Genomic DNA, 56,398 nt, shown 5'->3' with positions numbered 1-56,398 from the left:
CGTCTACTTCACACGCAGAAGGTCCTGGGTTCAATCCCCAGTAAAAACAAGCCGTTTTCGCTGTTGAAGTAATTTGCTATCAACCTGTAACATATGAAATTCTTTGTTTTGTTGCCAACTGATAATATATTTTGGCTTTTATTACCAAGAGAACTACGATTTTGGGTTTCTTTTTTATTGACCATTTTAGCAGAAAACATAATCCCATATTATAAAAATCCTGTTTGTTTCAAAATATATAGTTCCTTTAAATACAAAAGCAAACAACTAAACTATGTGGAAAAAAGTAACACATTCAATGTAAACTTCCTTTTAAGTAAAATTTCTTTGTAGGAATAAAACTGGTAAAATATGTAATAAAAATTGTAAATGTTTCATTAACAAAAAATACTTTCTTCAGCAATAAAAAGGCCCCGTCAGTCACAATTCTGCTCTGCTAGCCAATACACAGTAACTTTCCATCAGGTTTCATAGAGTAGTGGTCATCACGTCTGCTTAACGCGCAGAAGGTCCTGCGTTCAATCCCCAGTGAAACCAATCTGTCCTTGGTGGTGAAATAATACTCAATTAAACTACAATATATGAAGTTCTTGGCTTTGTTGCCGAATGATGGGATGTTTTGGCTTCCATCCCGAACAGAGCTACGAATTTTTTTTTTTTCCCTGGCGGTCAAAACTCGTCTCTAATTGCCATTACTTTGCAGGCTTTCAAAGGTTTCATAGTGTAGTGGAAATCACGTCTGCTTTACACGCAGAAGGTCCTGGGTTCAAACCCCAGTGAAACCCATGTGTTCTTGGTGTTGAAATAATCCCCTATCAACCTGCAGTATATAAAGTTCTTTGCTTTGTTGCTGAATAACGGGATGTTTTAGCTTCCATCACCAACAGAGCTACGAATTTGTTTTTTTTCCCCTGGCAGTCAAAACTCGTCTCTAATTGCCATTACTTTGCAGAATTTCAAAGGTTTCATAGTGTAGTGGTCATCACGTCTGCTTCACACGCAAAGGGTCCTGGGTTCAATCCCCAGTGAAACCAATCTGTTTTTGGTGTTGAAGTAATTTCCTATCGACTTGTAATATGTGAAATTCATGGTTTCGTTGCCAAATGACAATACATTTTGGCTTCCATCACAAAGAGAACTACGATTTTGGGTTTCTTTTTTATTGACCATTTTAGCAGAAAACATAATCCCATATTATAAAAATCCTATTTGTTTCAAAATATATAGTTCCCATAAATACAAAAGCAAAAGACCAAACTATGGAGAAAAAAGTAACACATTCAATATAAACTTCAATTTAAGCAAAATCCCTTTGCAGGAATAAAACTGGTAAAATACGTAATAATAATTGTAAATGTTTCATTAACCAAAAATACTTTCCTTCAGCAATAAAAAGGCCCCGTCAGTCACAATTCTGCTCTGCTAGCCAATACACAGTAACTTATCGTCAGGTTTCATAGTGTAGTGGCCATCACATCTGCTTAACACGCAGAAGGTCATTGGTTCAATCCCCAGTGAAACCAATCTGTTCTTAGTGTTGAAATAATATGCTATCCAACTACAATATATGAAGTTCTTGGCTTTGTTGCCGTATGACGGGATGTCTTGGCTTCCATCACAAACGAGACTACAAATTATTATTTTTTTCCCCTGGCGGTCAAAACTCGTCTCTAAATGCCATTACTTTGCAGGATTTCACAAGTTTCATAGTGGAGTCGTCATCACGTCTACTTCACACGCAGAGGGTCCTGGGTTCAATCCCCAGTAAAAACAAGCCGTTTTCGCTGTTGAAGTAATTTGCTATCAACCTGTAACATATGAAATTCTTTGTTCTGTTGCCAACTGATAATATATTTTGGCTTTTATTACCAAGAGAACTACGATTTTGGGTTTCTTTTTTATTGACCATTTTAGCAGAAAACATAATCCCATATTATAAAAATCCTGTTTGTTTCAAAATATATAGTTCCTTTAAATACAAAAGCAAACAACTAAACTATGTGGAAAAAAGTAACACATTCAATGTAAACTTCCTTTTAAGCAAAATCCCTTTGTAGGAATAAAACTGGTAAAATATGTAATAAAAATTGTAAATGTTTCATTAACGAAAAATACTTTCTTCAGCAATAAAATGGCCCCGTCAGTCACAATTCTGCTCTGCTAGCCAATACACAGTAACTTTCCATCAGGTTTCATAGAGTAGTGGTCATCACGTCTGCTTAACGCGCAGAAGGTCCTGCGTTCAATCCCCAGTAAAACCAATCTGTTCTTGGTGTTGAAATAATACTCAATTAAACTACAATATATGAAGTTCTTGGCTTTGTTGCCGAATGGTGGGAAGTATTTTGATATCAACCTGTAACATATGAAATTCTTTCCTTTGTTGCCAACTGATAATATATTTTGGATTCCATCACCAAGAGAACTACGATTTTGGGTTTCTTTTTTATTGACCATTTTAGCAGAAAACATAATCCCATATTATAAAAATCCTATTTGTTTCAAAATATATAGTTCCTTTAAATACAAAATCAAACAGCTAAACTATGTGGAAAAAAGTAGCACATTCAATGTAAACTTCCTTTTAAGCAAAATCCCTTTGTAGGAATAAAATTGGTAAAATATGTAATAAAAATTGTAAATGTTTCATTAACCAAAAATACTTTCCTTCAGCAATAAAAAGGCCCCGTCAGTCACAATTCTGCTCTGCTAGCCAATACACAGTAACTTTCCATCAGGTTTCATAGAGTAGTGGTCATCACGTCTGCTTAACACGCAGAAGGTCCTGCGTTATATCCCCAGAAAAACAAATCTGTTCTTGGTGTTGAAATAATACTCAATTAAACTACAATATATGAAGTTCTTGGCCTTGTTGCCGAATAACGGGATGTTTTAGCTTCCATCACCAACAGAGCTACGAATTTGTTTTTTTTCCCCTAGCGGTCAAAACTCGTCTCTAATTGCCATTATTTTGCAGGATTTCAAAGGTTTCATAGTGTAGTGGTCATCACGTCTGCTTCACACGCAGAAAGTCCTGGATTCAATCCCCAGTGAAACCAGTCTGTTTTTGGTGTTGAAGTAATTTCCTATCGACTTGTAATATGTGAAATTCTTGGTTTCGTTGCCAAATGACAATACATTTTGGCTTCCATCACAAAGAGAACTACGATTTTGGGTTTCTTTTTTATTGACCATTTTAGCAGAAAACATAATCCCATATTATAAAAATCCTATTTGATTCAAAATATATAGTTCCCATAAATGCAAAAGCAAAAGACCAAACTATGGAGAAAAAAGTAACACATTCAATATAAACTTCAATTTAAGCAAAATCCCTTTGTAGGAATAAAACTGGTAAAATATGTAATAAAAAATGTAAATGTTTCATTAACAAAAAATACTTTCTTCAGCAATAAAAAGGCCCCGTCAGTCACAATTCTGCTCTGCTAGCCAATACACAGTAACTTTCCATCAGGTTTCATAGAGTAGTGGTCATCACGTCTGCTTAACGCGCAGAAGGTCCTGCGTTCAATCCCCAGTAAAACCAATCTGTTCTTGGTGTTGAAATAATACTCAATTAAACTACAATATATGAAGTTCTTGGCTTTGTTGCCGAATGATGGGATGTTTTGGCTTCCATCCCGAACAGAGCTACGAATTTGTTTTTTTTTTCCCTCGCGGTCAAAACTCGTCTCTAATTGCCATTACTTTGCAGGCTTTCAAAGGTTTCATAGTGTAGTGGAAATCACGTCTGCTTTACACGCAGAAGGGCCTGGGTTCAATCCCCAGTGAAACCCATGTGTTCTTGGTGTTGAAATAATCCCCTATCAACCTGCAGTATATTAAGTTCTTGGCTTTGTTGCCGAATAACGGGATGTTTTAGCTTCCATCACCAACAGAGCTACGAATTTGTTTTTTTTCCCCTGGCAGTCAAAACTCGTCTCTAATTGCCATTACTTTGCAGAATTACAAAGATATCATAGTGTAGTGGTCATCACGTCTGCTTCACACGCAGAAGGTCCTGGGTTCAAGACACAGTAAATCCAATCTGTTTTTGGTGTTGAAGTAATTTCCTATCGACTTGTAATATGTGAAATTCTTGGTTTCGTTGCCAAATGACAATACATTTTGGCTTCCATCACAAAGAAAACTACGATTTTGGGTTTCAATTTAAGCAAAATCCCTTTGTAGGAATAAAACTGGTAAAATATGTAATAATAATTGTAAATGTTTCATTAACCAAAAATACTTTCCCTCAGCAATAAAAAGGCCCTGTCAGTCACAATTCTGCTCTACCAGCCAATACACAGTAAAGTTTCGTCAGGTTTCATAGTGTAGTGGTCATCACATCTGCTTAACACGCAGAAGGTCCTGGTTTCAATCCCCAGTGAAACAAATCTGTTCTTAGTGTTGAAATAATACGCTATCCAACTACAATATATGAAGTTCTCGGCTTTGTTGCCGTATGACGGGATGTCTTGGCTTCCATCACAAACAGAACTACAAATTATTATTTTTTTCCCCTGGCGGTCAAAACTCGTCTCTAAATGCCATTACTTTGCAGGATTTCACAGGTTTCATAGTGGAGTCGTCATCACGTCTACTTCACACGCAGAAGGTCCTGGGTTCAATCCCCAGTAAAAACAAGCCGTTTTCGCTGTTGAAGTAATTTGCTATCAACCTGTAACATATGGAATTCTTTATTTTGTTGCCAACTGATAATATATTTTGGCTTTTATTACCAAGAGAACTACGATTTTGGGTTTCTTTTTTATTGATCATCAGGTTTCATAGAGTAGTGGTCATCACGTCTGCTTAACGCGCAGAAGGTCCTGCGTTCAATCCCCAGTAAAACCAATCTGTTCTTGGTGTTGAAATAATACTCAATTAAACTACAATATATGAAGTTCTTGGCTTTGTTGCCGAATGATTGGAAGTAATTTGATATCAACCTGTAACATATGAAATTCTTTCCTTTGTTGCCAACTGATCATATATTTTGGCTTCCATCACCAAGAGAACTACGATTTTGGGTTTCTTTTTTATTGACCATTTTAGCAGAAAACATAATCCCATATTATAAAAATCCTGTTTGCTTCAAAATATATAGTTCCTTTAAATACAAAATCAAACAACTAAACTATGTGGAAAAAAGTAACACATTCAATGTAAACTTCCTTTTAAGCAAAATCCCTTTGTAGGAATAAAATTGGTAAAATATGTAATAAAAATTGTAAATGTTTCATTAACCAAAAATACTTTCCTTCAGCAACAAAAAGGCCCCGTCAGTCACAATTCTGCTCTGCTAGCCAATACACAGTAACTTTCCATCAGGTTTCATAGAGTAGTGGTCATCACGTCTGCTTAACACGCAGAAGGCCCTGCGTTCAATCCCCAGTAAAACCAATCTTTTCTTGGTGTTGAAATAATACTCAATTAAACTACAATATATGAAGTTCTTGGCTTTGTTGCCGAATAACGGGATGTTTTAGCTTCCATCACCAACAGAGCTACGAATTTGTTTTTTTTCCCCTAGCGGTCAAAATTCGTCTCTAATTGCCATTATTTTGCAGGATTTCAAAGGTTTCATAGTGTAGTGGTCATCACGTCTGCTTCACACGCAGAAAGTCCTGGGTTCAATCCCCAGTGAAACCAATCTGTTTTTGGTGTTGAAGTAATTTCCTATCGACTTGTAATATGTGAAATTCTTGGTTTCGTTGCCAAATGACAATACATTTTGGCTTTCATCACAAAGAGAACTACGATTTTGGGTTTCTTTTTTATTGACCATTTTAGCAGAAAACATAATCCCATATTATAAAAATCCTATTTGTTTCAAAATATATAGTTCCCATAAATACAAAAGCAAAAGACCAAACTATGGAGAAAAAAGTAACACATTCAATATAAACTTCAATTTAAGCAAAATCCCTTTGTAGGAATAAAACTGGTAAAATATGTAATAATAATTGTAAATGTTTCATTAACCAAAAATACTTTCCTTCAGCAATAAAAAGGCCCCGTCAGTCACAATTCTGCTCTGCTAGCCAATACACAGTAACTTTTTGTCAGGTTTCATAATGTAGTGGTCATCACTAGAGTTGAGTGCGGTTCGCGGTTCGAGGTTCTCCAGTTCTAGGCTCGAGTGATTTTTGGGGGTGTTCTAGATAGAACTAGAACTCGAGCTTTTTGCTAAAATTCAATAGTTCTAGAAACGTTCGAGAACGGTTCTAGCAGCAAAAAGCAGGGCTTTTTACAGCTACAGTGTGCAGGAGCCATCGCTGGAAGCCTGCCACAAGCTGGTAACCAAGATAAACATCGGGTATCCAACCAAAGCGCTTTGGTTAGTAACCCGATGTTTATCCTAGTTACGTGCAGGAAGCCCACACTTCCCCGCTCAGCTCGCTCCGCCCCCTCCTGCCCGCGGCATGTACACACACACACACACACACACACACACACGGTCCCGCTCGGCTTACCTGCGGTGATGAAGTCCCGCCATCCCGACCTCAGCGCTGTCACTGTCCTCCATGGCCGCCGCTTGTCACATCACCTCTCGCTTCCGACCCGAGACTGACTAGCGGTGACGTCACGGGCCTCTCGCGAGACTTGGTGTGAAGGATCCGGTCATTGAACTTAGTGACAGGGGCTGTCAGCAGTGCTGGAGATCAGCGCAGGTAATGTACCTCGCTGACAGCAGCACTTGTCATGCCCTGCAGTGACCTGGGCTGACCCATTGATGTTAGCTCAGGTCACTGCATTGCTCTCCCAGCCAATGGGGAACATCCTGCTCTTCATTGACTGGGACAGTGTGGATCGTCATGGCAACCCCTTGGATTACACCAGACCTGGATTTGTTTTTCATTCTAATAAATTGGTTAAAGAGGGAATGTTTTGGGGAGTGTTTTTTCAAATAAAAATGTGTTTGTCGTCTATTTTTTTTTATTACTGACTGGGTTGGTGATGTCGGGTATCTGATAGACGCCTGACCTCACCAACCCCAGGGCAAAATAACTGCGTGGGGTGCCCTCACTTTTGGATTACCAGCCAAGGTGAGGTTGCCAGCTGTGGTCTGCAGGCTGCAGCCGTCTGCTTTACCCTAGCTGGCTACAAAACTAGGGGGAATCCTACGTCATTTTTTTTTCATTTTTTTGGCTAAATACAAAGCTAAGCACCCCTTAGTGCCACATGAAAGGCACCAAAGGGTGCTCCACTTTTTCTCCATTTTTTCTCCACTTTTTCTCCACTTTTTCTCCACTTTTTCTTCATTTTTTTCTCCATTTTTTCTCCACTTATTCTCCATTTATTCTCCACTTATTCTCCACTTTTTCTCCACTTTTCCTTCACTTTTTCTCCACTTTTTATCCATTTGTTCTCCACTTATTCTCCATTTTTTCTCCACTTATTCTCCACTTTTTCTCCACTTTTTCTCCACTTTTTTATCCATTTTTTCTCCACTTATTCTCCACTTTTTCTCCACTTTTCCTTCACTTTTTCTCCACTTTTTATCCATTTTTTCTCCACTTTTTCTCCACTTTTTCTTCATTTTTTTCTCCATTTTTTCTCCATTTTTTCTCCACTTATTCTCCACTTATTCTCCACTTATTCTCCACTTTTTCTCCACTTTTCCTTCACTTTTTCTCCACTTTTTCTCCATTTTTTCTCCACTTTTTCTCCACTTTTTCTCCATTTTTTCTCCACTTTTTCTCCACTTTTTCTCCATTTTTTCTCCACTTTTTCTCCACTTTTTCTCCACTTTTTCTCCATTTTTTCTCCACTTATTCTCCACTTTTTCTCCATTTTTTCTCCACTTTTTCTTCATTTTTTCTCCATTTTTTCTCCACTTATTCTCCATTTTTTCTCCACTTATTCTCCACTTTTTCTCCACTTTTTTATCCATTTTTTCTCCACTTTTTCTCCACTTTTTCTCCACTTTTTCTACATTTTTTCTCCACTTTTTCTCCACTTTTTCTCCACTTTTTATCCGCTTTTTCTCCACTTTTTCTCCACTTTTTCTCCACTTTTTATCCATTTTTTCTCCACTTTTTCTCCACTTTTTCTACATTTTTTTCTCCATTTTTTCTCCACTTTTTCTCCATTTTTTCTCCACTTATTCTCCATTTTTTCTCCACTTATTCTCCACTTTTTCTCCACTTTTTTATCCATTTTTTCTCCACTTATTCTCCACTTTTTCTCCACTTTTCCTTCACTTTTTCTCCACTTTTTATCCATTTTTTCTCCACTTTTTCTCCACTTTTTCTCCACTTTTTCTTCATTTTTTTCTCCATTTTTTCTCCACTTATTCTCCACTTATTCTCCACTTATTCTCCATTTTTTCTCCACTTATTCTCCACTTAATCTCCACTTTTTCTCCACTTTTTCTACATTTTTTCTCCACTTTTTCTCCACTTTTTATCCACTTTTTCTCCACTTTTTATCCACTTTCTCTCCACTTTTTCTACATTTTTTTCTACATTTTTTCTCCACTTATTCTCCACTTATTCTCCACTTATTCTCCACTTTTTCTCCACTTTTTCTCCACTTTTTCTACATTTTTTCTACACTTTTTCTCCACTTTTTCTACATTTTTTCTCCACTTTTTCTCCACTTTTTCTACATTTTTTCTCCACTTTTTCTTCATTTTTTTCTCCACTTTTTCTACATTTTTTTCTACATTTTTTCTCCACTTATTCTCCACTTATTCTCCACTTTTTCTCCACTTTTTCTCCACTTTTTCTCCATTTTTTCTCCATTTTTTCTCCACTTTTTCTCCACTTTTTCTCCACTTTTTCTCCACTTTTTCTACATTTTTTCTCCACTTTTTCTCCACTTTTTCTACATTTTTTCTCCACTTTTTCTCTACTTTTTCTACATTTTTTCTTCATTTTTTTCTCCACTTTTTCTACATTTTTTTCTCCATTTTTTCTCCACTTATTCTCCACTTATTCTCCACTTATTCCCCACTTTTTCTCCACTTTTTCTCCACTTTTTCTACATTTTTTCTCCACTTTTTCTCCACTTTTTCTACATTTTTTCTCCACTTTTTCTCCACTTTTTCTACATTTTTTCTCCACTTTTTCTTCATTTTTTTCTCCACTTTTTCTACATTTTTTTCTCCATTTTTTCTCCACTTATTCTCCACTTATTCTCCACTTTTTCTACATTTTTTCTCCATTTTTTCTCCACTTTTTCTCCACTTTTTATCCACTTTTTCTCCACTTTTTCTCCATTTTTTCTCCACTTTTTCTTCATTTTTTTCTCCATTTTTTCTCCACTTATTCTCCATTTTTTCTCCACTTTTCCTTCACTTTTTCTCCACTTTTTATCCACTTTTTCTCCACTTTTTCTCCACTTTGTCTCCACTTTTTCTCCACTTTTTCTACATTTTTTCTCCACTTTTTCTCTACTTTTTCTATGGTCGGTCTACCCATTAGCTCTGCCATGCATACTGTAGCTCTACACCTACTGCACATGTTACTTTATGATTGACATCTCTTTCGTACCAGAGCTGTCTAAGCCTACTCTGACCCCATATTTGTCATTACTATATTGTCCTTGTACTGTATTATGACATTTGTATCATGTGTTTCATTTCTTGCTGTGTTGCAATTTTTTTGCTGCATCCCAATTGTACCTCTACATTGTTCGAGTTTATGTTATTGTTCTCTCACTCTTATGTGATACTGAATATTGTCATTTTTCATGATTACATGCAGATAAGTCCAATCTGACGAAGGCTCAGGCCGAAACGTCATTTGTAACTTATTTTGGACAAATACATATATGCTTATGAAAAAAAATGTTTTTCTTAATACGGACCAATAAAGAGTGATTTTGCATTACTATCCGTTGTGACTTACTGACTTAGTCTGGGAGATTTAGAGTGCCGAGGTTACTCACTAATTTTATCTATTATTACCTCTGAGCACCTATATACCAGTGAGCAGAGCTTCCTCTACAGTAGTTCTCCTGATTAGGCATGCCCTTACCTCATGAGCAGGGCATTGCAGCTTTGGTAGCAACCATTACGACATGGACTCTGCTGCTGTGGACCCGAGAAGAGTGAGTGCAGATTCATTGCACCCACACTCCTCACATGAAGGGTCCGCACTCCTAGAAAATGGGGGATACGTTCCCTGAGTGTCTCCCCCCCATATTCTAGACGGTCCAGAGTTGTCGTGGGACCCCTTTATTTTTTTTCTTACAATAAATTGGTGAGAGAGGAAATGTTTTGGGGACTGTTTTTTCAAATAAATTTCTTTTGTCGATTTTTTTTTTTTGTTAGTACTGACAGTTTATGATGTTGGGTATCTAATAGACGCCATGACATCACAAACTGCTGGGCTTGATCTCAGGTGACTTTACAGCTAGTATCAACCCGATTTATTACCCCGTTTGCCACTGCACCAGGGCACGGGATGAGCTGGGGTGAAGCGCCAGGATTGGCGCATCTAGTGGATGCGCCACGTCTGGGGTGCCTGCGGCCTGCTATTTTTAGGCTGTGAAGGCCCAATAACTATTGACCTTCCCACCCTGAGAATACCAGACCACAGCTGTCCGCTTTACCTTGGCTGGTGATCCAATTTGGGGGGGACCCTACTTTTATTGTGTAATTATTAATATTTATAAAATAATTATAAAAAAGAGCCTGAGGGGACCTCCACATTGGATCCCCAACCACGGTAAAGCTGCCAGCTGTGGTTTTCAGGCTACAGCCGTCTGCTTTACCCTAGCTGGCTATCAAAAATGGGGGGACCCAACGTCATTTTTTTTTTTAACTATTTTTTAAATAGAAAAAATTAATGGGCTTCCCTGTATTTTGATTGCCAACCAAGGTAACAGCAGGCAGATGGGGGTGGCATCCCGTAGCTGTCTGCTTTATCTGCGCTGAGAATCAAAAATACCGCGGAGCGCTACGTCATTTTTTTAAAGATTTATTTTTACAGCACTGTGATGTCCAGCAATCAAAATACAGGGAAGCCCATTTTGTTTTTAGTTATTTACATAAATAATTAAAAAAAATATATATGGGCTCCTGCTACATTTTTTGTATTGCTAGCTAAGGGTAATCCAAGCAGCTACTGGCTGCTAACCCCCACTGCTTGATGTTACCTTCAAATCCAGGGAAGCATTTTTTATTTTTTTTGCCAAAAAACTACAAAAAAATGACGTGGGCTTCGCCACATTTTTGTATGCTAGCCAGGTACAGCAGGCAGCCACGGGCTGCCTCCAACCCCCAGTTGCCTATTTGTACCCAGCTGGGAACCAAAAATATAGGGAAACCCATTTTTTTTTAATTATTTCACTTATTTCATGAAATAATTAAAAAACAAAATGACGTGGGCTTTGCCCCATTTTTGTGTCCAGCCGGGTACAACTAGGCAGCTGGGGATTGGAATCCGCAGCACAGGCTAACCCGAGGTTTCCGGGCGCCTCTGCTGCGGATTTCAGTCCGCAGCCGTCCCAGAAAATGGCGCTCTCATAGAAGCGCCATCATCTGGCGCTGTATCCAACTCTTCCAACAGCCCTGGAGCCGGGTGGCTTGTTGGGTAATCATGAGTTAATACTGGCTTTGTTTTACTAGCCAGTATTAAGCCAGAGATTCTTAATGTCAGGCACGTTTGACCCGGCCATTAAGAATCTCCAATAAAGGGTTAAAAAAAAACACCACACAGAGAAAAAATACTTTAATAGAAATAAATACACAGACACATTAGAGACTCCATCTTTATTACCCCCTGTCACCCCTCCACGACCCTGCTCTTCTGTCTTCTTTCTAGTGTAGTAGTAGTGACGATTGTAGTGAGGAAGGATGAGGTTCACCAGCTCATCACTTGGGGCTGGGGAACCTCATCCTCACTACAATGCTCACTACAATCGTGCAGCCTTCACTCCGTGAGTGATCAGTGCTGGCTGTCAGCGGTAACAGCGGTAACGCTGACAGCGCGTTACCATAGCAATGGTGCTCTCGGAGCCGCGGTTAGCGGTGACGTCACCGCTAACTGCGTTGCTATGGCAACGGTGATCTCCGTTAATGACCGGCTCTGTCAGCCGGTCCCTAACGGAACGGGGAGTCGACCGTGTGCTAGAGCATGTCGCCGGTACACGGCGATACACATATGTGCACCGTGTACCGGAGAGATGCTCTCGCAGGTCCTACATGACGTGTCATAGTCATGTGACCAGTCTGTAGCCAATGAGATAATAGCCACGTGACTGGTCACATGGCTATTTTGATGTCACGATAGGTCCTGCATCTCTGCTGGCAGTGCTGGTCACGGGGAGGATTCAGCGATCATCGGATGGAATAGCGGCAGGAGACAGAGTGCAGAAGGGATCGCGGGGACCGGTAAGTGTTATGGCAATGTTTATTAACTGTTTGTGTACATTTATCATGCATTTTTATATGTTTGTGATTGCCTCCCATTATAGCCTATTGGTTCGAGTTCGGTTCGTCGAACGTTCGACGAACCGAACTCGATCGGGACCCCCGTTCGGCGAACCGACCTCGAGCCAAACCGGGACCAGTTCGCTCATCTCTAGTCATCACGTCTGCTTAACACGCAGAAGGTCCTGGGTTCAATCCCCAGTGAAACCAATCTGTTCTTAGTGTTGAAATCATAAGCTATCCAACTACAATATATGAAGTTCTCGGCATTGTTGCCGAATGACGGTATGTTTTGGCTTCCATCACAAACAGAACTACAAATAATTTTTTTTTTTTTCCCCTGGCGGTCAAAACTCGTCTCTAAATGCCATTACTTTGCAGGATTTCACAGGTTTCATAGTGGAGTGGTCATCACGTCTACTTCACATGCAGAAGGTCCTGGGTTCTATCCCCAGTAAAAACAAGCTGTTTTCGCTGTTGAAGTAATTTGCTATCAATATATGAAATTCTTGGTTTTATTGCCAACTGATAATATATTTTGGCTTCCCTCACCAAGAGAACTACGATTTTGGGTTTATTTTTTATTGACAATTTTAGCAGAAAACATAATCCCATATTATAAAAATCCTGTTTGTTTCAAAATATATAGTTCCTTTAAATACAAAAGCAAACAACTAAACTATGTGGAAAAAAGTAAAACATTCAATGTAAACTTCCTTTTAAGCAAAATCTCTTTGTAGGAATAAAACTGGTAAAATATGTAATAAAAATTGTAAATGTTTCATTAACCAAAAATACTTTCCTTCAGCAATAAAAAGGCCCCGTCAGTCACAATTCTGCTCTGCTAGCCAATACACAGTAACTTTCCATCAGGTTTCACAGAGTAGTGGTCATCACGTCTGCTTAACACGCAGAAGGTCCTGCGTTCAATCCCAATAAAACCAATCTGTTCTTGGTGTTGAAATAATACTCAATTAAACTACAATATATGAAGTTCTTGGCTTTGTTGCCGAAGGATGGAATGTTTTGGCTTCCATACCCAACAGAGCTACGAATTTGTGATGGAATTTTGGCTTCCATCACAAAGAGAACTACGATTTTGGGTTTCTTTTTTATTCACCATTTTAGCAGAAAACATAATCCCATATTATATATATAGTTCCTTTAAATACAAAAGCAAACAACTAAACTATGTGGAGAAAAGTAACACATTCAATATAAACTTCCTTTTAAGCAAAATCCCTTTGTAGGAATAAAACTGGTAAAATATGTAATAATAATTGTGTTTCATTAACCAAAAATACTATCGTTCAGCAATAAAAAGGCCCCGTCAGTCACAATTCTGCTCTGCTAGCCAATACACAGTAGCTTTTTGTCAGGTTTCATAGTGTAGTGGTCATCACGTCTGCTTAACACGCAGAAGATCCTGCGTTCAATCCCCAGTGAAACCAATCTGTTCTTAGTGTTGAAATAATACGCTATGCAACTCCAATATATGAAGTTCTCGGCTTTGTAGCAGAATAACGGGATGTTTTGGCTTCCATCACAAACAGAACTACAAATTATTTTTTTTTTTTTCCCCTGGCGGTCAAAACTCGTCTCTAAATGCCATTACTTTGCAGGATTTCACAGGTTTCATAGTGGAGTCGTCAACACGTCTACTTCACACTCAGAAGGTCCTGGGTTCAATCCCCAGTAAAAACAAGCCGTTTTCGCTGTTGAAGTAATTTGCTATCAACCTGTAACATATGAAATTCTTTGTTTTGTTGCCAACTGATAATATATTTTGGCTTCCATCACCAAGAGAACTACGATTTTGGGTTTCTTTTTTATTGACCATTTTAGCAGAAAACATAATCCCATATTATAAAAATCATGTTTGTTTCAAAATATATAGTTCCTTTAAATACAAAAGCAAACAACTAAACTATGTGGAAAAAAGTAACACATTCAATGTAAACTTCCTTTTAAGCAAAATCCCTTTGTAGGAATAAAACTGGTAAAATATGTAATAAAAATTGTAAATGTTACATTAACCAAAAATACTTTCCTTCCGCAATAAAAAGGCCCCGTCAGTCACAATTCTGCTCTGCTAGCCAATACACAGTAACTTTCCATCAGGTTTCATAGAGTAGTGGTCATCACGTCTGCTTAACACGCAGAAGGTCCTGCGTTCAATCCCGAGTAAAACCAATCTGTTCTTGGTGTTGAAATAATACTCGATTAAACTACAATATATGAAGTTCATGGCTTTGTTGCCGAATGATGGGATGTTTTGGCTTCCATCCCCAACAGAGCTACGAATTTGTTTTTTTTTTCCCTGGCGGTCAAAACTCGTCTCTAATTGCCATTACTTTGCGTTTTTTCAAAGGTTTCATAGTGTAGTGGAAATCACATCTGCTTTACACGCAGAAGGTCCTGGGTTCAATCCCCAGTGAAACCCATGTGTTCTTGGTGTTGAAATAATCCCCTATCAACCTGCAGTATATAACGTTCTTGGCTTTGTTGCTGAATAACGGGATGTTTTAGCTTCCATCACCAACAGAGCTACGAATTTGGTTTTTTTCCTCTGGCGGTCAAAACTCGTCTCTAATTGCCATTACTTTGAAGGATTTCAAAGGTTTCATAGTGTAGTGGTCATCACATCTGCTTCACACGCAGAAGGTCCTGGGTTCAATCCCCAGTGAAATCAATCTGATTTTGGTGTTGAAGTAATTTCCTATCGACTTGTAATATGTGAAATTCTTGGTTTCGTTGCCAAATGACAATACATTTTGGCTTCCATCACAAAGAGAACTACGATTTTGGGTTTGTTTTTTATTGACCATTTTAGCAGAAAACATAATCCCATATTATAAAAATCCTATTTGTTTCAAAATATATAGTTCCCATAAATACAAAAGCAAAAGACCAAACTATGGAGAAAAAAGTAACACATTCAATATAAACTTCAATTTAAGCAAAATCCCTTTGTAGGAATAAAACTGGTAAAATATGTAATAATAATTGTAAATGTTTCATTAACCAAAAATACTTTCCTTCAGCAATAAAAATACCCCGTCAGTCACAATTCTGCTCTGCTAGCCAATACACAGTAACTTTTCGTCAGGTTTCATATTGTAGTGGTCATCACGTCTGCTTAACACGCAGAAGGTCCTGGGTTCAATCCCCAGTGAAACCAATCTGTTCTTAGTGTTGAATTAATACGCTATCCAACTACAATATATGAAGTTCTCGGCTTTGTTGCCGAATGACGGGATGTTTTGGCTTCCATCACAAACAGAACTAGAAATTATTTTTTTTTTTCCCCTAACGGTCAAAACTCGTCTCTAAATGCCATTACTTTGCAGGATTTCACAGGTTTCATAGTGGAGTGGTCATCATGTCTACTTCACACACAGAAGGTCCTGGGTTCAATCCCCAGTGAAGACAAGCCGTTTTCGCTGTTGAAGTAATTTGCTATCAACCTCTAATATATGAAATTCTTGGTTTTATTGCCAACTGATAATATATTTTGGCTTCCCCCACCAAGAGAACTGCGATTTTGGGTTTATTTTTTATTGACAATTTTAGCAGAAAACATAATCCCATATTATAAAAATCCTGTTTGTTTCAAAATATATAGTTCCTTTAAATACAAAAGCAAACAACTAAACTATGTGGAAAAAAGTAACATATTCAATGTAAACTTCCTTTTAAGCAAAATCCCTTTGTAGGAATAAAACTGGTAAAATATGTAATAAAAATTGTAAATGTTCCATTAACCAAAAATACTTTCCTTCAGCAATAAAAAGGCCCCGTCAGTCACAATTCTGCTCTGCTAGCCAATGCACAGAAACTTTCCATCAGGTTTCATAGAGTAGTGGTCATCACGTCTGCTTAACACGAATAAGGTCCTGCGTTCAATCCCCAGTAAAGCCAATCTGTTCTTGGTGTAGAAATAATACTCAATTAAACTACAATATATGAAGTTCTTGGCTTTGTTGCCGAAGGATGGAATGTTTTGGCTTCCATCCCCAACAGAGCTACGAATTTGTTTTTTTTTTACCTGGCGGTCAAAACTCGTCTCTAATTGCCATTACTTTGCAGGATTTCAAATGTTTCATAGTGTAGTGGAAATCACGTCTGCTTTACACGCAGAAGGTCCTGGGTTCAATCCCCAGTGAAACCCATGTGTTTTTGGTGTTGAAATAATTCCCTATCAACCTGCAGTATATAAAGTTCTTGGCTTTATTGCCGAATAACGGGATGTTTTAGCTTCCATCACCAACAGAGCTACGAATTTGTTTTTTTTCCCCTGGCGGTCAAAACTCGTCTCTAATTGCCATTATTTTGCAGGATTTCAAAGGTTTCATAGTGTAGTGGTCATCACGTCTGCTTCACACGCAGAAAGTCCTGGGTTCAATCTCCAGTGAAACCAATCTGTTTTTAGTGTTGAAGTAATTTCCTATCGACTTGTAATATGTCAAATTCTTGGTTTCGTTGCCAAATGACAATACATTTTGGCTTCCATCACAAAGAGAACTACGATTTTGGGTTTCTTTTTTATTGACCATTTTAGCAGAAAACATAATCCCATATTATAAAAATCCTATTTGTTTCAAAATATATAGTTCCCATAAATACAAAAGCAAAAGACCAAACTATGGAGAAAAAAGTAACACATTCAATATAAACTTCAATTTAAGCAAAATCCTTTTGTAGGAATAAAACTGGTAAAATATGTAATAATAATTGTAAATGTTTAATTAACCAAAAATACTTTCCTTCAGCAATAAAAAGGCCCCGTCAGTCACAATTCTGCTCTGCTAGCGATTACACAGTAACTTTTCGTCAGGTTTCATAGTGTAGTGGTCATCACGTCTGCTTAGCACGCAGAAGGTCCTGGGTTCAATCCCCAGTGAATCCAATCTGTTCTTAATGTTGAAATAATACGCTATCCAACTACAATATATGATGTTCTCGGCTTTGTTGCCGAATGATGGGATGTTTTGGCTTTCATCACAAACAGAACTACAAATTATTTTTTTTTTTCCCCTGGCGGTCAAAACTCGTCTCTAAATGCCATTACTTTGCAGGTTTTCACAGGTTTCATAGTGGAGTCGTCAACACGTCTACTTCACACGCAGAAGGTCCTGGGTTCAATCCCCAGTAGAAACAAGCCGTTTTTGCTGTTGAAGTAATTTGCTATCAACCTGTAACATATAAAATTCTTTGATTTGTTGCCAACTGATAATATATTTTGGCTTCCATCACCAAGAGAACTACGATTTTGGGTTTCTTTTTTATTGACCATTTTAGCAGAAAACATTATCCCATATTATAAAAATCCTGTTTGTTTCAAAATATATAGTTCCTTTAAATACAAAAGCAAACAACTAAACTATGTGGAAAAAAGTAACACATTTAATATAAACTTCAATTTAAGCAAAATCCCTTTGTAGGAATAAAACTGGTAAAATATGTAATAAAAATTGTAAATGTTTCATTAACCAAAAATACTTTCCTTCAGCAATAAAAAGGCCCTGTCAGTCACAATTCTGCTCTGCTAGCCAATACACAGTAACTTTCCATCAGGTTTCATAGAGTAGTGGTCATCACGTCTGCTTAACACGCAGAAGGTCCTGCGTTCAATCCCCAGTAAAACCAATCTGTTCTTGGTGTTGAAATAATACTCAATTAAACTACAATATATGAAGTTCTTGGCTTTGTTGTCGAATGATGGGATGTTTTGGCTTCCATCCCCAACAGAGCTACGAATTTGGTTTTTTTTTTCCCTGGCGGTCAAAACTCGTCTCTTATTGCCATTACTTTGCAGGCTTCCAAAGGTTTCATAGTGTAGTGGAAATCACGTCTGCTTTACACGCAGAAGGTCCTGGGTTCAATCCCCAGTGAAACCCATGTGTTCTTGGTGTTGAAATAATCCCCTATCAACCTGCAGTATATAAAGTTCTTGGCTTTGTTGACGAATAACGGGATGTTTTAGCTTCCATCACCAACAGAGCTACGAATTTGTTTTTTTTCCCCTGGCGGTCAAAACTCGTCTCTAATTGCCATTACTTTGCAGGATTTCAAAGGTTTCATAGTGTAGTCGTCATCATGTCTGCTTCACACGCAGAAGGTCCTGGGCTCAATCCCCAGTAAAACCAATCTGTTTTTGGTGTTGAAGTAATTTCCTATCGACCTGTAATATGTGAAATTCTTGGTTTCGTTGCCAAATGACAATACATTTTGGCTTCCATCACAAAGAGAACTACGATTTTGGGTTTCTTTTTTATTGACCATTTTAGCAGAAAACATAATCCCATATTATAAAAATCCTGTTTGTTTCAAAATATATAGTTCCTTTAAATACAAAAGCAAACAACTAAACTATGTGGAAAAAAGTAACACATTTAATATAAACTTCAATTTAAGCAAAATCCCTTTGTAGGAATAAAACTGGTAAAATATGTAATAAAAATTGTAAATGTTTCATTAACCAAAAATACTTTCCTTCAGCAATAAAAAGGCCCTGTCAGTCACAATTCTGCTCTGCTAGCCAATACACAGTAACTTTCCATCAGGTTTCATAGAGTAGTGGTCATCACGTCTGCTTAACACGCAGAAGGTCCTGCGTTCAATCCCCAGTAAAACCAATCTGTTCTTGGTGTTGAAATAATACTCAATTAAACTACAATATATGAAGTTCTTGGCTTTGTTGTCGAATGATGGGATGTTTTGGCTTCCATCCCCAACAGAGCTACGAATTTGGTTTTTTTTTTCCCTGGCGGTCAAAACTCGTCTCTTATTGCCATTACTTTGCAGGCTTCCAAAGGTTTCATAGTGTAGTGGAAATCACGTCTGCTTTACACGCAGAAGGTCCTGGGTTCAATCCCCAGTGAAACCCATGTGTTCTTGGTGTTGAAATAATCCCCTATCAACCTGCAGTATATAAAGTTCTTGGCTTTGTTGACGAATAACGGGATGTTTTAGCTTCCATCACCAACAGAGCTACGAATTTGTTTTTTTTCCCCTGGCGGTCAAAACTCGTCTCTAATTGCCATTACTTTGCAGGATTTCAAAGGTTTCATAGTGTAGTCGTCATCATGTCTGCTTCACACGCAGAAGGTCCTGGGCTCAATCCCCAGTAAAACCAATCTGTTTTTGGTGTTGAAGTAATTTCCTATCGACCTGTAATATGTGAAATTCTTGGTTTCGTTGCCAAATGACAATACATTTTGGCTTCCATCACAAAGAGAACTACGATTTTGGGTTTCTTTTTTATTGACCATTTTAGCAGAAAACATAATCCCATATTATAAAAATCCTGTTTGTTTCAAAATATATAGTTCCTTTAAATACAAAAGCAAACAACTAAACTATGTGGAAAAAAGTCACACATTTAATATAAACTTCAATTTAAGCAAAATCCCTTTGTAGGAATAAAACTGGTAAAATATGTAATAAAAATTGTAAATGTTTCATTAACCAAAAATACTTTCCTTCAGCAATAAAAAGGCCCTGTCAGTCACAATTCTGCTCTGCTAGCCAATACACAGTAACTTTCCATCAGGTTTCATAGAGTAGTGGTCATCACGTCTGCTTAACACGCAGAAGGTCCTGCGTTCAATCCCCAGTAAAACCAATCTGTTCTTGGTGTTGAAATAATACTCAATTAAACTACAATATATGAAGTTCTTGGCTTTGTTGTCGAATGATGGGATGTTTTGGCTTCCATCCCCAACAGAGCTACGAATTTGGTTTTTTTTTTCCCTGGCGGTCAAAACTCGTCTCTTATTGCCATTACTTTGCAGGCTTCCAAAGGTTTCATAGTGTAGTGGAAATCACGTCTGCTTTACACGCAGAAGGTCCTGGGTTCAATCCCCAGTGAAACCCATGTGTTCTTGGTGTTGAAATAATCCCCTATCAACCTGCAGTATATAAAGTTCTTGGCTTTGTTGACGAATAACGGGATGTTTTAGCTTCCATCACCAACAGAGCTACGAATTTGTTTTTTTTCCCCTGGCGGTCAAAACTCGTCTCTAATTGCCATTACTTTGCAGGATTTCAAAGGTTTCATAGTGTAGTCGTCATCATGTCTGCTTCACACGCAGAAGGTCCTGGGCTCAATCCCCAGTAAAACCAATCTGTTTTTGGTGTTGAAGTAATTTCCTATCGACCTGTAATATGTGAAATTCTTGGTTTCGTTGCCAAATGACAATACATTTTGGCTTCCATCACAAAGAGAACTACGATTTTGGGTTTCTTTTTTATTGAACATTTTAGCAGAAAACATAATCCCATATTATAAAAATCCTATTTGTTTCAAAATATATAGTTCCTTTAAATACAAAAGCAAACAACTAAAATATGTGGAAAAAAGTAACACATTTAATGTAAACTTCCTTTTAAGCAAAATCCCTTTGTAGGAATAAAACTGGTAAAATATGTAATAAAATTTGTAAATGTTTCATTAACCAAAAATACTTTCCTTCAGCAATAAAAAGGCCCTGTCAGTCACAATTCTGCTCTGCTAGCCAATACACAGTAACTTTTCATCAGGTTTCATAGAGTAGTGGTCATCACGTCTGCTTAACACGCAGAAGGTCCTGCGTTCAATCCCCAGTAAAACCAAACTGTTCTTGGTGTTGAAATAATACTCAATTAAACTACAATATATGAAGTTCTTGGCTTTGTTGCCGAATGATGGGATGTTTTGGCTTCCATTCCCAACAGAGCTACGAAATTGGTTTTTTTTCCCTGGCGGTCAAAACTCATCTCTAATTGCCATTACTTTGCAGGCTTTCAAAGGTTTCATAGTGTAGTGGTCATCACGTCTGCTTAACACGCAGAAGGTCCTGGGTTCAATCCCCAGTGAATCCAATCTGTTCTTAATGTTGAAATAATATGCTATCCAACTACAATATATGAAGATCTCGGCAATGTTGCCGAATGACGGTATGTTTTAGCTTCCATCACAAACAGAACTACAAATTATTTTTTTTTTTCCCCTGGCGGTCAAAACTCGTCTCTAAATGCCATTACTTTGCAGGATTTCACAGGTTTCATAGTGGAGTGGTCATCACGTCTACTTCACACGCAGAAGGTCCTGTGTTCAATCCCCAGTAAAAACAAGCTGTTTTCGCTGTTGAAGTAATTTTATATCAACCTGTAATATATGAAATTCTTGGTTTTGTTCCCAACTGATAATATATTTTGGCTTCCATCACCAAGAGAACTACGATTTTGGGTTTCTTTTTAATTGACCATTTTAGCAGAAAACATAATCCCATATTATAAAAATCCTATTTGTTTCAAATTATATAGTTCCCATAAATACAAAAGCAAAAGACCAAACTATGGAGAAAAAAGAACACATTCAATATAAACTTCAATTTAAGCAAAATCCCTTTGTAGGAATAAAACTGGTAAAATATGTAATAATAATTGTAAATGTTTCATTAACTAAAAATACTTTCCTTCAGCAATAAAAAGGCCCCGTCAGTCACAATTCTGCTCTGCTAGCCAATACACAGTAACTTTTCATAAGGTTTCATAGTGTAGTGGTCACATGTCTGCTTAACACGCAGAAGGTCCTGCGTTCAATCCCCAGTAAAACCAATCTGTTCTTGGTGTTGAAATAATACTCAATTAAACTACAATATATGAAGTTCTTGGCTTTGTTGCCGAATGATGGGATGTTTTGGCTTCCATCCCCAACAGAGCTACGAATTTGTTTTTTTTTTCCCTGGCGGTCAAAACTCGTCTCTAATTGCCATTACTTTGCAGGCTTTCAAAGGTTTCATAGTGTAGTGAAAATCACGTCTGCTTTACACGCGGAAGGTCCTGGCTTCAATCCCCAGTGAAACCCATGTGTTCTTGGTGTTGAAATAATCCCCTATCAACCTGCAGTATATAAAGTTCTTGGTATTGTTGCCGAATAACGGGATGTTTTAGCTTCCATCACCAACAGAGCTACGAATTTGTTTTTTCTCCCCTGGCGGTCAAAACTCGTCTCTAATTGCCATTACTTTGCAGGATTTCAAAGGTTTCATAGAGTAGTGGTCATCACGTCTGCTTCACACGCAGAAGGTCCTGGGTTCAATCTCCAGTGAAACCAATCTGTTTTTGGTGTTGAAGTAATTTCCTATCGACTTGTAATATGTGAAATTCTTGGTTTCGTTGCCAAATGACAATACATTTTGGCTTCCTTCACAAAGAGAACTACGATTTTGGGTTTCTTTTTTATTGACCATTTTAGCAGAAAACATAATCCCATATTATAAAAATCCTATTTGTTTCAAATTATATAGTTCCCATAAATACAAATGCAAAAGACCAAACTATGGAGAAAAAAGTAACACATTCAATATAAACTTCAATTTAAGCAAAATCCCTTTGTAGGAATAAAACTGGTAAAATATGTTATAATAATTGTAAATGTTTCATTAACTAAAAATACTTTCCTTCAGCAATAAAAAGGCCCCGTCAGTCACAATTCTGCTCTGCTAGCCAATACACAGTAACTTTTCATCAGGTTTCATAGTGTAGTGGTCACACGTCTCCTTAACACGCAGAAGGTCCTGAGTTCAATCCCCAGTGTACCCACTCTGTTCTTAGTGTTGAAATAATACGCTATCCAACTACAATATTTGAAGTTCTCGGCTTTGTTGCCGAATGACGGGATGTTTTGGCTTCCATCACAAACAGAACTACAAATTATTATTTTTTTTTCCCTGGCGGTCAAAACTCGTCTCTAAATGCCATTACTTTGCAGGATTTCACAGGTTTCATAGTGGAGTCGTCATCACGTCTACTTCACACGCAGAAGGTCCTGGGTTCAATCCCCAGTAAAAACAAGCCGTTTTCGTTGTTGAAGTAATTTGCTTTAAACCTATAACATATGAAATTCTTTGTTTTGTTGCCAACTGATAATATATTTTGGCTTCCATCACCAAGAGAACTACGATTTTGGGTTTCTTTTTTATTGACCATTTTAGCAGAAAACATAATCCCATATTATAAAAATCCTGTTTGTTTCAAAATATATAGTTCCTTTAAATACAAAAGCAAACAACTAAACTATGTGGAAAAAAGTAACACATTTAATGTAAACTTCCTTTTAAGCAAAATTCCTTTGTAGGAATAAAACTGGTAAAATATGCAATAAAAATTGTAAATGTTTCATTAACCAAAAATACTTTCCTTCAGCAATAAAAAAGCCCCGTCAGTCACAATTCTGCTCTGCTAGCCAATACACAGCAACTTTCCACCAGGTTTCATAGAGTAGTGGTCATCACGTCTTCTTAACACGCAGAAGGTCCTGCGTTCAATCCCCAGTAAAACCAATCTGTTCTTGGTGTTGAAATAATACTAAATTAAACTACAATATATGAAGTTCTTGGCTTTGTTGCCGAATGATGGGATGTTTTGGCTTCCATCCCCAACAGAGATACGAATTTGTTTTTTTTTTCCCTGGCGGTCAAAACTCGTCTCTAATTGCCATTACTTTGCAGGCTTTCAAGGGTTTCATAGTGTAGTGGAAATCACGTCTGCTTTACACGCGGAAGGTCCTGGGTTCAATCCCCAGTGAAACCCATGTGTTCTTGGTGTTGAAATAATCCCCTATCAACATGCAGTATATAAAGTTCTTGGCATTGTTGCCGAATAACGGAATGTTTTAGCTTCCATCACCAACAGAGTTACGAATTTGTTTTTTTTCCCCTGGCGGTCAAAACTCGTCTCTAATTGCCATTACTTTGCAGGATTTCAAAGGTTTCATAGTGTAGTGGTCATCACGTCTGCTTCACACGCAGAAGGTCCTGGGTTCAATCCCCAGTGAACCAATCTGCTTTTGGTGTTGAAGTAATTTCCTATCGACTTGTAATATGTGAAATTCTTGGTTTCGTTGCCAAATGACAATACATTTTGGCTTCCATCACAAAGAGAACTACGATTTTGGGTTTCTTTTTTATTGACAATTTTAGCAGAAAACATATTCCCAGATTATAAAAATCCTATTTGTTTCAAAATATATAGTTCCCATAAATACAAAAGCAAAAGACCAAACTATGGAGAAAAAAGTAACACATTCAATATAAACTTCAATTTAAGCAAAATCCCTTTGTAGGAATAAAACTGGTAAAATATGTAATAATAATTGTAAATGTTTCATTAACTAAAAATACTTTCCTTCAGCAATAAAAAGGCGCTGTCAGTCACAATTCTGCTCTGCTAGCCAATACATAGTAACTTTCCATCAAGTTTCATAGAGTAGTGGTCATCACGTCTGCTTAACACGCAGAAGGTCCTGCGTTCAATCCCCAGTAAAACCAAACTGTTCTTGGTGTTGAAATAATACTCAATTAAACTACAATATATGAAGTTCTTGGCTTTGTTGCCGAATGATGGGATGATTTGGCTTCCATCCCCAACAGAGCTACGAATTTATTTTTTTTTCCCCTGGCGGTCAAAACTCGTCTCTAAATGCCATTACTTTGCAGGATTTCATAGGTTTCATAGTGGAGTGGTCATCACGTCTACTTCACACGCAGAAGGTCCTGGGTTCAATCCCCAGTAAAAACAAGCCGTTTTCGCTGTTGAAGTAATTTGCTATCAACCTGTATTATATGAAATTTTTTGTTTTGTTGCCAACTGATAATATATATTGGCTTCCCTCACCAAGAGAACTACGATTTTGGGTTTCTATTTTATTGACCATTTTAGCAGAAAACATAATCCCATATTATAAAAATCCTGTTTGTTTCAAAATATATAGTTCCTTTAAATACAAAAGCAAACAACTAAACTATGTGGAAAAAAGTAACACATTTAATGTAAACTTCCTTTTAAGCAAAATCCCTTTGTAGGAATAAAACTGGTAAAATATGTAATAAAAATTGTAAATGTTTCATTAACCAAAAATACTTTCCTTCAGCAATAAAAAGGCCCCGTCAGTCACAATTCTGCTCTGCTAGCCAATACACAGTAACTTTGCATCAGGTTTCATAGAGTAGTGGTCTTCACGTCTGCTTAACACGCAGAAGGTCCTGCGTTCAATCCCCAGTAATACCAATCTGTTCTTGGTGTTGAAATAATACTCAATTAAACTACAATATATGAAGTTCTTGGCTTTGTTGCCGAATGATGGGATGTTTTGGCTTTCATCCCCAACAGAGCTACGTATTTGGTTTTTTTTTTCCCTGGCGGTCAAAACTCGTCTCTAATTGCCATTAATTTGGAGGCTTTTAAAGGTTTCATAGTGTAGTGGAAATCACGTCTGCTTTACACGCAGAAGGTTCTGGGTTCAATCCCCAGTGAAACCCATGTGTTCTTGGTGTTGAAATAATCCCCTATCAACCTGCAGTATATAAAGTTCTTGGCTTTGTTGCCGAATAATGGGATGTTTTAGCTTCCATCACCAACAGAGGTACGAATTTGTTTTTTTATCCCTGGCGGTCAAAACTCGTCTTTAATTGCCATTACTTTGCAGGATTTCAAAGGTTTCATAGTGTAGTGGTCATCACGTCTGCTTCACACGCAGAGGGTCCTGGGTTCAATCCCCAGTGAAACCAATCTGTTTTTGGTGTTGAAGTAATTTCCTATCGACTTGTAATATGTGAAATTCTTGGTTTCGTTGCCAAATGACAATACATTTTGGCTTCCATCACAAAGAGAACTACGATTTTGGGTTTCTTTTTTATTGACCATTTTAGCAGAAAACATAATCCCATATTATAAAAATCCTATTTGTTTCAAAATATATAGTTCCCATAAATACAAAAGCAAAAGACCAAACTATGGAGAAAAAAGTAACACATTCAATATAAACTTCAATTTAAGCAAAATCCCTTTGTAGGAATAAAACTGGTAAAATATGTAATAATAATTGTAAATGTTTCATTAACCAACAATACTTTCCTTCAGCAATAAAAAGGCCCCGTCAGTCACAATTCTGCTCTGCTAGTCAATACACAGTAACTTTTCGTCAGCTTTCATAATGTAGTGGTCATCACGTCTGCTTAACACGCAGAAGGTCCTGGCTTCAATCCCCAGTGAAACCAATCTGTTCTTAGTGTTGAAATAATACGCTATCCAACTACAATATATGAAGTTCTCAGCTTTGTTGCCGTATGACGGGATGTTTTGGCTTCCATCACAAACAGAACTACAAATTATTATTTTTTTTTCCCTGGCGGTCAAAACTCGTCTCTAAATGCCATTACTTTGCAGGATTTCACAGGTTTCATAGTGGAGTCGTCATCACGTCTACTTCACACGCAGAAGGTCCTGGGTTAAATCCCCAGTAAAAACAAGCCGTTTTCGCTGTTGAAGTAATTTGCTATCAACCTGTAACATATGAAATTCTTTGTTTTGTTGCCAACTGATAATATATTTTGGCTTTTATCACCAAGAGAACTACGATTTTGGGTTTCTTTTTTATTGACCATTTTAGCAGAAAAACATAATCCCATATTATATAAATCCTGTTTGTTTCAAAATATATAGTTCCTTTAAATACAAAAGCAAACAACTAAACTATGTGGAAAAAAGTAACACATTCAATGTAAACTTCCTTTTAAGCAAATTCCCTTTGTAGGAATAAAACTGGTAAAATATGTAATAAAAATTGTAAATGTTTCATTAACAAAAAATACTTTCCTTCAGCAATAAAAAGGCCCCGTCAGTCACAATTCTGCTCTGCTAGCCAATACACAGTAACTTCCCATCAGGTTTCATAGAGTAGTGGTCATCACGTCTGCTTAACACGCACAAGGTCCTGCGTTCAATCCCCAGTAAAGCCAATCTGTTCTTGGTGTAGAAATAATGCTCAATTAAACTACAATATATGAAGTTCTTGGCTTTGTTGCCGAAGGATGGAATGTTTTGTCTTCCATCCCCAACAGAGCTACGAATTTGTTTTTTTTTTCCCTGGCGGTCAAAACTCGTCTCTAATTGCCATTACTTTGCAGGCTTTCAAAGGTTTCATAGTGTAGTGGAAATCACGTCTGCTTTACACGTAGAAGGTCCTGGGTTCAATCCCCAGTGAAACCCATGTGTTTTTGGTGTTGAAATAATCCCCTATCAACCTGCAGTATATAAAGTTCTTGGCTTTGTTGCCGAATAACGGGATGTTTTAGCTTCCATCACCAACAGAGCTACGAATTTGTTTTTTTTCCCCTGGCGGTCAAAACTCGTCTCTAATTGCCATTATTTTGCAGGATTTCAAAGGTTTCATAGTGTAGTGGTCATCACGTCTGCTTCACACGCAGAAAGTCCTGGGTTCAATCTCCAGTGAAACCAATCTGTTTTTAGTGTTGAAGTAATTTCTAGTGATGAGCGAGTATGCTTGTTACTACTCGGTACTCGCACGAGTATCACTGTACTCGGGCTACTCGGCGGGTACCGAGTAATTTCGCGATACTCGTGCTTTACTCGTGGTCTTCATTTCTGCATGTTGGCGCTCTTTTGAGAGCCAGCCCTCATGCAGGGATTGGCTGGCAGACCACTGCAATGCCACAGCCCTGTTAGTTGTGGAATTGCAGTGATTGGCCGGCCTGCACAGCGTGACCGAGCCTTTATACCGGCCGGCGCGCTGTGCTCTGTACACAGCCATCTCATATTCCCTGCTTTCCACGCCAACAGGCGCCTATGATTGGTTGCAGTGAGACACGCCCCCACGCTGAGTGACAGGTGTCTCACTGCACCCAATCACAGCAGCCGGTGGGCGTGTCTATACTGTGCAGTAAAATAAATAATTAAAAAAACCGGCGTGCGGTCCCCCCAATTTTAATACCAGCCAGATAAAGTCATACGGCTGAAGGCTGGTATTCTCAGGATGGGGAGCCCCACGTTATGGGGAGCCCCCCACCCTAACAATATCAGTCAGCAGCCGCCCAGAAGTGCCGCATACATTATATCGACGGTTCTGGGACTGTACCCGGCTCTTCCCGATTTACCCTGGTGCGTTGGCAAATCGGGGTAATAAGGAGTTATTGGCAGCCCATAGCTGCCAATAAGTCCTAGATTAATCATGTCAGGCGTCTATGAGACACCCTCCATGATTAATCTGTAAATTACAGTAAATAAACACACACACATGAAAAAATCCTTTATTAGAAATAAAAAACAATAACAAAGTCCCTCATCACCAATTTATTACCCACAACAAAGCCCTCCATGTCCGGTGTAATCCACGGTCCTCCAGTGTCGCGTCCAGCTCTGCTGCATGCAGGTGACAGGAGCTGCAGAATACACCGCCGCTCCGGTCACCTCCACGCAGCTAATGAGGTGAGTATAGCGATCAGCTGAGCTGTCACTGAGGTTACCTGGATCCAGCGGTGGCCGCGGGTAACCTCAGTGACAGCAGCTGATCGCGCTACTCACCGCCGCTCCGGTCAGCTTCACACAGCAACTGAGGTGATAAGCGCGATCAGCTGCTGTCAGTCAGGTAACTCGCGGCCACCGCTGCATCCAGCGGTGGCCGCGATTAACCTCAGTGACAGCAGCTGATCGCTATACTCTCCTCAGTTGGTGCATGGAGCTGACCGGAGCGGCGGTGAGTAGCGCGATCAGCTGAGCTGTCACTGAGGTTACCCGCGGCCACCGCTGTATCCACCGCTGGATCCAGGTAACCTCAGTGACAGCAGCTGATCGCTATACTCACCTCATTAGCTGCGTGGAGGTGACCGGAGCGGCGGTGTATTCTGCAGCTCCTGTCACCTGCATGTAGCAGAGCTGGACGCGACGCTGGAGGACCGTGGATTACACCGGACATGGAGGGCTTTGTTGTGGGTAATAAATTGGTGATGAGGGACTTTGTTATTGTTTTTTATTTCTAATAAAGGATTTTTCGGGTGTGTGTGTTTTTTAACTGTAATTTACAGATTAATCATGGAAGGAATCTCGGGGAGACGCCTGACATGATTAATCTAGGACTTATTGGCAGCTATGGGCTGCCAATAACTCCTTATTACCCCGATTTGCCAACTCACCAGGGTAAATCGGGAAGAGCCGGGTACAGTCCCAGAACTGTCGCATATAATGTATGCGGCAATTCTGGGCGGCTGCTGACTGTTATTGTTAGGGTGGGGGGCTCCCCATAACGTGGAGCTCCCCATCCTGAGAATACCAGCCTTCAGCCGTATGGCTTTATCTGGCTGGTATTAAAATTGGGGGGGACCGCACGCCGGTTTTTTTAATTATTTAATTATTTATTTCACTGCACAGTATACACACACACACCGGCTGCTGTGATTGGGTGCAGTGTGACACCTGTCACTCAGAGTGGGGGCGTGTCTCACTGCAACCAATCATAGGCGCCGAAAAGCAGGAAAGCAGAGAATACGAGATTGATTAATGAGCGGCCGGCTTTTTCAAAAGAGGAAAAGCCGCAGGAGCAGTGTGAATGCCGTGCAGTGCCACAGCAGTGATCGGGGAACGGTGAGTAAGAGAGAGGGGGGAGAATGACCGACAGACTGTGAGAGGGGGACAGACAAGACAGAGAGAGACCGACAGAGCGAGACCGACCGACGGGAGATAGAATGAAAAAAAAAATGACCGACATCGCTAGTAAAAAGCACAAAACGTGCGTTTTGGACATCGGAGTGCCACACAATGTTTATGTAAAATCTTTCATGTATTAATCTCAAAAAGTAACATACACCAGCTCTATCTCACTATTGTGTATGTGCCCTTAACATTTCCGCCATGAAAATTCAGTTTGGGGTCATTTTGCAAGGTTTTCTGGTGAGTCCGTAAAAATGGCGTAAAACGCGGACAAAATTGTTCACAGCTGTGACTTTAGAGTGATAAATGCTTCAAGGGGTCTTCCCCATGCTGTTGCCATGTCATTTGAGCACTCTTCTGAGACTTTTGTGACATTTTAAGGGTTTCTACATGCTGCCGGGGGGTTATTTCACAAAAATACTCAGGTCTCCCATAGGATAACATTGGGCTCGTTGCTCGGCCCGAGTACACGAGTATCTTGGGAGGCTCGGCCCGAGCTTCGAGCACTCGAGCTTTTTAGTACTCGCTCATCACTAGTAATTTCCTATCGACTTGTAATATGTGAAATTCTTGGTTTCGTTGCCAAATGACAATACATTTTGGCTTCCATCACAAAGAGAACTACGATTCTGGGTTTCTTTTTTATTGACCATTTTAGCAGAAAACATAATCCCATATTATAAAAATCCTATTTGTTTCAAATTATATAGTTCCCATAAATACAAAAGCAAAAGACCAAACTATGGAGAAAAAAGTAACACATTCAATATAAACTTCAATTTAAGCAAAATCCCTTTGTAGGAATAAAACTGGTAAAATATGTAATAATAATTGTAAATGTTTCATTAATCAAAAATACTTTCCTTCAGCAATAAAAAGGCCCCGTCAGTCACAATTCTGTTCTGCTAGCCAATACACAGTAACTTTTTGTCAGGTTTCATAGTGTAGTGGTCATCACGTCTGCTTAACACGCAGAAGGTCCTGGGTTCAATCCCCAGTGAAACCAATCTGTTCTTAGTGTTGAAATAATACGCTATCCAACTACAATATATGAAGTTCTCGGCATTGTTGCCGAATGACGGTATGTTTTGGCTTCCATCACAAACAGAACTACAAATTATTATTTTTTTTCCCCTGGCTGTCAAAACTCGTCTCTAAATGCCATTACTTTGCAGGATTTCACAGGTTTCATAGTGGAGTGGTCATCACTAGTGATGAGCGAGCATGCTTGTTACTACTCGGTACTCGCACGAGTATCACTGTACTCGGGCTGCTCGGCGGGGACCGAGTAATCTCGCGATACTCGTGCTGTACTCGTGGTCTTCATCCCTGCATGTTGGCGCACTTTTGAGAGCCAGCCCTCATGCAGGGATTGGCTGGCAGACCACTGCAATTCCACAGCCCTGTTAGTTGTGGAATTGCAGTGATTGGCCGGCCTGCACAGCGTGACCGAGCCTTTATACCGGCCGTCGCGCTGTGCTCTGCTCACAGATATCCAGACAGTCAGTGCAGGGAGAGTGTCGCTGCTTCAGGGAAAGGTTTGCGGCCCTTTATAGTTAGTTCCGGAGCAGGGCTGCAAACAGTGTGACCAGAAGTCCTTCTCAGGAGTCAGACTATTCTAGTTGTATACAGGCAGGCAGGGTATAGCCAGGTCGGAGTACAGTAGCAGAGTCCTTCTCAGGACTATTGTTGCTATATACAGGCAGGGTATAGCCAGGTCGGAATACAGGCTAGTGACCAGAAGAGTCCTTGTCAGGACTATTGTAGCAGTATACAGGCAGGCAGGCAGGGTATATAGCCATTCCTAGTGGTGACCGTATACCAGCCTTCATCATATCTGGGGCTGGTGTACACAGTCTAAAACAGTCCAGATAGTGTCAGACTTCTCAGTAATTGTCGCTCCTAAAAACCTGTTAGGTTCTTATTGCGTCCGTGCTTGCATTTAAAAACAGCACGTGTGTGTCTGTCGGTGGCAGCGTACAGGTGCACGTTTTGCACAAACTATTATATAACGCACAAGTCTAGTGAATAATACACGTCAGTCAGCAGTGGCTGATAGTGTCAGACTTCTCAGTAATTGTCGCTCCTAAAAACCTGTTAGGTTCTTAGTGCGTCCGTGCTTGCATTTAAAAACCGCACGTGTGTGGCAGTAGGTGGAAGTGTCAGGCTCCATATTGTCCCTGGATAGAGACGTGCATGATGGCCTGTAAACCTGAAGTGCCCATTGTAAGGCAGTGGGTCTATTGTAGTATAGCCCTTAGGCAGGGCAGCCAAAAATTTGGAGGCTACACATTGTCCCTGGATAGAGATGTGCATAAGGGCCTCAAAACATTGTTCCCATTGCAAAGGAGCGGGTCTCCTGTCGTTGTAATGCCCATTCTGAAAGAATGGTCGAAAAAATTTACCACTGGGGGTATACCTGAAACAACGGCCTAACTATTGTAACGGTCATCATGATGGCGCATGAGGAGAAGGAGGAGAAGTCCAGCGATTAGCCAAAGTCCACAAGTGTGTTACCATGGGTGAGTGGAGGTACATGGCAAATTCCCGTTACAAACTTTAAATTTCGCTGTCATTTGCTGGTGGTGTGGTGAAGTCTGGCCCAATCCAACCCTTGTTCATCTTGATCAGAGTCAGCCTGTCAGCATTTACAGTTGACAGGCAGGTGCGTTTATCTGTAATGATTCCACCTGCGGCACTAAAAACACGCTCTGACAAAACGCTAGCGGCAGGGCAGGCAAGAACTTCCAAGGCGTAGAGAGCCAATTCATGCCACGTGTCCAGCTTGGATACCCATTAATTGTAAGGCACAGAGGAATGTCGGAGTACAGTTGTTTGATCTGCAAGGTACTCCTTGAGCATCTGGGCAAACTTAGGATTTTTTGTGGCACTACCCCGTACCTCAGGGGCTGTGGTATGTGAGGGCCTGAGAAAACTGTCCCACATCTTAAAGACTGTTCCCCTACCTCTGGCGGATTGGACTTGTGTCCCTCTCGGCTGTATGGCTTGGTTGTCCACTGATTCCTGACCTATGCCGCTAGCGTTTTGTGAGGGTAATGCTTTGCCTACTTCCGTGACTATGGCCTTCTGGAACTGCTGCATTTTGCCAGACCTCTTCGCCTCGGGAATAAGAGACATAAAGTTCTCATTTTAGCGTGGGTCTAACAGTGTTACCAACCAGTAATGATTGTCGGCAAAGATGTTCTTAACACGAGGGTCACGAGACAGGCAGCTTACCATAAAGTCAGCCATGTGTGCCAGACTCTTAACAGCCATCACTTCAGTATCCTGACCAACACGATGACTGAACATGCTGTCCTCCTCCTCCTCATCTACCCTGTCCTCTGGCCAGCCACGCTGAACCGAGGATATGACTGCATGTCATATCCTCAATTTGGCCAGAGAGTTGCTCCATGTCTTCATCCTTCTCCTCGTCATAGTCCTCCATTGCACGTTGTGATGAGACGAGGCTGGGCTGTGTGTTATCACCCACACCCACTACTGTTTCTTGCTCAAACTCATCCCGCTCCGCCTGCAATGCATCGTGGTTGTTTTTTGAGCAGAGACCATTTTAGAAGGCAGAGAAGCGGTATGGTGACGCTAATAATGTCATCATCGCCGCTCACCATCTTGGTGGAGTCCTCAAACTTTTGGCGGATGGTACATAGGTCGGACATCCATCTCCACTCCTCAGGTGTTATGTGTGGAGTTTGACCCATTTCCCGACGGCTTAGGTGATACAGGTACTCAACAACTGCCCTCTTCTGCTCACATATCATGACCAACATGTGCAGAGTTGAATTCCAACACGTGGGGACATCACACACCAGTCTGTGAGCCGGAAGATGCAAATGGCGCTGAAAGCCGGCAAGGCCGGCTGAAGCAGTAGGTGACTTTCGAAAATGTGCAGACAGGCGGCGAACGTTTACCAGCAGATCAGACAGCTCTGGGTATGACTTTAGAAACCGCTGAACCACGAGGTTGAGCACATGGGCCACGCATGGAACATGTGTCAGCTGGCCTCGCCTCAAAGCCGCCACCAGGTTCCGGCCATTGTCACACACAACCTTTCCTGGCTTTAGGTTCAGAGGTGTGAGCCAGTGATCTGCCTGCTGTTTCAGAGCTGTCCACACCTCTTCTGCATTGTGGGGTTTGTCACCTATGCAGATTAGCTTCAGCACAGCCTGTTGCCGCTTCGCCGAGGCAGTGCTGCAGTGCTTCTGTGTCGCCCTGGACAAGCCAGGGGCCACAGAGCACAACACTTACACACCCCACACTCCCTGCAGGCATATCATAGTCAAAACACCAAATCCTTGTTGCCTTCCCCAGGGGCTGTTGTCCACACCAGGGGGTGGAGCCAGGCGGTTGGTCTTCACCCACCAAGGAGGAGGGAAAACACAGGCAGTGAGAGTTAAGCTAAGGAAGTGGAAGGAGGAAAGTAGTAGAGAGGAGAAAAGTGACAGCAAAGAGCCTGAAGTTGGTCCGGGTGTGTGGCCCGGACAGGACAGCAAGGTTGGCAGGATGTGGTGACCGTCTGCAGTGGAGGCCGATTGGAGTCTGCCGTAAGGACCGTGGACGGGTGGTGACCCGGCCGTACCGGACCGGTATACAAAGAGAAGACAGCACCATTGGCAGGGGCCTTTCGGATCCCGGCAGGGCTTAGTGTCGCCGTGAATTTGCCAAATCCGTTAGTGAAGGGGACCTCAGGGTTTCCAAACAGCCAAGTCACGATAGAAGGCAACCGTCCAACCGTGAAGGGGAGACACCGCCACCGCCAAGGGCAACCGTCTCCCAGGGCCAGCGCCTGTGGGCAAAACGGGCTCCTCCGGCCCATATCCAGGTCGGGGAACGCGATATCGGTGGGAAACCATCACTACCAACACTGAACTTAGGTGCAGGGAGAGACAGTCCTCACTAACCTGCAGCGAGGAACAACCGCAGCCGTCCGAGGGACCCGTCCATCCAGCCACTTGTTTTACCGTGAACTGTGTCATCATCATTGGGCTGAGTGAGTACCTCCGTGCCGTGCGGCACAGCGCTGCCCCTGCGACCCTGCACCTCATCAGGCCCCGCTACTTGCCTGTCATCCATCTCTACCCCATCACCGGGCCCCGGGACAACCAACCCCCCTACCCACGGAGGGGAGAAATAACAACAAAGCTGCTCCCTGTCACAGGCTCCCGAGATCCACGTCCAGAGCAGCGGTGGTGTCCACACAATCACCACAACCGTGGGTGGCGTCACGGACAATATCCCCAAAACCCAAACCACCCCTTTTCAATCACGGGCGAGGAGCGCCGCTCGAGCCACCGGGATCCGGCCATCGCTCGAGCCACCGAGCAGCAGCAGCCGTAGAGCAGCGGCAGCCGGACCCGAGCAGTGGGAGAGCGCAGCGTCCCCTCCTCCACCCGCGACACTTACAGCTTGGGACTGGTGTGGAGGGTAAAGTGGATGAGGATGCGCAGGAGGAGGAGGAGGCTGAGGAGCATGACATTCCGGAGCTGTAGAGTGTGGGTGAAACCCTGACTGAGGTAGGGCCTGCAAAACTTGGTGTGTGAAGGACGTGTTCCGTCCCTCGCTCAGACTGGGTCCCAGCTTCCACAATATTAACCCAGTGTGACGTCAACGAGATGTAGTGGCCTTGCCCACATGCACTTGTCCACGTGCCTGTGGTTAGGTGGACTTTGGGTGAAACAGCGTTGTTCAGGGCACGTGTGATGTTTTGTGACACGTGGTTATGCAATGCGGGGACGGCACACCGGGAGAAATAGTGGCGGCTGGGGACCGAGTAACGTGGGACAGCTGCCACCATCAGGTCGCGGAATGCTTCTGTCTCAACCAGCCTAAAAGGCAACATTTCCAGCGCAAGTAGTCGCGAAATGTTAGCATTTAGAAGTGTGGCATGTGGGGCGTTGGCAGTGTATTTGCGCCTGCGTTCAAAGGTTTGCTGAATGGATAACTGAACGCTGCGCTGGGACAAGGACGTGCTTGATGATGGTGTTATTTCTGCGTGGGCAACTGCAGGTGCAGGGCCGGAGGAGGCTTGTTTGCGGGCAGCATGGACAGGGGATTGGCTCGCATGCACAACAAGCGAAGATGTAGCAGTGACATCAGAAAGCACTGCTCCTCGACTCCGTTGTACATCCCACAAAGTCGGGTGCTTGGCTGACATGTGCCTGATCGTTCTGGTGGTGGTCAGGCTGCTAGTTTTGGTACCCCTGCTGATGCTGGCACGGCAGGTGTTGCAAATGGCCTTTTTAGAATCATCTGGAGCCAACTTAAAAAACTGCCAGACTCGGGAAGACCTAACATTTGTACAGGCACCTTGTGTCGTGTTGTTCCGGGGAACAGTTGCCTGACGTCTGCCTGGGGCCACCACCCTGCTTCTTACTGCCTGTTGGGATGCTACGCCTCCCTCCCCCTGTGCACTGCTGTCCTCGCTCTGCATATCCTCCTGCCAGGTTGGGTCAGTTACTGGATCATCCACCACGTCGTCTTCCTCTTCCGCACCCTGCTCCTCCTGACTTCCTGACAATTGTGTCTCATCATCGTCCACCCCTTGTTGAGACACGTTGCCAACTTCGTGAGAAAATGGCTGCTCAAATATTTGGGCATCTGTACATACAATCTCGTCATGGCCCACTTCAACAGGAGCTGGCGAGAGGCCAGAATGTGTGAATGGAAACGTGAACGAACAGCTCTTCCGAGTGTCCAAGTGTGGGATCAGTAATGTCCGTGGACGTGTACTCGGCCTGGTGGTAGGAAGGAGGATCAGGTTCGAAAATGTGCGGTGCAGTATCACGGCTACTGACACTTGACCGTGTGGAAGACAGAGTGTTTGTGGTGGTGCCAATCTGACTGGAAGCATTATCCGCTATCCAACTAACAACCTGTTGACACTGGTCTTGGTTCAAGAGCGGTGTACTGCTGCGGTCCCCAAGAATTTGGGACAGGACGTGCGAGCGAGTAGATGTGGCCCTTTGTTGTGGCGAAATTAGAGCTTGCACACGACCTCGGTCTCTGCCTGCACCACCATCATGTCCACTTCCTTGTTCGTTGCCAACGCCCTTGCGCATTTTGCAATGCTGTGCTGATGTGTATTCACTAGACTTGTGCGTTATATCCAAGTTTTTGCAAAACGCACACAAGTGCAGCGGAAAGCTGCCACCAACAGGCACACACGTGCGGTTTTTAAATGCAAGCACGGAGGCACTAAGAACCTAACAGGTCTCTATCCAGGGACAACGTGGAGCCTCCCAATTTTTGGCTGCTCTGCCAAAGGGCTATACTACAATAGACCCACTTCCTTACAATGGGCACTTCAGGTTTACAGGCCCTCATGCACGTCTCTATCTAGGGACAATGTGGCGCCTCCCAATTTTTGGCTGCCCTGCCAAAGGGCTATACTACAATAGACCCACTTCCTTACAATGGGCACTTCAGGTTTACAGGCCCTCATGCACGTCTCTATCTAGGGACAATGTGGCGCCTCCCAATTTTTGGCTGCCCTGCCAAAGGGCTATACTACAATAGACCCACTTCCTTACAATGGGCACTTCAGGTTTACAGGCCCTCATGCACGTCTCTATCTAGGGACAACGTGGCGCCTCCCAATTTTTGGCTGCCCTGCCAAAGGGCTATACTACAATAGACCCACTTCCTTACAATGGGCACTTCAGGTTTACAGGCCCTCATGCACGTCTCTATCTAGGGACAATGTGACGCCTCCCAATTTTTGGCTGCCCTGCCAAAGGGCTATACTACAATAGACCCACTTCCTTACAATGGGCACTTCAGGTTTACAGGCCCTCATGCACGTCTGTATGCAGGGGCATTGATGAACCTCCCAATTTTTGGCTGCCCTGCCAAAGGAAAATACTACAAAGACTCACTTCCTCAAAATGGGCACATTAGACTCAAGAGGCCTTCATGTACGTCTCTTCTCAGGGACATCGGAGTGCCACACAATGTTTTACGTAAAATCTTTCATGTATTAATCTCAAAAAGTAACATACACCAGCTCTATCTCACTATTGGGTATGTGCCCTTAACATTTCTGCCATGAAAAATCATTTTGGGGTCATTTTGGAAGGTTTTCTGGTGAGTCCGTAAAAATGGCGTAAAACGCGGACAAAATTGTTCACAGCTGTGACTTTTGAGTGATAAATGCTTCAAGGGGTCTTCCCCATGCTGTTGCCATGTCATTTGAGCACTCTTCTGAGACTTTTGTGACATTTTTAGGGTTTCTCCATGCTGCCGGGGGTCATTTCACAAAAATACTCGGGTCTCCCATAGGATAACATTGGGCTCGTTGCTCGGGCCGAGTTCACGAGTATCTTGGGATGCTCGGCCCGAGCCTCGAGCACCCGAGCTTTTTAGTACTCGCTCATCAGTAGTCATCACGTCTACTTCACATGCAGAAGGTTCTGGGTTCAATCCCCAGGAAAAACAAGCCGTTTTCGCTGTTGAAGTAATTTGCTATCAACCTGTAATATATGAAATTCTTGGTTTTGTTTGACTGATAATATATTTTGGCTTCCCTCACCAAGAGAACTACGATTTTAGGTTTCTTTTTTATTGACCATTTTAGCAGAAAACATAATCCCATATTATAAAAATCCTGTTTGTTTCAAAATATATAGTTCCTTTAAATACAAAAGCAAACAACTAAACTATGTGGAAAAAAGTAACACATTCAATGTAAGCTTCCTTTTAAGCAAAATCCCTTTGTAGGAATAAAACTGTTTAAATATGTAATAAAAATTGTAAATGTTTCATTAACCAAAAATACTTTCCTTCAGCAATAAAAAGGCCCCGTCAGTCACAATTCTGCTCTGCTAGCCAATACACAATAACTTTCCATCGGGTTTCATAAGGTAGTGGTCATCACGTCTGCTTAACACGCAGAAGGTCCTGCGTTCAATCCCCAGTAAAACCAATCTGTTCTTGGTGTTGAAATAATACTCAATTAAACTACAATATATGAAGTTCTTGGCTTTGTTGCCGAATGATGGGATGTTTTGGCTTCCATCCCCAACAGAGCTACGAATTTGTTTTTTTTTTCCCTGGCGGTCAAAACTCTTCTGTAATTGCCATTACTTTGCAGACTTTCAAAGGTTTCATAGTGTAGTGGAAATCACGTCTGCTTTACACGCAGAAGGTCCTGGGTTCAATCCCCAGTGAAACCCATGTGTTTTTGGTGTTGAAATAATCCCCTATCAACCTGCAGTATATAAAGTTCTTGGCTTTGTTGCCGAATAACCGGATGTTTTAGCTTCCATCACCAACAGAGCTACGAATTTGTTTTTTTTCCCCTGGCGGTTAAAACTCGTCTCTAATTGCCAATACTTTGCAGAATTTCAAAGGTTTCATAGTGTAATGGTCATCACGTCTGCTTCACACGCAGAAGGTCCTGGGTTCAATCCCCAGTGAAACCAATCTGTTTTTGGTGTTGAAGTAATTTCCTATCGACTTGTAATATGTGAAATTCTTGGTTTCGTTGCCAAATGACAATACATTTTGGCTTTTTCTTTTTTATTGACCATTTTAGCAGAAAACATAATCCCATATTATAAAAATCCTCAGGGGCTGTGGTATGTGAGGGCCTGAGAAAACTGTCCCACATCTTAAAGACTGTTCCCCTACCTCTGGCGGATTGGACTTGTGTCCCTCTCGGCTGTATGGCTTGGTTGTCCACTGATTCCTGACCTATGCCGCTAGCGTTTTGTGAGGGTAATGCTTTGCCTACTTCCGTGACTATGGCCTTCTGGAACTGCTGCATTTTGCCAGACCTCTTCGCCTCGGGAATAAGAGACATAAAGTTCTCATTTTAGCGTGGGTCTAACAGTGTTACCAACCAGTAATGATTGTCGGCAAAGATGTTCTTAACACGAGGGTCACGAGACAGGCAGCTTACCATAAAGTCAGCCATGTGTGCCAGACTCTTAACAGCCATCACTTCAGTATCCTGACCAACACGATGACTGAACATGCTGTCCTCCTCCTCCTCATCTACCCTGTCCTCTGGCCAGCCACGCTGAACCGAGGATATGACTGCATGTCATATCCTCAATTTGGCCAGAGAGTTGCTCCATGTCTTCATCCTTCTCCTCGTCATAGTCCTCCATTGCACGTTGTGATGAGACGAGGCTGGGCTGTGTGTTATCACCCACACCCACTACTGTTTCTTGCTCAAACTCATCCCGCTCCGCCTGCAATGCATCGTGGTTGTTTTTTGAGCAGAGACCATTTTAGAAGGCAGAGAAGCGGTATGGTGACGCTAATAATGTCATCATCGCCGCTCACCATCTTGGTGGAGTCCTCAAACTTTTGGCGGATGGTACATAGGTCGGACATCCATCTCCACTCCTCAGGTGTTATGTGTGGAGTTTGACCCATTTCCCGACGGCTTAGGTGATGCAGGTACTCAACAACTGCCCTCTTCTGCTCACATATCATGACCAACATGTGCAGAGTTGAATTCCAACACGTGGGGACATCACACACCAGTCTGTGAGCCGGAAGATGCAAATGGCGCTGAAAGCCGGCAAGGCCGGCTGAAGCAGTAGGTGACTTTCGAAAATGTGCAGACAGGCGGCGAACGTTTACCAGCAGATCAGACAGCTCTGGGTATGACTTTAGAAACCGCTGAACCACGAGGTTGAGCACATGGGCCACGCATGGAACATGTGTCAGCTGGCCTCGCCTCAAAGCCGCCACCAGGTTCCGGCCATTGTCACACACAACCTTTCCTGGCTTTAGGTTCAGAGGTGTGAGCCAGTGATCTGCCTGCTGTTTCAGAGCTGTCCACACCTCTTCTGCATTGTGGGGTTTGTCACCTATGCAGATTAGCTTCATTACAGCCTGTTGCCGCTTCGCCGAGGCAGTGCTGCAGTGCTTCTGTGTCGCCCTGGACAAGCCAGGGGCCACAGAGCACAACACTTACACACCCCACACTCCCTGCAGGCATATCATAGTCAAAACACCAAATCCTTGTTGCCTTCCCCAGGGGCTGTTGTCCACACCAGGGGGTGGAGCCAGGCGGTTGGTCTTCACCCACCAAGGAGGAGGGAAAACACAGGCAGTGAGAGTTAAGCTAAGGAAGTGGAAGGAGGAAAGTAGTAGAGAGGAGAAAAGTGACAGCAAAGAGCCTGAAGTTGGTCCAGGTGTGTGGCCCGGACAGGACAGCAAGGTTGGCAGGATGTGGTGACCGTCTGCAGTGGAGGCCGATTGGAGTCTGCCGTAAGGACCGTGGACGGGTGGTGACCCGGCCGTACCGGACCGGTATACAAAGAGAAGACAGCACCATTGGCAGGGGCCTTTCGGATCCCGGCAGGGCTTAGTGTCGCCGTGAATTTGCCAAATCCGTTAGTGAAGGGGACCTCAGGGTTTCCAAACAGCCAAGTCACGATAGAAGGCAACCGTCCAACCGTGAAGGGGAGACACCGCCACCGCCAAGGGCAACCGTCTCCCAGGGCCAGCGCCTGTGGGCAAAAGGGGCTCCTCCGGCCCATATCCAGGTCGGGGAGCGGGTTACCGGTGGGAAACCATCACTACCAACACTGAACTTAGGTGCAGGGAGAGACAGTCATCACTAACCTGCAGGGAGGAACAACCGCAGCCGTCCGAGGGACCCGTCCATCCAGCCACTTGTTTTACCGTGAACTGTGTCATCATCATTGGGCTGAGTGAGTACCTCCGTGCCGTGCGGCACAGCGCTGCCCCTGCGACCCTGCACCTCATCAGACCCCGCAATTTGCCTGTCATCCATCTCTACCCCATCACCGGGCCCCGGGACAACCAACCCCCCTACCCACGGAGGGGAGAAATAACAACAAAGCTGCTCCCTGTCACAGGCTCCCGGGATCCACGTCCAGAGCAGCGGTGGTGTCCACACAATCACCACAACCGTGGGTGGCGTCACGGACAATATCCCCAAAACCCAAACCACCCCTTTTCAATCACGGGCGAGGAGCGCCGCTCGAGCCACCGGGATCCGGCCATCGCTCGAGCCACCGAGCAGCAGCAGCCGTAGAGCAGCGGCAGCCGGACCCGAGCAGTGGGAGAGCGCAGCGTCCCATCCTCCACCCGCGACACTTACAGCTTGGGACTGGTGTGGAGGGTAAAGTGGATGAGGATGCGCAGGAGGAGGAGGAGGCTGAGGAGCATGACATTCCGGAGCTGTAGAGTGTGGGTGAAACCCTGACTGAGGTAGGGCCTGCAAAACTTGGTGTGTGAAGGACGTGTTCCGTCCCTCGCTCAGACTGGGTCCCAGCTTCCACAATATTAACCCAGTGTGACGTCAACGAGATGTAGTGGCCTTGCCCACATGCACTTGTCCACGTGCCTGTGGTTAGGTGGACTTTGGGTGAAACAGCGTTGTTCAGGGCACGTGTGATGTTTTGTGACACGTGGTTATGCAATGCGGGGACGGCACACCGGGAGAAATAGTGGCGGCTGGGGACCGAGTAACGTGGGACAGCTGCCACCATCAGGTCGCGGAATGCTTCTGTCTCAACCAGCCTAAAAGGCAACATTTCCAGCGCAAGTAGTCGCGAAATGTTAGCATTTAGAAGTGTGGCATGTGGGGCATTGGCAGTGTATTTGCGCCTGCGTTCAAAGGTTTGCTGAATGGATAACTGAACGCTGCGCTGGGACAAGGACGTGCTTGATGATGGTGTTATTTCTGCGTGGGCAACTGCAGGTGCAGGGCCGGAGGAGGCTTGTTTGCGGGCAGCATGGACAGGGGATTGGCTCGCATGCACAACAAGCGAAGATGTAGCAGTGACATCAGAAAGCACTGCTCCTCGACTCCGTTGTACATCCCACAAAGTCGGGTGCTTGGCTGACATGTGCCTGATCATTCTGGTGGTGGTCAGGCTGCTAGTTTTGGTACCCCTGCTGATGCTGGCACGGCAGGTGTTGCAAATGGCCTTTTTAGAATCATCTGGAGCCAACTTAAAAAACTGCCAGACTCGGGAAGACCTAACATTTGTACAGGCACCTTGTGTCGTGTTGTTCCGGGGAACAGTTGCCTGACGTCTGCCTGGGGCCACCACCCTGCTTCTTACTGCCTGTTGGGATGCTACGCCTCCCTCCCCCTGTGCACTGCTGTCCTCGCTCTGCATATCCTCCTGCCAGGTTGGGTCAGTTACTGGATCATCCACCACGTCGTCTTCCTCTTCCGCACCCTGCTCCTCCTGACTTCCTGACAATTGTGTCTCATCATCGTCCACCCCTTGTTGAGACACGTTGCCAACTTCGTGAGAAAATGGCTGCTCAAATATTTGGGCATCTGTACATACAATCTCGTCATGGCCCACTTCAACAGGAGCTGGCGAGAGGCCAGAATGTGTGAATGGAAACGTGAACGAACAGCTCTTCCGAGTGTCCAAGTGTGGGATCAGTAATGTCCGTGGACGTGTACTCGGCCTGGTGGTAGGAAGGAGGATCAGGTTCGAAAATGTGCGGTGCAGTATCACGGCTACTGACACTTGACCGTGTGGAAGACAGAGTGTTTGTGGTGGTGCCAATCTGACTGGAAGCATTATCCGCTATCCAACTAACAACCTGTTGACACTGGTCTTGGTTCAAGAGCGGTGTACTGCTGCGGTCCCCAAGAATTTGGGACAGGACGTGCGAGCGAGTAGATGTGGCCCTTTGTTGTGGCGAAATTAGAGCTTGCACACGACCTCGGTCTCTGCCTGCACCACCATCATGTCCACTTCCTTGTTCGTTGCCAACGCCCTTGCGCATTTTGCAATGCTGTGCTGATGTGTATTCACTAGACTTGTGCGTTATATCCAAGTTTTTGCAAAACGCACACAAGTGCAGCGGAAAGCTGCCACCAACAGGCACACACGTGCGGTTTTTAAATGCAAGCACGGAGGCACTAAGAACCTAACAGGTCTCTATCCAGGGACAACGTGGAGCCTCCCAATTTTTGGCTGCTCTGCCAAAGGGCTATACTACAATAGACCCACTTCCTTACAATGGGCACTTCAGGTTTACAGGCCCTCATGCACGTCTCTATCTAGGGACAATGTGGCGCCTCCCAATTTTTGGCTGCCCTGCCAAAGGGCTATACTACAATAGACCCACTTCCTTACAATGGGCACTTCAGGTTTACAGGCCCTCATGCACGTCTCTATCTAGGGACAATGTGGCGCCTCCCAATTTTTGGCTGCCCTGCCAAAGGGCTATACTACAATAGACCCACTTCCTTACAATGGGCACTTCAGGTTTACAGGCCCTCATGCACGTCTCTATCTAGGGACAACGTGGCGCCTCCCAATTTTTGGCTGCCCTGCCAAAGGGCTATACTACAATAGACCCACTTCCTTACAATGGGCACTTCAGGTTTACAGGCCCTCATGCACGTCTCTATCTAGGGACAATGTGACGCCTCCCAATTTTTGGCTGCCCTGCCAAAGGGCTATACTACAATAGACCCACTTCCTTACAATGGGCACTTCAGGTTTACAGGCCCTCATGCACGTCTGTATGCAGGGGCATTGATGAACCTCCCAATTTTTGGCTGCCCTGCCAAAGGAAAATACTACAAAGACTCACTTCCTCAAAATGGGCACATTAGACTCAAGAGGCCTTCATGTACGTCTCTTCTCAGGGACATCGGAGTGCCACACAATGTTTTACGTAAAATCTTTCATGTATTAATCTCAAAAAATAACATACACCAGCTCTATCTCACTATTGGGTATGTGCCCTTAACATTTCTGCCATGAAAAATCATTTTGGGGTCATTTTGGAAGGTTTTCTGGTGAGTCCGTAAAAATGGCGTAAAACGCGGACAAAATTGTTCACAGCTGTGACTTTTGAGTGATAAATGCTTCAAGGGGTCTTCCCCATGCTGTTGCCATGTCATTTGAGCACTCTTCTGAGACTTTTGTGACATTTTTAGGGTTTCTCCATGCTGCCGGGGGTCATTTCACAAAAATACTCGGGTCTCCCATAGGATAACATTGGGCTCGTTGCTCGGGCCGAGTACACGAGTATCTTGGGATGCTCGGCCCGAGCCTCGAGCACCCGAGCTTTTTAGTACTCGCTCATCAGTAGTCATCACGTCTACTTCACATGCAGAAGGTTCTGGGTTCAATCCCCAGGAAAAACAAGCCGTTTTCGCTGTTGAAGTAATTTGCTATCAACCTGTAATATATGAAATTCTTGGTTTTGTTTGACTGATAATATATTTTGGCTTCCCTCACCAAGAGAACTACGATTTTAGGTTTCTTTTTTATTGACCATTTTAGCAGAAAACATAATCCCATATTATAAAAATCCTGTTTGTTTCAAAATATATAGTTCCTTTAAATACAAAAGCAAACAACTAAACTATGTGGAAAAAAGTAACACATTCAATGTAAGCTTCCTTTTAAGCAAAATCCCTTTGTAGGAATAAAACTGTTTAAATATGTAATAAAAATTGTAAATGTTTCATTAACCAAAAATACTTTCCTTCAGCAATAAAAAGGCCCCGTCAGTCACAATTCTGCTCTGCTAGCCAATACACAATAACTTTCCATCGGGTTTCATAAGGTAGTGGTCATCACGTCTGCTTAACACGCAGAAGGTCCTGCGTTCAATCCCCAGTAAAACCAATCTGTTCTTGGTGTTGAAATAATACTCAATTAAACTACAATATATGAAGTTCTTGGCTTTGTTGCCGAATGATGGGATGTTTTGGCTTCCATCCCCAACAGAGCTACGAATTTGTTTTTTTTTTCCCTGGCGGTCAAAACTCTTCTGTAATTGCCATTACTTTGCAGACTTTCAAAGGTTTCATAGTGTAGTGGAAATCACGTCTGCTTTACACACAGACGGTCCTGGGTTCAATCCCCAGTGAAACCCATGTGTTTTTGGTGTTGAAATAATCCCCTATCAACCTGCAGTATATAAAGTTCTTGGCTTTGTTGCCGAATAACCGGATGTTTTAGCTTCCATCACCAACAGAGCTACGAATTTGTTTTTTTTCCCCTGGCGGTTAAAACTCGTCTCTAATTGCCAATACTTTGCAGAATTTCAAAGGTTTCATAGTGTAGTGGTCATCACGTCTGCTTCACACGCAGAAGGTCCTGGGTTCAATCCCCAGTGAAACCAATCTGTTTTTGGTGTTGAAGTAATTTCCTATCGACTTGTAATATGTGAAATTCTTGGTTTCGTTGCCAAATGACAATACATTTTGGCTTCCATCACAAAGAGAACTACGATTTTGGGTTTCTTTTTTATTGACCATTTTAGCAGAAAACATAATCCCATATTATAAAAATCCTATTTGTTTCAAAATATTTAGTTCCCATAAATACAAAAGCAAAAGACCAAACTATGGAAAAAAAAGTAACACATTCAATATAAACTTCAATTTAAGCAAAATCCCTTTGTAGGAATAAAACTGGTAAAATGTGTAATAATAATTGTAAATGTTTCATTAACCAAAAATACTTTCCTTCAGCAATAAAAAGGCCCCGTCAGTCACAATTCTGCTCTGCTAGCCAATTCACAGCAACTTATCGTCAGATTTCATAGTGTAGTGGTCATCACTTCTGCTTAACACGCAGAAGGTCCTGGGTTCAATCCCCAGTGAAACCAATCTGTTCTTAGTGTTGAAATAATACGCTATCCAACTACAATATATGAAGTTCTCGGCTTTGTTGCCGTATGACGGGATGTTTTGGCTTCCATCACAAACAGAACTACAAATTATTATTTTTTTTCCCCTGGTGGTCAAAACTCGTCTCTAAATGCCATTACTTTGCAGGAGTTTACAGGTTTCATAGTGAAGTCGTCATCACGTCTACTTCACACGCAGAAGGTCCTGTTTTCAATCCCCAGTAAAAACAAGCCGTTTTCGCTGTTGAAGTAATTTGCTATCAACCTGTAACATATGAAATTCTTTGTTTTGTTGCCAACTGATAATATATTTTGGCTTTTATCCCCAAGAGAACTACGATTTTGGGTTTCTTTTTTATTGACCATTTTAGCAGAAAACATAATCCCATATTATAAAAATCCTGTTTGTTTCAAAATATATAGTTCCTTTAAATACAAAAGCAAACAACTAAACTATGTGGAAAAAAGTAACACATTCAATGTAAACTTCCTTTAAAGCAAAATCCCTTTGTAGGAATAAAACTGGTAAAATTTGTAATAAAAATTGTAAATGTTTCATTAACAAAAAATACTTTCCTTCAGCAATAAAAAGGCCCCGTCAGTCACAATTCTGCTCTGCTAGCCAATACACAGTAACTTTCCATCAAGTTTCATAGACTAGTGGTCATCAAGTCCGCTTAACACGCAGAAGGACCTGCGTTCAATCCCCAGTTAAACCAATCTGTTCTTGGTGTTAAAACAATACTCAATTAAACTACAATATATGAAGTTCTTGGCTTTGTTGCCGAATGATGGGAAGTAATTTGCTAATAACCTGTAACATATGAAATTCTTTCTTTTGTTGCCAACTGATAATATATTTTGGCTTCCATCACCAAGAGAACTACGATTTTGGGTTTCTTTTTTATTGACCATTTTAGCAGAAAACATAATCCCATATTATAAAAATCCTGTTTGCTTCAAAATATATAGTTCCTTTAAATACAAAATCAAACAACTAAACTATGTGGAAAAAAGTAACACATTCAATGTAAACTTCCTTTTAAGCAAAATCCCTTTGTAGGAATAAAACTGGTAAAATATGTAATAAAAATTGTAAATGTTTCATTAACCAAAAATACTTTCCTTCAGCAATAAAAAGGCCCCGTCAGTAACAATTCTGCTCTGCTAGCCAATACACAGTAACTTTCCATAAGGTTTCATAGAGTAGTGGTCATCACCTCTGCTTAACACGCAGAAGGTCCTGAGTTCAATCCCCAGTGAAACCTATGTGTTCGTGGTGTTGAAATAATCCCGTATCAACCTGCAGTATATAAAGTTCTTGGCTTTGTTGCCGAATAACGGGATGTTTTAGCTTCCATCACCAACAGAGCTACGAATTTGTTTTTTTTCCCCTGGCGGTCAAAACTCGACTCTAATTGCCATTACTTTGCAGGATTTCAAAGGTTTCATAGTGTAGTAGTCATCACGTCTGCTTCACTTGCAGAAGGTCATGGGTTCAATCCCCAGTGAAACCAATCTGTTTTTGGTGTTGAAGTAATTTCCTATCGACTTGTAATATGTGAAATTCTTGGTTTCGTTGCCAAATGACAATACATTTTGGCTTCCATCACAAAGAGAACTACGATTTGGGGTTTCTTTTTTATTGACCATTTTAGGAGAAAACATAATCCCATATTATAAAAATCCTATTTGTTTCAAAATATATAGTTCCCATAAATACAAAAGCAAAAGTCCAAACTATGGAGAAAAAAGTAACACATTCAATATAAACTTCAATTTAAGCAAAATCCCTTTGTAGGAATAAAACTGGTAAAATATGTAATAATAATTGTAAATGTTTCATTAACCAAAAATACTTTCCTTCAGCAATAAAAAGGCCCCGTCAGTCACAATTCTGCTCTGCTAGCCAATACACAGTAACTTTTTGTCAGGTTTCATAGTGTAGTGGTCATCATTTCTGCATAACACGCAGAAGGTCCTGGGTAGAGTTGAGCGCAGTTCGAGGTTCTCCAGTTCTAGGCTCGAGTGATTTTGGGGGCTGTTCGAGATCGAACTAGAACTCGAGCTTTTTGCAAAAGCTCGATAGTTCTAGATACGTTCGAGAACGGTTCTAGCAGCAAAAAGCAGGGCTTTTTACAGCTATAGTGTGCAGGAGCCATCGCTGGCAGCCTGCCACAGGCTGGTAACCAAGATATACATCGGGTATCCAACCAAAGCGCTTTGGTTAGTAACCCGATGTTTATCCTAGTTACGTGCAGGAAGCCCACACTTCCCCGCTCAGCTCGCTCCGCCCCCTCCTGCCCGCGGCATGTACACACGTACACACGTATACACACACACACACACACACACACAGTCCTGCTCGGCTTACCTGCGGTCGGCCCGGGGGCAGCAGTCCTTGGCACTGGAAACTGTGGCTGCCGGCCCTTTAAGGCCCGCAGGCCACAGTGTTCACTGTGTTCTCCTGCATTGAGCATCATCTGTGGGCGGAGCTACCGCCCGGCGTCCTGCTCGGTCGCACAGATGAAGGAGTCACAGTGCCAGCCAGCGACCCCCAGCACATCGCTTCCCTCCGGCGCTATGTGGGCCCCATCTGCACCGTGACCTGATCAGTATGTGGGACATCACTCCCTCCCCGCCCCTCCCTGTCCCCCCTTGCGTGTGTGGGCCCCGCAGAGCCATGTGTGTGGCCCCCGGAGCCGCGTGTGTGGGCCCCGCAGAGCAAGGTGTGTGTTTGTATGTATGCATGCAGCAGAGCAGTATGCGTGTCTATATGTATGTATATATGCAGCAGAGCAGTATGCGTGTCTGTATGTATGTATGTATATATGCAGCAGAGCAGTATGCGTGTCTGTATGTATGTATATATGCAGCAGAGCAGTATGCGTGTCTGTATGTACGCATGTATATATGCAGCAGAGCAGTATACGTGTCTGTATGTATGTATATATATATATGCAGCAGAGCAGTATACGTGTCTGTATGTATGTATGTATATATGCAGCAGAGCAGTATGCGTGTCTGTATGTATGTATATATGCAGCAGAGCAGTATGCGTGTCTGTATGTATGTATGTATATATGTAGCAGAGTAGTATGCGTGTCTGTATGTATGTATATATATATATATGCAGCAGAGCAATATGCGTGTCTGTCTGTATGTATGCATGTATGTATGTATGCAGCAGAGCAGTATACGTGTCTGTATGTATGTATATATGTAGCAGAGTAGTATGCGTGTCTGTATGTATATATATATGCAGCAGAGCAATATGCGTGTCTGTCTGTATGTATGCATGTATGTATGCAGCAGAGCAGTATGCGTGTCTGTATGTATGTATGTATATATGCAGCAGAGCAGTATGCGTGTCTGTATGTATGTATATATGCAGCAGAGCAGTATGCGTGTCTGTATGTATGTATGTATGTATATATGTAGCAGAGTAGTATGCGTGTCTGTATGTATGTATATATATATGCAGCAGAGCAATATGCGTGTCTGTCTGTATGTATGCATGTATGTATGCAGCAGAGCAGTATACGTGTCTGTATGTATGTATATATGTAGCAGAGTAGTATGCGTGTCTGTATGTATATATATATGCAGCAGAGCAGTATACGTGTATGTATGTATATATGCAGCAGAGCAATATGCGTGTCTGTATGTATGCATGTATGTATGCAGCAGAGCGGTATACGTGTCTGTATGTATGTATGTATATATGCAGCAGAGCAGTATGCGTGTCTGTATGTATGTATGTATATATGCAGCAGAGCAGTATGCGTGTCTGTATGTATGTATGTATATATGCAGCAGAGCAGTATGCGTGTATGTATGTATATATGCAGCAGAGCAGTATGCGTGTCTGTATGTATGTATGTATGTATGCAGCAGAGTAGTATATGTGTCTGTATGTATGTATGTATGTATGCAGAAGAGCAGTATGCGTGTCTGTATGTATGTATATATGCAGCAGAGCAGTATACGTGTATGTATGTAGATATGCAGCAGAGCAGTATGCGTGTCTGTATGTATGTATGTATATATGTAGCAGAGTAGTATGCGTGTCTGTCTATATGTATGCATGTATGTATGCAGCAGAGCAGTATACGTGTCTGTATGTATGTATATATGTAGCAGAGCAGTATGCATGTCTGTATGTATGTATGTATGTATATATGCAGCAGAGCAGTATGCGTGTATGTATGTATATATGCAGCAGAGCAGTATGCGTGTCTGTATGTATGTATGTATATATGTAGCAGAGTAGTATGCGTGTCTGTATGTATATATATATGCAGCAGAGCAATATGCGTGTCTGTCTGTATGTATGCATGTATGTATGCAGCAGAGCAGTATACGTGTCTGTATGTATGTATAAATGTAGCAGAGCAGTATGCGTGCATGTATATATATATGCAGCAGAGCAGTATGCGTGTCTGTATATATGTATGTATATATGTAGCAGAGTAGTATGCGTGTCTGTATGTATGTATATATATATGCAGCAGAGCAATATGCGTGTCTGTCTGTATGTATGCATGTATGTATGCAGCAGAGCAGTATGCGTGTCTGTATGTATGCATATATGTATGCAGCAGAGCAGTATGCGTGTCTGTATGTATGCATGTATGTATGCAGCAGAGCAGTATACGTGTCTGTATGTATGTATGTATATATGCAGCAGAGCAGTATGTGTGTCTATATGTATGTATGTATATATGCAGCAGAGCAGTATGCGTGTCTATGTATGTATGTATATATATAGCAGAGTAGTATGCGTGTCTGTATGTATGTATGTATATATGCAGCAGAGCAGTATGCGTGTCTATGTATGTATGTATATATGTAGCAGAGTAGTATGCGTGTCTGTATGTATGTATATATGCAGCAGAGCAGTATGCGTGTCTATGTATGTATGTATATATGTAGCAGAGTAGTATGCGTGACTGTCTGTATGTATGCATGTATGTATGCAGCAGAGCAGTATGTGTGTCTGTATGTATGCATGCAGAGCAGTATGCGTGTCTTTCTGTATGTATGTATGTATGTATGCAGAAGAGCAGTATGCGTGTCTGTTTGTATGTATGTATGCATGTATGTATGCAGCAGAGCAGTATGCGTGTCTGTCTGTATGTATGTATGCAGCAGAGCAGTGTGTGTGTGTGTGTCTGTATGTATGTATGCAGCAGAGCAGTGTGTGTGTGTCTGTCTATATGTATGTATGCATGCAGAGCAGTATGTGTGTGTCTGTATGTATGTATGTATGCAGCATAGCAGTGTGTGTCTCTGTATGATGTGTATCTATGTATGTCAGTGTATATGACTGTATAGATTTGTCTGTTTATATGTATTTTTGTGAGTTTGTCTTTAAATATGTATATGTACGTGTATGTATCTGTGTATGTGTGTGTGTCTGCGTGTTTATTGGGTCCACTGGGACTCTTCCGCCCGGGGCCCACAAAAACCTGGAGCCGGCCCTGCCTGCGGTGATGAAGTCCCGCCATCCCGACCTCAGCGCTGTCACTGTCCTTCATGGCCGCCGCTTGTCACATCACCTTCTCTCGCTTCCGACCCGAGACTGACTAGCGGTGACGTCACGGGCCTCTCGCGATTCTTGGCTGTGAAGGCGGCGGTCATTGAACTCAGTGACAGGGGCTGTCAGTGTGCTGGAGATCAGCGCAGGTAATGTACCTCGCTGACAGCAGCACTTGTCATCCCCTGCAGTGACCTGGGCTGACCCATTGATGTTAGCTCAGGTCACTGCACTGCTCTCCCAGCCAATGGGGAACATCCTGCTCTTCATTAACTGGGACAGTGTGGATCGTCATGGCAACCCCTTGGATTACACCAGACCTGGATTTGTTTTTCATTCTAATAAATTGGTTAAAGAGGGAATGTTTTGGGGAGTGTTTTTTCAAATAAAAATGTGTTTGTCGTCTATTTTTTTTTATTACTGACTGGGTTGGTGATGTCGGGTATCTGATAGACGCCTGACCTCACCAACCCCAGGGCTTAATGCCAGGTGACATTACACATCTGGTATTAACCCCATATATTACCCCGTTTGCCACCGCACCAGGGCGCGGGATGAGCTGGGGCGAAGCACCAGGATTGGCGCATCTAATGGATGCGCCACTTCTGGGGAGGCTGCGGCCTGCTATTTTTAGGCTGGGGAGAGTCCAATAACCATGGACCTCCCTAGTCTGAGAATATCAGGCCTCAGCTGTCTGCTTTACCTTGGCTGGTGATCCAATTTTGGGGGCCCCTTACGTGTTTTTTTTTTTTAATTATTTATTTAATTTAAAATAACAGCGTGGGGTGCCTTCAATTTTGGATTACCAGCCAAGGTGAGGTTGGCAGCTGTGGCCTGCAGGCTGCAGCCGTCTGCTTTACCCTAGCTGGCTACAAAACTAGGGGGAACCCTACGTCATTTTGTTTTCATTTTTTTGGCTAAATACAAAGCTAAGCACCCCTTAGTGCCACATGAAAGGCACCAAAGGGTGCTCCACTTTTTCTCCACTTTTTCTCCACTTTTTCTCCACTTTTTCTCCACTTTTTCTCCACTTTTTATCCATTTTTTTCTCCACTTTTTATCCATTTTTTTCTCCACTTTTTCTCCACTTTTTCTTCACTTTTTCTCCACTTTTTATCCATTTTTTCTCCACTTTTTCTCCACTTTTTCTCCGTTCTTTTTCTATAATCGGTCTACCCATTAGCTCTGCCATGCATACTGTAGCTCTACACCTATTGCACATGTTACTTTATGATTGACATCTTTTTCATACCAGAGCTGTCTAAGCCTACTCTGACCCCATATTTGTCATTACTATATTGTCCTTGTACTGTATTATGACATTTGTATCATGTGTTTCATTTCTTGCTGTGTTGCAATTTTTTTGCTACATCCCAATTGTACCTCTACATTGTTCGAGTTTATGTTATTGTTCTCTCACTCTTATGTGATACTGATTATTGTCATTTTTCATGATTACATGCAGATAAGTCCAATCTGACGAAGGCTCAGGCCGAAACGTCATTTGTAACTTGTTTTGGACAAAAACATATATGCTTATGAAAATTTTTTTTTTCTTAACACGGACCAATAAAGAGTGATTTTGCATTTCTATCCGTTGTGACTTACTGACTTAGTCTGGGAGATTTAGAGTGCCGAGGCTACTCACTAATTTTATCTATTATTACCTCTGAGCACCTATATACCAGTGAGCAGAGCTTCCTCTACAGTAGTTCTCCTGATTAGGCATGCCCTTACCTCATGAGCAGGGCATTGCAGCTTTGGTAGCAACCATTACGACATGGACTCTGCTGCTGTGGACCCGGGGAGAGTGAGTGCAGATTCATTGCACCCACACTCCTCACAAGAAGGGTCCGCACTCCTAGAAAATGGGGGATACGTTCCCTGAGTGTCTCCCCCCATATTCTAGACGGTCCAGAGTCATCGTGGGACCCCTTTATTTTTTTTCTTACAATAAATTGGTGAAAGAGGAAATGTTTTGGGGACTGTTTTTTCAAGTAAATTTCTTTTGTCGATTTTTTTTTTTTTGTTAGTACTGACAGTTTATGATGTTGGGTATCTAATAGACGCCATAACATCACAAACTGCTGGGCTTGATCTCAGGTGACTTTACAGCTAGTATCAACCCGATTTATTACCCCGTTTGCCACTGCACCAGGGCACGGGATGAGCTGGGGTGAAGCGCCAGGATTGGCGCATCTAGTGGATGCGCCACGTCTGGGGTGCCTGCGGCCTGCTATTTTTAGGCTGTGAAAGCCCAATAACTATGTACCTTCCCACCCTGAGAATACCAGACCACAGCTGTCCGCTTTACCTTGGCTGGTGATCCAATTTGGGGGGGACCCTACTTTTATTGTGTAATTATTAATATTTATAAAATAATTATAAAAAAGAGCCTGAGGGGACCTCCACATTGGATCCCCAACCACGGTAAAGCTGCCAGCTGTGGTTTTCAGGCTACAGCCGTCTGCTTTACCCTAGCTGGCTATCAAAAATGGGGGGACCCAACGTCATTTTTTTTTTTAACTATTTTTTAAATAGAAAAAATTAATGGGCTTCCCTGTATTTTGATTGCCAACCAAGGTAACGGCAGGCAGACTGGGGTGGCAACCCATAGCTGTCTGCTTTATCTGCGCTGAGAATCAAAAATACCGCGGAGCGCTACGTCATTTTTTTAAAGATTTATTTTTACAGCACTGTGATGTCCAGCAATCAAAATACAGGGAAGCCCATTTTGTTTTTAGTTAATTAAATAAATAATTAAAAAAAATATATATGGGCTCTCGCTGCATTTTTTGTATTGCTAGGTAAGGGTAATCCAAGCAGCTACTGGCTGCTAACCCCCACTGCTTGGTGTTACCTTCACTGGCAATGGAAAATGTGCTGCGGATTCCAATCCCCAGCTGCCTAGTTGTACCTGGCTGGACACAAAAATGGGGCGAAGCCTACGTCATTTGTTTTCTAATTATTTAATGAAATTCATGAAATAATAAAAAAAGGGCTTCCCTTTATTTTTGATTACCAGCCGGGTACAAATAGGCAACTGGGGGTTGGGGGCAGCCGTACCTGCCTGCTGTACCTGGCTAGCATACAAAAATATGGCGAAGCCCACATAATTTTTTCAGGGGGCAAAAAACTTCTGCATACAGTCCTGGATGGAGTATGCTGAGCCTTGTAGTTCTGCAGCTGCTGTGTGTCTGTATGGAGAAGAGCAGACAGCAGCTGCAGAACTACAAGGCTCAGCGTACTCCATCCAGGACTGTATGCAGAATTTTTTTGCCCAGCAAAAAAATGACGTGGGCTTCGCCATATTTTTGTATGCTAGCCAGGTACAGCAGGCAGCCACGGGCTGCCTCCAACCCCCAGTTGCCTATTTGTACCCGGCTGGGAACCAAAAATATAGGGAAGCCCGTTTTTTTTAATTATTTCACTTATTTCATGAAATAATTAAAAAACAAATGACGTGTGGCTTCGCCCCATTTTTTGTGTCCAGCCGGGTACAACTAGGCAGCTGGGGATTGGAATCCGCAGCACAGGTTAGCCCGAGGTTTCTGGGCGCCTCTGCTGCGAATTTCAGTCCGCAATCGTCCCAGAAAATGGCGCTCTCATAGAAGCGCCATCATCTGGCGCTGTATCCAACTCTTCCAACAGCCCTGAAGCCGGGTGGCTTGTTGGGTAATCATGAGTTAATACTGGCTTTGTTTTACTAGCCAGTATTAAGCCAGAGATTCTTAATGTCAGGCACGTTTGACCCGGCCATTAAGAATCTCCAATAAAGGGTTAAAAAAAAACACCACACAGAGAAAAAAATACTTTAATAGAAATAAATACACAGACACATTAGAGACTCCATCTTTATTACCCCCTGTCAGCCCTCCATGATCCTGCTCTTCTGTCTTCTTTCTTTCTAGTGTAGTAGTAGTGACGATTGTAGTGAGGATGAGGTTCATCAGCTCATCACTTGGGGCTGAGGAACCTCATCCTCACTACAATCCTCACTAGTGTAGTAGTAGTGACGATTGTAGTGAGGATGAGTTTACCCAGCTCATCACTTGGGGCTGAGGAACCTCATCCTCACTACAATCCTCACTAGTGTAGTAGTAGTGACGATTGTAGTGAGGATGAGTTTACCCAGCTCATCACTTGGGGCTGAGGAACCTCATCCTCACTACAATCCTCACTAGTGTAGTAGTAGTGACGATTGTAGTGAGGATGAGTTTACCCAGCTCATCACTTGGGGCTGAGGAACCTCATCCTCACTACAATCCTCACTAGTGTAGTAGTAGTGACGATTGTAGTGAGGATGAGTTTACCCAGCTCATCACTTGGGGCTGAGAAACCTCATCCTCACTACA

At 42.3% G+C, this 56,398-nt stretch overlaps 14 non-coding genes across 14 annotated transcripts; all 14 read left to right on the top strand.

The window, feature by feature from the left end:
* Positions 1-712: 712 nt before the first annotated feature.
* TRNAV-UAC (transfer RNA valine (anticodon UAC)) lies at positions 713-785 on the top strand. Its single transcript has one exon. It is a non-coding gene; the product is annotated as a tRNA-Val (tRNA).
* Positions 786-3,724: 2,939 nt separating this feature from the next.
* On the top strand, positions 3,725-3,797 carry TRNAV-UAC (transfer RNA valine (anticodon UAC)). Its single transcript has one exon. It is a non-coding gene; the product is annotated as a tRNA-Val (tRNA).
* Positions 3,798-14,758: 10,961 nt separating this feature from the next.
* TRNAV-UAC (transfer RNA valine (anticodon UAC)) lies at positions 14,759-14,831 on the top strand. Its single transcript has one exon. It is a non-coding gene; the product is annotated as a tRNA-Val (tRNA).
* A 2,393-nt stretch (positions 14,832-17,224) lies between these two features.
* Positions 17,225-17,297, top strand: TRNAA-AGC (transfer RNA alanine (anticodon AGC)). Its single transcript has one exon. It is a non-coding gene; the product is annotated as a tRNA-Ala (tRNA).
* Positions 17,298-18,215: 918 nt separating this feature from the next.
* On the top strand, positions 18,216-18,288 carry TRNAV-UAC (transfer RNA valine (anticodon UAC)). The gene has a single exon. It is a non-coding gene; the product is annotated as a tRNA-Val (tRNA).
* A 916-nt stretch (positions 18,289-19,204) lies between these two features.
* TRNAV-UAC (transfer RNA valine (anticodon UAC)) lies at positions 19,205-19,277 on the top strand. The gene has a single exon. It is a non-coding gene; the product is annotated as a tRNA-Val (tRNA).
* Positions 19,278-20,193: 916 nt separating this feature from the next.
* TRNAV-UAC (transfer RNA valine (anticodon UAC)) lies at positions 20,194-20,266 on the top strand. The gene has a single exon. It is a non-coding gene; the product is annotated as a tRNA-Val (tRNA).
* A 914-nt stretch (positions 20,267-21,180) lies between these two features.
* Positions 21,181-21,253, top strand: TRNAV-AAC (transfer RNA valine (anticodon AAC)). The gene has a single exon. It is a non-coding gene; the product is annotated as a tRNA-Val (tRNA).
* Positions 21,254-25,622: 4,369 nt separating this feature from the next.
* Positions 25,623-25,695, top strand: TRNAV-UAC (transfer RNA valine (anticodon UAC)). Its single transcript has one exon. It is a non-coding gene; the product is annotated as a tRNA-Val (tRNA).
* Positions 25,696-27,351: 1,656 nt separating this feature from the next.
* TRNAV-UAC (transfer RNA valine (anticodon UAC)) lies at positions 27,352-27,424 on the top strand. The gene has a single exon. It is a non-coding gene; the product is annotated as a tRNA-Val (tRNA).
* Positions 27,425-30,811: 3,387 nt separating this feature from the next.
* Positions 30,812-30,884, top strand: TRNAV-AAC (transfer RNA valine (anticodon AAC)). Its single transcript has one exon. It is a non-coding gene; the product is annotated as a tRNA-Val (tRNA).
* An 8,109-nt stretch (positions 30,885-38,993) lies between these two features.
* Positions 38,994-39,066, top strand: TRNAV-UAC (transfer RNA valine (anticodon UAC)). Its single transcript has one exon. It is a non-coding gene; the product is annotated as a tRNA-Val (tRNA).
* A 176-nt stretch (positions 39,067-39,242) lies between these two features.
* Positions 39,243-39,315, top strand: TRNAV-CAC (transfer RNA valine (anticodon CAC)). The gene has a single exon. It is a non-coding gene; the product is annotated as a tRNA-Val (tRNA).
* Positions 39,316-45,921: 6,606 nt separating this feature from the next.
* TRNAV-CAC (transfer RNA valine (anticodon CAC)) lies at positions 45,922-45,994 on the top strand. The gene has a single exon. It is a non-coding gene; the product is annotated as a tRNA-Val (tRNA).
* The last annotated feature ends 10,404 nt before the right edge of the window (positions 45,995-56,398 follow it).

This window comes from Anomaloglossus baeobatrachus, unplaced genomic scaffold (genome assembly GCF_048569485.1).
Source record: "Anomaloglossus baeobatrachus isolate aAnoBae1 unplaced genomic scaffold, aAnoBae1.hap1 Scaffold_535, whole genome shotgun sequence".
NCBI classification, from domain to species: domain Eukaryota; kingdom Metazoa; phylum Chordata; class Amphibia; order Anura; family Aromobatidae; genus Anomaloglossus; species Anomaloglossus baeobatrachus.
Note: the sequence above shows the minus strand (reverse complement) of the source record. Positions and strands in the feature narration are given on the sequence as shown.